Below are 72089 nucleotides of genomic sequence, written 5' to 3'. Positions count from 1 at the left end.
TTTGTTGAAAGGAAGCATTCACGCAAAGTGATACAGAACTGTGACCACATTCAAGATGCAAACGTGACAGAAAGAAAGTGAGAAGTTGTTGCACAATATTGGATGAGATGGATATCTTAGTCAGCTCTGTGGTCAGGGAGGTAATTCCTTCATCAACCCCGTCCTAGCTCCCTTTAACATAATAATGTTGGCCAGTATCACATGCTGCCATTTTAGTCATCATTAGCATGGAATGCTAATGGTTTCCAGAAAGTTATGCTACATTTATATGAATCTATTTATTGCACATTGTGTTGTAACACAATTTTAACACATTTTTTGCTTTTTTCTACCACCTGCTTCTACCACTGGTTTCTTCCCTCATTATTACAACATGCTATGTGACGGTGACTTTAGCAATAAGCAACTTTTAAATACGTTTCAAACACATTCTGACATTATTTTATTAACAATCAGATGTTGTTTTAAGTGTTTAAAAGTGCATGTTTTTATGACCGCCAAACTCTTGGCAGGACAGTGATTAACTAATGAAAGTCACCTTTTCTTTTTTCTTTTTTTTTTTTTTTTAAACAGATAAATAGATATATTACAGGAAATCAGAGGAAGTTTCCTTTGCTGTTATAATCTTTGGCACCTTCCTCTAGTTTACATTACTAACAACTTTAACACTCACCAAATATTTTATCAGCCACATTCCAGAGAAGTCAAACATCTTATAAAAGTAATAAATAGTACAGAAAGCTGACTTTACCATTCTCTGTGCTGACCACAGTGAAGGTGCACTATGTGACATATCACATAGGACTACTGAATGTCCAAACTACAAGTTAATTTCTTCTCCCAATAAATTCCTTAGAGGTCTAAGACACAGCTCTTAGTTGCATTGAGTGTACTTTTGTCTAAGCAGAGAATCCAGTAGATTCCTGGATGTTGACACCTCATCAGACAACAAAGTAGGATATTTTTGTTATCATTTCATCAAAGCAATATTTTTTGTTCCTTAGATCGGTGGAGGGCGCAACTCTCATGAAATGGTGCTTAAAGTGGCGGAGATAGTCATCCGAGAGTCCAGAGCTGCACGTTTGCAGCCTTTCAATGAATACAGGAAGAAGTTTAACCTAAAGCCGTACACGTCTTTTCACGAATTCACCGGTGAGCTGATCACTTCTGATCTTTTCTTAACTTAAGACCGAATTGTTTACTGATTTTTAAATTTGTGGTTACAATAGTGTATTACTGTACTGTTTTCTGTGTGTGTTCTTTTATATTGTTCAGCACTTTGGGAGCAGTGTTACTGCTTGGAAATGTGCTGCATAAATAAAGTTGACCTTGACATTGTCTTTTGAACTTGTATATGGGGATGCAGAGTATTTGGCTGTATGTTTTCTCTTTTAGGATTGCAGCATCAGCGGTATCAGTACTGATCTTCTTTGATTGTACATTTCCATAGCAGCCGCTTAATGCCTTTATGTTTGAGTGTTGTAAAGTCCAGGAAGCAGGTAGACAAAGATAAGCTTGAAGCAGGCCTTGCAGAGTTAAGGGGTGATGACATTTTTTTGAGCCTGTTTTAATGCTGCATCAGTCAAATTAAGAAGCTAACTGTGATCAATAATGTAACGTTCTTATAATAAAAACCTCTAAATTACTTTCCTTATTTTTATCTTTTCTTAACAGATGACAAAGAAATGGCTGAAGGTTTACAGGAACTCTACGGACACATCGATGCTCTGGAGTTTTACCCCGGTGTCATGCTGGAAAAAGCTCGTGCTAGCGGCATATTTGGGGAGAGCATGGTGGAGATGGGTGCTCCATTCTCCCTCAAAGGCCTGTTGGGGAACCCAATTTGCTCCCCTGTGTACTGGAAGCCCAGCACTTTCGGAGGTGACACAGGCTTCAGTATTGTCAAAACAGCTACTTTGAAGAAACTGGTGTGTCTCAACACCAAATGGTGTCCTTACGTGGACTTCCACATCCCACGAAATGAGGAAGAGGCAAAACCGAGGAAACAGTCCAGTGAACTTTGATGAATACTTACCTTGGCCTTTATCAGTCACAGAGGATTTTCTGCTTCAATGGGAGTAAAGGTGATTTTTGTACCTCGTTTATTAATTAAGTTGATGTACCCTGCCTGAAGGTAGTGGCAGACTAAACATTTAATCCAGTCTGCCTCCAGAACATGGCTGATAAATTGTTTCATTCAACTGTTGACTGATGAAGGACGTTCCTCTGAACCATAAAGCTTATTCTTACCATGGCTTCTTCTTACGTTTTAATATTTGCTTTTATAACAGAAAAAAAAAAATCAAATGAACCATTTTATATGGACAAAGCAAAAACATTGTTAAATGTGAAACTACTCATTAAAAGAAGCAAAATGTATGAAATGTTTTTTTCATTTGAAAAACACAATAAATAAATGGATAAAACTCCCACACCACACCACACCATACCACACCACACCACACCACACCACACCACACCACACCACACCATACCACACCACACCACACCACACCACACCACACCACACCACACCATACCACACCACACCATACCACACCAGACCACACCACACCACACCACACCACACCATACCACACCACACCATACCACACCAGACCACACCACACCATACCATACCACACCATACCATACCACACCATACCATACCACACCACACCATACCATACCACACCACACCACACCATACCACACCATACCATACCACACCACACCACACCACACCACACCACACCATACCACACCACACCATACCATACCACACCATACCATACCACACCACACCATACCATACCACACCATACCATACCATACCACACCATACCATACCACACCACACCATACCATACCACACCACACCACACCATACCATACCATACCACACCATACCATACCACACCATACCATACCACACCACACCACACCATACCACACCATACCATACCACACCACACCACACCACACCACACCACACCATACCACACCACACCATACCATACCACACCATACCATACCACACCACACCATACCATACCACACCATACCATACCATACCACACCATACCATACCACACCACACCATACCATACCACACCACACCACACCATACCATACCATACCACACCATACCATACCACACCATACCATACCACACCACACCACACCACACCATACCACACCACACCATACCACACCAGACCACACCACACCATACCATACCACACCATACCATACCACACCATACCATACCACACCACACCATACCATACCACACCACACCACACCATACCACACCATACCATACCACACCACACCACACCACACCACACCATACCACACCACACCATACCATACCACACCATACCATACCACACCACACCATACCATACCACACCATACCATACCATACCACACCATACCATACCACACCACACCATACCATACCACACCACACCACACCATACCATACCATACCACACCATACCATACCACACCATACCATACCACGGTTGACCAAAGTACTGTACAATGAAAAAACTCTTTTCCTTTGAAACATTTTTAAATGTTATTTTACATTTTAAAACAGATTGAACAGATTGTTTTAATCATTTATATATTAGATTCAAATAGCACTTTGCAAAGTACCTTCATAACACTTACCGGGGCAGACTGACAGAAACTTGTCAATGGTTGCTTCGATCACCAGTAAACATTCATACACCAATGCCACTGACACTGGAAGCCAGGTGGGTGAAGTGTGTTGCCACAAAATGACAGAGCTATGGGGCAACTTTCAATCACCAGCTTTCAGGCCACCTCTTTCATTGCAAGGTGTTATCAGTACCGTTGCTGGTGCAGATTGGAGTTCAGAATGCCTTGCTTATGGACCCTCCAGGCTGTAGTAGTGACAATATATCCGTTAGAGCTGGTACCATCACCCAGTATCAGATAACACACCTGCAAGAGTAAAAAGCTATTATTCTGAATCGTTGCTTCATTCAGCCCAGTGCTGGATTTCCACATCTGAGTGATACAAGAGGCTCCTGATCACCACAATAAATCCCCTCAAAGTATAAATGGAAAGGCTGCAACCCTAGTTTGGATCTTAATAACAAAGAAAAAAGCTATGAAATGATTTTCTTTCCAGTTTTCCCAACTCTCATGGTAAACCTTTTAACATATTTGGGCCAAAGCTAGATAGAACACCTCTCTTTGAGGGCAGCTAATGGATTCATATTGCTTTAACCTGCGTTTTGCATATTAAATTCTGTAGTAAGCAGGTTTTCAATCAAGTACAGCTTTTCACATAAACCTCTGTAATATTTAGGATTTTTACAGAACTTTCCAAGTCTAGCAAAGTTTTTAACAAAATTCATATTTTCAACCCACATTCTAATTTGACTAAGCATGTTTTACAGCACCTATTGCACTACAGACTGCAACAGCACTCACCCAAAGAAAGAAGTATGGAAAGAATGGAGTAATGCTGCATTAACTGAATACAATAACAACCACAACAATAAAAAAAAATCATAAGCAGTCAGTGTATGTGAAAAACCCTAATTGATATGATTATTTCATCGACTATGTTGTGCTGTATTCCAAAATAACATTTCACAACTTCCTTTTATAAAAGTTGTTCATACTGGCGGCCTGCGTTCCCACAGGTGCATGTACTTTATTGATTTTAAAGTCTTTGTACTTTGTACTTTCAGTAGAACCATACACCATTACAACAGCAACCCATGTTCCTTCTTTATCAAATTCTTACTCAGGTGGGGTTTTTATAATTTGTCACGTTTTCTGAAAAGACGGCAGCTCCTTTAACATCCCTTAAAGAGTCATATGTCCTGATAACCCAGAACTAACAGACATCTGGAAAGAAGCTGAAGAAATTGAATACATATTTATTCCGTGGTTGTGAATCTTTAATATGTTGAAGTCCATTTGCTATTTAATCCTATTTCGATGTTTCCCAAATATTCAAAACCAGCAGAACAGTGGCCTTTTGAGAACCTGTTACTGTTGTAACATTGCCTGAGCAAGCAGCTGCTTTTTTCACACTAACTTCCTCAGGATAAAGAGGGTGGAGCTTCTTCTTGTGAGAAAATACTTGACACTGCTGTGGTTTTGTCCACTGATGTCAAAAATGCTCCCTGAGTAAATTTAGTGGTTACGTTTTTAGGTGTATCAGTGTGTGCATTCAGAGTCAAAATGCTGTGTCATAGTTCTGACACAGAACCCTGGGGGCGATTACTGATGCTTAACAAATCTAAGCAGTAAAGTCTGAACTTCTCTTTAAACAGAAAAAAAAAACAGTGTTGGTGCAGCTGCAGGTTATCATAAGCTGCTGTTTCCTGTGAATTCATTGAGGCTCAAGCAGAAAGGAACCATAATGCAATACTGAAAACATGCAGATAGTGTAGACACTTACAATCTCAAAGTTTTTCTTTCCAATGATCCGTAACCACCTCTAAGTCCTCAAATATTGTAGTAATGCATTATTACAGGTTATTTGTTGCTGATATATTCTGCTAATAACGCATATGAAGCCACCAACATATGAAACCAAGATGATTGGAGAATATTTATATAACAGCTGATCATGTAATAATGTTAAATATAACATAGAATAATAAATATAAATATATTTTAAAAGATCTCTTGTATTAGTACTGCATACTTCTTTATGGTAAACTGGGTATCCCTTTATAGGGCACTCAATGAAATACCTTGAAATTAGAAATTTTAACCTAAAATTGTCTTTCTGGTATGTACCAAGACTTCCGTTCTGTTGTTACATTCACAAAAAACACAAAATAGTTTAATGCTGAATATGAAAGAAAACAAAATGATCAAAAATAGTCACTTACCCCATAAGGGGTTAAGCTTGCACTTACACAACATTTCTCATTCTGAGCATTTAATCCTTACATTATGTGATGATCCAAGTGTTTAGCTTTAATTTGAAATCATTCATTATGTGACCAAAAACATGCACATTATTTTTGACAGAAGATGTGAGCTCATACTGACCCCTGCAGGTTTTATATTATACTGTGTTGCATACTTGCAAGTGTTGCTGCTGCACTTGTTTACACAGCAGTCATACAGATGTTTGTCACCGTGACGAAGTGAGAAAAAAAAATCTGCAGCAAAAACTAGATTTCTGTCTTGAGTTTAGGTCATATATTTGTATATTTTGCTTAGTTTAAAGGCTGTGTTGCTTGCTCCCTGTTACACTCTGTGTTTTTTTACAGCTGATATGGAGAACTACATCACAGAGACATCCTTTTTCTTTGAAGTTTTCTCTGAAGGGTGACGTAGCAACATTTGTTGTAGTTTCAGTCTGCATGTGTTTTTGTTGACGTTTTTCTTGATTGCTTTTTATTTCCTGTCATAATGTTTCATTTTTAACTGCACCAGCCTCATACCATCCCATCAAACCCTCAGTCTTTCCTTCTTTCTCTTTGTTTCTTTGTTTCATTCTTGATTTCAAGAGCTTTTTCTAACCCTTATGTGAGCCATATAATGCATTTTTCCTTTAAATAATGCACCCTTAAAAGATATTTTAAGAAGATTTCCACAGTATAAAATTAACTGCTAAAATGTAGTTGACACTTAGTTCCATAGGTCTTCTGTGTACCTGGACACCCAAAGCCCTGTTAACAGGATGGCAGAGCATCATTACAGCAAATGTTTTTGACAGAAAACATGGCTTAAGTCAAAGGCATGGGGTGAATTGTCTTAATATTTATTGATATACTAATTGCCTTTCTTTGGTTTTATGAAAAACAAGGAGAAAAGTATAACAGTCGAGTACATTGTTATAGAAGACTAACTGAAGTCAGTGTGTACTGTTAATCAATAAAATGTACAACAATGTATCCTTGGCAGTTTACTAAAGACAGTGTGGTCTTTTTTTCCTCAAAAAAAGCAACTGAAATCTTTTTAATAAAAGAACATGAAGCCTATACTGTAGAAATTAACTATGCAAAAGAGCATTTTCATCTCTGTATTTCAGTAATTAAATATAATAATTTAAACTGACTACTTACAATTAAACTGCAGTTTATCAGTAAAGAAAAAGTTTACAAATGTAACAATTAGAGACAATGTGGAGAGATGCAGATTCTGACACTATGTAAACTCTTAAGTAAACTTATGTATTGACAAAAATAACAATAAGATTAGTATGACTCTTTTGAAAGAGGAGTTAGCTTAGCTTAACTTGGCATAATTTAGCTTAGCTTAGTTTAGCATAACTTAGTTTAGCTTAGCTTTAACTGAAAGCATGGGAAAACATAATCCCGTCTGATCAAAATTCAGATTGTATATTTGTCATTTAAAAGATACAAAGAGAAGAAAAAAGAAAAGATACCAGAAGTTTCACAAAATTTCTCATTCAATAGCTGTAGACAGTAAACAAATATGCACATGACAAGTCATAAATTTTCAGACAGAAAATACATAAAATAGTTCACAAACAAAAACAAATTTATGTTCAGATAAATGTAGAACTGGTAAATGTAATGTTTGATAGTTTTCAGTGAAGTAGTGAGGCATATTTTAACTTTTTCATACAGCTTTTATGCTTTATGCTAAACTAACCCTCCAGGATCAGTTCCTTCTTCATAATAATTTGCTTGGGTCCTGTTCAACTACGCTAAATATATGTAGATATATAAAAAATACTGCTTCCTTAAAGATTCAAAGGGTAAGCTACTTATTAACACATTTAGCTCTCTTTTTACTGCTAGCTTAACATATGACTGTTCTAAAAATAGGTAGTTTTGATTTCAACAACTTATAAATACATTTAAGCTCTCTTTTTTTTTCTTTTTTAATTAAAAAAGTAAGTTTTATTTGAAAACCAATAGTCTATTATAGCACCATATACAAAATTTGACTGAATCCATAAAGATACATCACATCATGCATCCCTTTAGAATAAAGTATACAGTCGGAATTGGAAAATTTGTTTTAAACTGCAAAAGCTTCTTGACTGACATGTCTTTTAAGGGGTTGTTTATTTGTTTGTTTTGTTTTTTATTTAAGCTCCTAATAATCACTTCTATTATTTATTTGTAAGCACTTTAATCGCTTGTGTTTTTTCAGTATAATTTTTTCTTTTCTAAAATAAGAATTACTTAGTTTTATATCCAGATCAATGCCACTCTCAAATTAATTCGACATGGTTTTGTTTACAAATCACAGCTGTTAAAACTGTAACAGCTTTAAATAAATAAAACAACTTCAAACTATTGAAATAAGCTACTATAAAGTAATTTCTACTTGGGTTTTTTTTTTTTATTGAATTTATCAGTGTATTCATCAATTTACATGGATTTTTCACAGCTCGTTTTCTTTCTTTTTTTTTAATTAAAAAAAAAGAGTTAATTTTTATAATTCATTGTCAGTTTTTATCATTTATTTGTTGAAACGGTGTTTGACCACAATAAAGATAAGAATGAATTGTAACATAGTGACATGAACTACTAAAAAAAAACTGACAGACATCTTATGCTGTTGTAATTTTATCTACGTAGTGTTTAAAACAAGCTAAAACTTGTCTATATGCCATATAGTACTTAAAAAACTAGCTCTTACACCCACATGAAGGTGTACAAATGTTGCACCTGGTCATAAAGGAATATTGGTGGTTATGCTGAATTTTTAGTGGGCTGAGTCCATTTACACTAAAACAAAACGTCATAAAACTTGTCACGTTACACATCAGTTTCTCAGCAACAAATGAAATATTTATATTATACATACATATAAAATACCTATTTAGGGGGACCTACTGCAGCTATTTACTGTGATGAATCCTTGCAGTTGATTGGCTATCGCTCTCCTGGCTGTTGACCAATGAGGGACTAAACAGAGGTACAGTCACTGCAGTTGAATTTGAGACCGAGTTGATATGAGTGCTGGTGTCAACCGCAATGGAAGTAGTGGCTGCTGGGAAAAATTGGACATCAACAGCAACTGTTGTGAGGCCCAGCGAGACATGGTGAGAAAGCAGCAGGGGAGGGTTGCCATGGGAGATGCTGAGGCTGTGGTGGATGGGTGCTACATGCGGCTCAGTACTTTGTAAGGTTAAAGAGGAGCGCAGAGCCTCCTCATGCTTGGATGGTGGGGGTGGAGAAGGAGAAGGGGAAGGTAAAGACGATGGTGGAGGCAGAGCATCCTGACATGGGCTCTGGTTGTCTCCAAGGTTACTGGTCCAGTCCTCGACACACTGCAGCTGGATGCTGGGTTGGGAAACACTGCAGCTCTTCTCTTCCTTCAGGTAGGGGTCGATCTGGCACCAGAACACATGATGAAAAAGATTAATTAAATTAAATAAGTCAGCAAAATGAGGATAATATCATGAAGTTTTCTTAAAATCAATCAATTCTTCAGTCATGGCATTAAAATAGTTTAGAATAGGAACAGATGTATGTATCAAAATCCTGGCAATGTACACAGATTATTCATTCATTCATTCATTCATTTTACGAACCGCTTATTCCTATTCAGGGTCGCGGGGAAGCTGGAGCCTATCCCAGCCGGCTTTGGGCGACAGGCAGGGTACACCCTGGACAGCTCGCCAGTCCATCGCAGGGCCACACAGAGAGACGAACAACCACACTCATGCTCACACTCACTCCTAGGGGCAATTTAGAGTGACCAATTAACCTAACATGCATGTCTTTGGATGGTGGGAGGAAGCTGGAGTACCCGGAGAGAACCCACGCATACACGGGGAGAACATGCAAACTCCACACAGAAAGGCCACTGACCAAACCAGCCAAGGATTGAACCAGCGACCTTCTTGCTGTGAGGCCACAGTGCTAACCACTGCGCCACCGTGCAGCCCGTACACAGATTAGCCTCCTGAAAAGCCACAGATCCAGGCATAAGATAATAAACTACTGGCAATATTTATGTTCTTTTTACTGTTTTAGTTCATTTAAAAAATTTACTAGATAAATATATCACTTATATGTCACAGTTTATATAACACAAATATTTTACATTTATTTATTACAGTTTTTCACTGACATTTAATGCAGATACACAGAAAAATAATTAACTTAAAATGGTCTTCATCTGAGGCTTTCTCCTTGTTATTAAAGTCATACAATATTTGTGTGAGTTTGTGTGTGTGTGTGTGTGTGTGTGTGTGTGTGTGTGTGTGTGAGTTGTGGGTAGGGGGGTGGTAAAGACCTTTAAATTCTGAAAATCAGATTTGAACATCTATTTTGTTACTGTCTTTTGTATGGGGGGCAGGGCTTTCACAAATTCTAATAGAAAAATAATAATTAAATGTCTGACTAGCTGTCCACCCATCCATCCATCCATCCATCATCCATGCATCCATCCATTCATCCATCCATCATCCATGCATCCATCCATTCATCCATCCAATTATCCATTCATCCATCCATCCATATTTTGATAATAAATATTCGGGTTTCTATTGTTCATTTCAAATCTAAAATTGTGCATGAACTGGCAAGTGGATGTTTAATAGTTATTCCTCCGTGATACATTATTAAAATTATGAAATAATAAAAATGAGAGATTATTCAAATATCCCTTAAATTAACACAAACTCATGTTTATATAGAGTATATCTTTGTTTTCACACCTTTGTATCAACAACGGGCTCAGGGTAAGTCTCCACAGTGACTGAGTGATTGTCCAACACGACTTCCTGAAGCTCCTCAAAAGTGGGCTCCATCTCCACGGTAACCAGGCAGGGTCCCGGAGGTCGGGCTCGAGTATCAGATGTGTTTGGGCTTTGCTCAATCACTGCTACACAATCATCGTCCTCAAACGCTCTGTGTAACCCACAGAACATTGTGTTTTGAAGAAGAAAAAAAATCAATTGTAAGGCTTTGTCTAAATTTTTTTACATTGCTTTCACCTGTTTGTGTGTCCAGCAGTTCTACGTTCAGCATGTCGAATCGGGACTCCAAGATTTCTCTGAGCTGTCAAGAAGACATGTTTTTGTTTTTTTTTGAGGGAGTGTTAGGTAATTATTGGTTTTGCTACTGAGTTGACAGAGTTTTTCTAAACTAACTTCATATTTAATATGAATTTGATCTCATCTTGGCTAAATTAAAATAAGGGAAACAGATTTTAGCATTTCACTTCAAACATAACATTCATAATCGTTCAAAAGCTCAATAATGATCATGTTACTCCTGGTCTGTTTAAATTAAAACACCATAATTCACCTTTGCAAGCATTTCTCTAAAAAGTATTCCGATTTTAAGACTTTGAGGAAGCTCAGAGCTTTCCTGACCTGCCCGGCTCGTTGGTGCGGGCTCATTCTTCTGAACCACAGAATAGAAGGTAACAGTGATGAAGATGAAGGCCAGAGATACGCCCACTCCTACCACGATGGGGATGTCATGCTTCTCCAACACGGGCAGCCATGACGGGGACTCATGTGTTAGTCTGGATCACACAAGACAAACGAATTAGACTTCTCGCACACACAACACAAAATCTCCATGATCATCAAAGTCCCTATGCTTTTATTTGACCTACTTGGGATCACTGCTTGTCATAGGAGACTGGGACGTATTCCTCTTCAGCCAGTCGGTGAGCTCTGTACTGTTAAACGGTATCCCTGTCTGGGTAACGTTTACATTTACTGGATGGATGACAGTAGGATCCAGTACTGAGGAGCCATGATCAAGGGGAGGGATAGTTGAAGATGAAAACTTTAGAGACGATCCAGCTTTTGACGTCGTTTCTGCTGAAAGGTGACTCCGAACTTGGGATGGTTGAAACTTGCTGACTATAGAAGGAAGGGGCTGTGAGGGCAGGGAAGCTGCTGAAAGCTCAAGATGAAACTTTGGTAAAAAACTCAACGTAAAGAGATGATGAGGAGGAGTTTGAGATGTTTGTGAACGTGATGGTGATGGCTGGAAATCAGTTGTCTTGGTGTGAGAAATCTTCAAGGAAGGTTCCTGGGTAGTAAAAGGTCTTTTTGTTACCATTTCTTGGAAATAACCTTTTGATAGATATGTCTCAGCTGGGAAAGTGACCATGCCTGACTGTCTCATTATTTGAGTGGCAGGACTTTGGGTTGGTGTTGGTGTATATGAATCTAACTGAGGGAATCCAAATGGTTCTCCTACTGGGAGTTTTGACAATGTCTGAAACTTTACCCTCTCTGTGGTTTGACTCTCCTTGGACTCTAAAAACAATTTCCTCCTGACTTGATGCTGAAATTGTTCAGTTAATGATGTGGCTGGTTTGCTTTTAGTGAGTAGATATGGTGGAGTTATACTCACATCCTCTCTGGTGGGTAGTGATGTTGGACTGAATGTGACTGGCGGTTGAGTTTTAGAAATTAAAAGTGACTCTTTTGTCAGGATTTGCTGGGTGTAGAGGTCTACTGACTGGAAATTTGGATGAGGAGGAGGTGGCAGTATGGGTGGCTGCATTTGAGTAACCAACTGGGTTGGATTAGTTGTTTGCTGGTTGAGCTGGTGCTGTAAAACACTGGGAGACCTTGATGGCATCTTTAATGCAGATTTCCTTGGAAATGTTGGAGATGTGGGTGCATTGTGGGAGCTAGAGTCTGCAAATGATGAATGAATAAAATAGTTAAAATCTTATGTTCTTTAAATATTCCAGCATAATTTAGAGCTTTATTTAACAAAGAAAAAAAAACAACAGGAGTTTTTCTAGTTTAACTCAGTTCTGTTGGTAAGCGTTGCTCAAACTAACAAAATACCTTAAAATTTCCTGCAGTCGTGCAAAAAATTATTTCCAAACACTCTATATTGTTTTTGAAACCAATGTTTAAAATATTAATCAAAGGTACAGAACAGTAACAAACCCTGGTGTATAATCCAGGTGCCATGAAGTAAAAGTCTCACCATGTTTTGGGATCATCTGCCTTGTAGTGGAGGTAAGCTAATAAATTCAGCTGGTTTAGTGACTGGTTGGAACAAATGCCAGACAGGACTTTTACTGCAGCTTACCTGCTGGTGTCACTGAGATAATAAAAATAACTTATATTGCATAATTAGTCACATGTACCAGATTTATATGGATGATATTATTTCTCCAATGACTGTCTGTTTCTTTTTTTTTGTTGTTGTATAGGGACAACGCTGCCACCATGAGGTCAAACTGATAATTATAATATCCCTAATTTGAATCCATCATTGAGATATAGATGTTAGCATACTCCACTAGAGTACAGCTGCTTCACAAGAGAAACAGTTTGTAAATAAGTATCAAGTCAAATGTGCTGCCAAATTAGCTTTTACGTGTTTCCTTCCATCCATTTTCCTAAGATCTTAGTCCAATTTAGGGTTACTGGGAAGCTGGAGCCTATCCCAGCAATCAGTGAGCGAGAGGAAGGGTACATCCTGGGCAGGTTGCCAGTCCATTGCAAGTAACCAAATTAACCAAATTAAAAAGCTAATTATTCAAATATATTGCGTTATAATGTAAAATATTGACAACCTGCAAATGCACAAATGCATAAAATAAGATTGCAGTGGCACATCCCAAAAGTGCCACTCCCAGGAAGTAAATATGGTACAAGCTGGAGTTACTGGTCATCCTTTACTAGCTAAGAAAATTTACATGTCTTTGGATGAACAATTAGCCTACTAATCAGGTAACAGCAACTATAGAAACAATTACCATCAGCTCATCAAAACAGAAGCTATGTTAGCGAAATTACTTGATAGCATGAGTGTTTTAATTTACCGCCCAGTACCTGCCTTAAACTGTGTCCATTTAACTACTCTGACATCATCCTGTACTCTGTAAATCTAAATGACTTATACATAGAGCTGAATAAAATGCTCAGGTTTAAATTCACGTTAAATACACACATGTTGCTCCTTTATGCTGTGCCTGCACACGTAGATGATGTGTTGTCTTCAGCTGCTGCTCACCAGCTGAGACCCCCAACAAGGAAAAAGGCTGTGCATTGCTTGCATCAGTGCTCTATGAAATATCAAAACAGAAATAGTTATTTTCTCACCGTACACATTTAACACCAACAACACAAGCCACAAAACAAGAATTAGGTCAGAAACAGGCCACAGCTATCAGTGCACTGATGTTACCCACCAACGTCATCACAATATGAAGTCTTTATAGTACACATTACTAGTACTAATTCACAACTTCTGGACTAAAACATCACATATAAAACTACATAAACAGTTCTTACAATGATTTTAGGAACAAAACATTTTCTTCACACAAGCCATCACAGAGATTTTCACAGCATCATTACTCACAGCAGACAAAACCTCGCTTGTCTGCTCACTGCTATCTGCAGGATGATCCTCAGCTTAGGAAAAGCACAGCATGAAGAAGAATCAGCAAGGAAAAAGAAGCTGATGCCGGTGGGATCAAAAGCCTTTTGTACAACATATAGAATTTTTTAACAATTTCTAGCTCACAATGAACTATTTATTCATCTAAAATACTCCGTAAGATAATACCACATCATTAAAAATACTTACCTGCTATACAGAATTTAGCATAGAACAAATAATAGTTAGTAGGTAGAGTTAGTAGTGTTCGGGATTTTTACAATAGCAGCACTTTTGAAATATATTTTTCCCTCTGCCCTGGCAGAAAAGAGGAGCAGTTATCGACGTACCTGTAACGATAAGGGTTATGCTCCTCTGATGTCGACCAGCTCTGTTCTCTGCAGTGCAGTAATACTCCCCAGCATCAGAGTACTCCACAGTGGAAATGTGCAGGGCTCCATCTTCTACACAAGTCATACAATAAGGCATCATGCAGAGCTGGGAAGTTCACTTCTTTAACACTTTTTTAACTATAATGTTTTTCTTGTGCATTTCTACTTTTTACCATCAATATGTTTGTCTTCAGTGGGACCGATGGGGGTCTGCATCCCTGCACTGGTCCTGCTCCAGCTGTAGGTGATGGGTAGCATCCCCACAGCTCTGCAGGGTAAAACCACTGAAGCTCTGGTCTTGCATCTCATTTGACTTATGTAGGTTATTATTATGGGGCTCACTGGGAAGAGGATTAGCAAAAGTTCTTGTTTGTTTGTTTGTTTGTTTTTTAATAAAAAGGTCATATTACATCACTTTATGTGGTGCAGAGTAAAGAAATCCTCTCATATACTTGAAATATATCTGCCTACTTTAAATATTTTTTTGACTGTTTTGGCTTTTCTTTTGAATGTTTACAACTATTTGATTGGTCTTGTTGCTGTTTTAAACATGCTTCATTGTTGAACTGCTATTGTATTACAGTCATTTTGTATGATGATTATTTTGTTATAAACATTACCAGCAACTCTCAGCAGTGCTGTGCTGTGGTTTTTTCCAAGTGCGTTGGAGGCCTCACACACATACACAGCTTCATCGTAGCTCCTGGCTGACTGGATTTGGAGAGTGGCATTTCTCTGGCTAAATGAGAAGAAGTTCAGTATTCACAGGGCAGTTGCACCATTACATGCAAAGACACAATGCTGTAACACACCCATATGCAACTTTGCCTCCAGTCTGCTTGGAGTGGCCTCTCTTCACCAAGCTGATTGAGGGTAAAGGATGACCAGACACCTCACACTCCAGCACTGCTCGAGCACCAAGAGGCACAGTCAACACCGTGGGCCGCAGTTTCACTGAAGGAGGAGCTGCAAGAAAAGCAAAACTGTAGTAATTTAGGCTCTTTAGTACACAAACGTGAGGAAACAGATTGAGGATCGCATTTACAGTTGTTCAACACATGTTGCAAACTCTGTCTGGCCATTTACAAAAAAAACTGCTGCTCTTGTTTTACTTTACTACTCCTGATAGACAGTAGTCATTGATCGAATGAGCTTGTCCCCCCTGTGTTTGGAGATCAGTGCGGTTTCAAGCAGTCATCTGCAGACTTCATCTGTCAAAGACTGTTAGTGCTAATCTCATACCCAACACAGTTAGTGTTGCTCTTTTAGAAGTGACGAATCTTTGGAGGTGGATGTTTGAAGCCCTGCAGAAGTAGCTGCCGCTGTCATGCTCCTGGATGCTACAGAGAAACAAACAAAAAAGACAATAAGGTGTTGTTGACAAAAGCCTGTAATAAAGCAGCTGTTAACTATTCATCTGTGCTCTTCTCCTTTAATTTCCTTCTGAACTTTTTATCTGAACTTTTTCTTTCTCAAGGTGTAAAGTGATACCTGTGGAAGAAAAGGTCTCCACTGGGTAGCACAGATATGTGAGGCAAGAGAGCAAGAAGCTGATTGTTTTTGAACCAGGACACCTGGGCTTCAGGTCTGCTGTGTGGAGCCCTGCAGGGGACCGAAACATTTTCTCCTCTCTTTGCCGTCAGGTTTGTGGGCTGCTGCACAAAACTCCAATCCATCTCTGAAAGCACAACATTTAGGTACTCAAATAATCCGTATTGTGTGACCGTTCACAGTTTTAACAACCTTGCAACTAAAAGTGTGGATACATTTCCTTTTTGTAAACTGTTGGAGATACTGGCATACATACCAGCTGGAAGTAGGAAGGCTGGCTTTGACTTGACTGTCTCCTTCCTGTTTGATGCTTCACAGTGATACCAGCCTTCATCATCCTTGGATACATTTCTGTTTGAAAGAAAATTGTCCAAAAACAGCATAAAATCAGTTTAAAAGCGTGACAGAAGTAAAATGTGACAATCATTCTCGCATTTAGAGTTTTTCCCTTGATTTCTACATTATATGCTGTATTTATAATCATTCTTTCGCAATGCAATGTAAACTGTGTATACTTTCTTGTATTGTGTAAAACCCCAACTAGGGACGGGCATTGAAAATTAGCCTTGGCTAAAATGCTGCAGTATGTGCTATCATTCATGAAGCATACTTGTCCCTATCAAATAAAAAAAAAAAAATATATATATATATATACATATTATTGTCACACATTAAGTCACAATAGTTTTCTTTACAGGACTGTAACCTGTACATCAGAAGTTGGTTAAAAAAAAAAAACAACACATTGCTTTAGTTCCCCTAAAACAGCAACAGATTTTTTTTTCTCTGTTCAACCACCTGTATGTCCAGCTGTAAGAATTAGTACATATATTAAGAGCTTTAATCCAACGATTTTACACCGTAAATTTTGTGCTAAATTGTAAACTGTTATAATAAACTCTGAGCTGGTTGATTAAACAAAAGAATTTCTGCTTTTTGTTGTGCAGTGTCCCACCTGAATATGAGCAGCTGCCCATTGTTCTGGACAATAAATGAGCCTGAGCAGTTCAGTAGAAGGCACCCGTCTTTGAACCAGTACACCATGGGAACAGGGAAGCCGCAAACAGTGCATTGCATGGAGACCTCTGTTCCCATAGCAACAGTGGTGTTTTCAGGGCCTTGGACTATCTGCAGCTTCCTGGGAACTCCTGCAAGTCAAACCGAAGATATGAATGCCACCTCATAGGAACTTGTGCAGTCATGCTCCACAGAAATAGATTTTACATGGCACTGCATGTGCAAGCTTCATGTTTACACTTTACATATATGAATAATCGCATCTGTTAAAAAGAGAAAACTGTCACCTTGCACAGTTAATTTGGCTGGTTTACTCTTCTTCATGGTTTTCTGGAAAAGGTTGCGTGTGACACAAATGTACAGTCCATCATCCTCTAATGTTACATTGGAAATATGCAGAGTGCCTGATGTTTTCTTTTGTTGACCACCTCCGTACTCCCCCTGAACAAGAGAACATGTTCTGAAGAATGTAATCAAACATCTGAATCTTGGTTTTTCCAAGACAGCTAATTAACCAGTGGTTCATGGAGTGTGTCAAAAAACAGATATTTTAGTGAAAGAAACCTGTGGAGTTTCAGTTTCTTGCTTTGTTTTTATTTATTTATTTATTTAGCTAGTTAGTTAGTTAGTTAGTTAGTTAGTTAGTTAGTTAGTTAGTTAGTTAGTTAGTTAGTTAGTTAGTTAGTTAGTTAGTTAGTTAGTTAGTTAGTTAGTTAGTTAGTTAGTTCCCAGACTCTGATTTAATTTAGTGCTTTTAAAGAGGCACTCTTTGAGGTCTTGTAAAAGAGAGAATTTGTCAAAGCTGCAGAAAAGATGTGAAGTATATAGATGGCGTCTTTAAACTGCTCTTGAAGTAAATACAAAAGAGACAACCAAACAGTGAAGTGTATAGGGGATCATTCAATGACATTATAAAGCCCACATCCTTCTGAAAAGACACAATTTTGGACTGAAATTTGTTTTGCTGACCCAGTGTTAGGCTGGTTTTGTGACTGTATTGAAAATGTCAGATCTGCAGAGATAGAATGAGTGAATAGATGGGGGTAGAGGACACTTTACTTGCTGTATCACTTTTTTTCATGAAAGGAAGAGATTTTTTTTGTTCTTGTTTGTTTTTTGTTTTTGTTCTCTCAGCATGGCTTACCTGAAACTGTCTCCCTCTTGTTACCGCTCGTCCATCTTTGAGCCAGGTGATGCTTGCAGGAGGCGAACTTTCTCCTGAAACACACTGGAAGAAAACTGCCTGCCCTTCTTTGACTGTCTGGTCTTGAGGATTGAAAAACACATCCTCCAAACCTAGAATAATAAATAAATCAATTTCATTATATACTGTATTTTTCAAGTAAATACATACAATATAAAATGTTTAAAAGATTTTCTTCATGTTAAAATAAATCCCATTCTGCCATCACTCCTTAGATCATCTTTATCTTTACTGTCTCTCCATTGCAGGGTGATGTTTAGTCAGCCTTGGAAGTGGTTGGAAGTGGTATTTAGACCTTTCTTTTCTATCCTCTTACTTGTATTATAATAAGATTATGCATTAACTACTTTTCTGATCCTGTCACTGGTGCAGTCAAGAAACAGCAAGTACACTTTTATTTCAAGTTTTCTGATTATGCTCTCCTTGTTTGTATTTGTCATTACTGTGCAAGTTATTATGCTAACAGTCACACAAGCAAAAAAATAATCAACCAACCCCACCATACTCTGTAGTGGTGTGCATGAACTCACCCAGTAAAGATGTGACTGCCTGGCCGGACAGGATGAATAACCAGAGGATGGAAGTCATTAGTGGGAGCAAACAGATGGAGATACACACTTGCATCCTACTGCAGAGCCCCCTGGTAAGAACAACAAAACTGGCATGCAGCTCCATCCATGATGTCTGCCTGGAAAGTGCAAATTATTAAATTTTTTTAGCTAAATCTTTTTTTACTTTCCAGCCAATGCATTTAGTTTGGTCATACTCTCACAAATGACATGTTAAATATTAACATTAAAAACAACAATGGAAAAAAACATGAACGGACATTTCAGAAAACATCAGAACCCAGATCACATTTCAACCTGTCCACTGCACCGATCCATTTTTAATCAGTTTTCAGTAAATATATTCAGCAGATGAATTTAACATCACTCCCTCCCCACCTCTCGTTCCCTATGCGCCCGCCCCTCCCTTTTCCGTTTGCTTCGTTCCTATTTTGGATGTGAGTCCGTGGCACCACAGCGAGCTCATCTTTGTCCTCTTTAGTCCCTTGAATGGGCACAGCCACTTTATAGAGCTCACACGGTGGTCCTCCACTCAATGAAAGTGACATGAAAAGAGGCTGCGGAGCTTTGTACTGTGAAGATCAGTTATTGGTCCCTGCAAGGACAGCTACCCGTCTGATCATATAGGCTTTCATGATCCTCAGTATGGCCATGTAAGGCCTGATCCTTTATCATCTCAATGTCTTGCACAATTTTGCCTTTGCACTGCTGAAATTGCACAACCAAACCTGCACACGAAATGTTGCTTTGTGTGCAAGACACTCATTTATGAATAATAGAGTAACAGTGGTGATGATGGCCAACATTGTGAATGGTGCTCACAAGAAAAATGTTAAAGAAACCGCTGCATATTATGGCTGTGACGATATGCTTTTGTTCCGATTTGATTCCGATATTTTGGGTGCTGATTCGATTTGAATTGCGATGCTCACAATTATTCCATATTGCTAAAATAAATAAAAACAAAATAAATGTATAAAACTTTTTTTTGCTTGTCATTTTTCTTGATTTCAATTAAGAAAAAAACAACACAGTAGCCAGAAAATTCTGCTGCTATAATTCCCAAGAAGACAAGTAAAAAGATCAATAAAAACAATCAAAATGACAAACATTTTAAAGTGGACTTGTTTTATTTATTTGAAAAAAAAAAAAAATCCATTTTTTAACAAAAAACTTATTTTAAAATTGTGGAGCAAAAAAAATCTAGATTTTTTATTTTTCCATTAGATTTTCCCACCCATACTGCATATGTCTAATCATGTTGCTGAAATGTAAATGCAGTGAATGCAACATATAGAACATACATAAATGAAAACCAGGAAGGGAAAAGGTGTTATGTAGGAAATATGTAGGTTTCCATGCAATGTTACATGTTGAGAATAGAACAAAATCTCATTATTTATGCTTGTGACTGCTGATGCCTGCTAGCTTTTACTTGGTTTTGCAAAAATGTTGATCAAAGTGTTAAATTTGGTGTGAATTATAAGAAATGGAGGTGGTAAAAAAAAAAAAAAAAAAAAAAGGTGTATCATAAGTAAAGATTCAGAGTCATTCCCAGGCAATAACAATCAAGTGCGTCTTGATTTATGGTATTGATGCACTACATATTCTAAGATTCCTATGTAACCAGAAATGGCTGAACCTTCATTTATAATTCCACAAAATCTGAATAAACGTTACTTGAAGGGGTCTTTCAAATCCCTGCAGTTCACTTCAAGATAGAAGCTTCTCCTTCTCAATATCTTCTTCTTGGACTCCTCTATAATTTCCTTAAGCTGCTAATACCAGCTCCTCCTCTTTTGTACAATTTTCCAGTCAGAGAGGATTTGGAGCGGGTACGTTCACATTGTGATTTATTTTCTTTTGTTTCCTTCAACCTTTGGAAGGAAATTGAACAAAGGTTTCCTCCAAAGATCATGCTGCGTCGCCACAATTTGTTAACCAGGAGACCGGTTACAACTCCCTATCGCAAACTACACATTTGGACTAAAAGGAAACACTTTCTGTTAGTTTTGATGTTACACACCCCCAAAAGAATCATTAGTTATTTTCAGTAGTGAAAGATCTGAGTTGTGCACTGAAATGAGACCTTTTACAGAATCTAAACCTCTTCTTGACCATTTCTAAAATCATTAATAATAGCACGTTCAGATATTCCACTGTATGCTCCTTTAATTATACCTGAGAATTGGTTTGATTGATTTTTAAATGCTTTAAAATAGCTTAAAGTGAGTCAAGAGTAAAAGCGGTCACATACAAGAAGGCAGGACATGAGACGGATGGGAGAAGTTAAAATGATGAGTCAGAGGTGAGATGAGAGCAAACATAAAATATAGCATAAAATAAAAAGACAAATAAAAACAAAGTCCTTGTCTTTTCTTTTTACAGAATCAAGGCAGCGCGAGCACACCAGCAAAGTGTTCTACATTCTGGGGGCCACAAGTTTTGAAGCCTCGTCCCCTTGAGACTTTACACAAGTCTGTGGAACAACAAGCTGTCTTTAAACAGTTGACCTCAGACTGTGACAAGGGGTGTGGATTCCTAAGATATTAGCAATGGCTTGTTCAGATGGGGCTCTAAATGACAGCCTTAAAATCTAAAATGTGGTCTAAAGGCATTGGTAAACCATGCAAAAAACACCAAGGTAGGAATTATACGACGTCCCTTATGTTAGTTAAAAGCTTAGCAGCAGCATTTTACTCTGCCTGAAGGTGAAAAGGTAAAAATGCTATTACAGCAGTCTAAAAATGATAAAATGAAAGTTTGCTTAATCATCTCCAGATCAGTTTTAGACAGAAGTCCCCATAGCTTGGACATATTTCAGCAGTCTTTGAATAGTGCTGCAAAGAAATAGCTGAGTTAATGATGGCGCAAAGGTTTCTGAGGCTGGACGGATGAATGTAGCACGTAATTCACCAATATGCTTCTGTATGTTCGAGATGCAGTTGTAGGAAGTTTTTTATGTGCATTAAGCTGTTCATAATGGGTACAAAGCCACTGTTTGATCCTTGAGTCTAACAACTAAGATAACATAAAGCTTTACATCATTTGCATGAAGATGATATGAAATGTCAGAACTGTGAATTATGTGACCTTGAGATAAAATGTTTATGAGGAAAATGATAGGTCCTAGAACTGAACCTTGAGGTACTCCACACATGGCGCCAGTAGGTTGTGACATGATTTGATTTGTAAAAACACAGAAACTTCTGTCAGATAGGAATGAATGGAACCATTTTAAAGTTAGCTCAGAAACAAAAATAAAACCTCAATCACAAACCTAATGATCAAAATACTCCAGTCAACAGTGTCAAAGGGAGATATTAGATCTAGAAAAACCAGAACAGGGAAATCCCTGACCTGGGTTGCATCATAATATTATAAACCACTTATTGGACCACACTTATGGGAAGAGCATGCATTTTAGCATACACATAAACAATGCAATGAATTTTTGTTCATATCTAACTAGTTATGTCCATATTGTGGTTTAATAATGGATGAATGAGTCAAGACCCTAAAGCAAACAGTATATTTGGTCATTGTGGAAGCATTAAAGTAATAAAAAAAAACATGGAACAACCAAACAGAGTGGAGAACAGTATCTTAAAGGCATATCCAATCAATCTCCAAGCACCTGAAAGAGCAAATTAACACATACAATAGATAAGCCATGTGGAAAACTGATCAGTGTACTGTTGTTATTAACATTTAATTATTTTATACCATTGTCATTGTCAGTTTTAAACACCTGCAAAGAACAACAGGATCAATCAGTGAAGATTTACCTAAAGCAGTTTTTAAAAAGAAATTAAATAAACAGCTCTTGTTACTGCACTTATCTCCATTAAGCATTAGTGAACTGATCAGTGGGTTCAGCAGTGCTAGTGGTTGCATTTACAAACAAAATTATAAGAACCTGTGGGTGTGTATTTGTCCGACCAACAAGGACTACAAAAGATCATTTACACTATTTAGCATGCCATTAAGATGGTTTTAGCCCACACTCTCACTTAACCATTTTTCTTTAGGTGCTAAATTTAGACAATGAGCAACATTTCATTGAAGGATCAGCTTAATAACTTTTATTTGGGTTGTCATATTTATTGTCATACACATGCTACAAAAGTTAGTGTTGAAATGTTGAAACTGAAACATTAAATACTTTATGCAAATGAGATTGCAATAACCTGAACTACAATCCCAGTTCCTCAGCTGATGCCCCCCCCCCCCCCTCCTCCCACATACCACACCCCTTTTATTCATTTGGTTTATAAGGTGCATTTTAGCTAAAAAAAAAAAAAAAAAAAAAAAATTATATATCCATACCTTACAGATATTTATCTTTTTATTGCAAGTAAAGTATACTATAAAAATTGAATTTATTTCTACATATATGTTTACATTACATTTTACATAGCAGTTAGTGGGACAAAAAAAAGAAGCTGAAAAAATTATGTCTAAAGTCCAATTTCTGCACCCATAAATCTGGTTGTGCGTTCTTTTCTTTTCTTTTTTTTTTTTTTTTTTTTACTTAAACCTCAATACTTTAGCACATTTATCACAAGCATTTGGCAAACAAATTTAGCACCTGAAGTGCAACTACTTTACAGACCATTTGCATGTGCTTGAACACAAGTTGCATGCACTGAAATTCATATAAAATTCATTTAAAGCACATTCAGCACTAATAAATGCACCAGAGAATCATAGTTAATATAACAATATATATTTACTGCATTTTCATCCATGGCTGTGCCACTAAACGAGCAGGAGTAGCATCTGTACTTACTCTATGCATGTTTCTGTGTTGGTTTGCGATGCAGCCCATTTGCTTTCATCAGTGTTTGCCCTCTCTGCTCTCTTCACCTGATGCATCTGCTGAGTTTGCAGCTGCAATGGAACAAAAAGCAGTAGCACACACTGCACACTATGCAGGCCCCTCCTCCACTCACACTACACACTCACACCCCCACCCACGCACACACACACACACACACACACACACACACACCTACACACACCCATGCTCGCACTGTGCTTATTTGTTCAAAGCCAGTAGCAGCAATGACCCATTAGTTAGATCGTAGCAACTGTGAAAAATGCTGCACGGACTGATGGCAGTCTTCTTACAAAACAGTCAATTTACAAAGTGAAATCAAAAGTCCACTGGTTGAATCCAGTGACAACAAACAAAATAAACAGATTTGTTGGAGAAATACTTTGAAAGACTTTACATTTAGTGATGGTGACTTAAAATGTCTTCTTCACAATCGTTTATCTATTTTTTTTAACACTTAGATATATCTATGTGGGGATAAAGGTGCTGCTAAAGCCATCTTTTAATCTGGTTTCAGGTTTTCCACAGGCTTCTAGGAAAACGCCAGCAGGGATTAGCTTCTAATTAGTCGTGTGGAAATGCAGTTGGATGGTGAGGCCCAGTGTTCAATCAAAGTTTCCAGTTTCCCAGTTTTGCAATGTGTCGTCCAGTTCATCAGTTCTACTCTTTCAAGCTAGGAAAAACAATTTTGAAACGTTCACAACAAACATTGAGGTACACTTATGAATGAAATGGAACTAATAGAAGATAAATAAGCAGGTTTAAATAAAAGAAAGATAAATGAAAATTAAAATTCTTCCATAAAAATTTCTTTAATCGTGAAGATGTAAAACTGCAGGAATAACCAATTAAAGTTTGTCTCATCATTAAAGAAGTCATATCTGTTTTTCCTTTTTTTTCTGGATTTTTATTTAAGTGTTTATTTAAATAATTTGTTGGTCAGGGAAGTTTAAATCTATCACAAAATCCTGCACAAACAGTTCAAGTAATATTTTTCCTTTGACTGAATGAAATTATAATGAAATAATGCTTTTTAATTCATTCATTGTCATTAATTCCATACACGTCAGAGTAAACAATAAACATGTTAAAACTCTTTGGTCAACAAGATGGTCATAAACTGCTAATTTAAAGGATGCAAAATGACAGAAACAAACAAAAAGCATTTCAGACAGAAGCTACAGCTGCAGCAAAATAGTGTATCAGACAAATAATGTAGTTTGTCATATTAAAAAAAAACTGACATTTTTTATTTTAATAAATAATTAAATAACCATAATTCACACGACCGTGGCTGCAGCCAATACTACTACGGCCAGATGAAGTCCTTGCAAATGTAAATTGTTGGTTCATTCAGCATAATCAAATGGAAATTAAAGTACAAATGCACCGATTTATAATCTATGCAGAAAGGGTTTTTTTAATTAAACAAAGAAGACATAACAGGCAAATTTAACATGGATTCAGAACATCAAGCACTTAGATTTCCCAGAAGAGGTAAGGAGTTCCAGTTTGTACAAATAATCTGTATGAGAGCACTGTTTAATAAATAAGACTTAATGTTTTAAAGGAAAACTTAAATAATCTGTCTTGGTAAGGTGATGGGCCACCATGCTGCCACCAGAGCAGTTCCAGTCCATTTTGGCAGCGTTTCCAAAGATCTCTGCAGCTCCACTGGAGGGATGGACATAATTTTTCAACATGAATTATTTCTTTTGTGAGCTGAAGAAAGAGAGCACCATCCAGAACAGTCATGCACAGATGTACTATAGCATGAATTCTCTTGGGTTGTGCTGATTATGAAGGTTGCAGTGTATGATACGTGGGATTTTGATTTTATTCTTTTAAAACAATGCTGTTTATTGGAGTGAGAAATTATCACGATCCCAACTGATCTCTAAATCAACTTATTGTGATTCTTCCCTCTAATAGAGGGAATCAAGAAGATCTGAACACAAAATGTTCCCTATAACAGAAACTTGTGGAAAATTGGGTTTTCTATTAAGTTTAAAATGCTTCTATGAGAATTAAAAACAGTGAGTTGCTATGGAATGACCTGCCGATATTCTGAGTTGAATTTATTTTATCCCATGAATTTCCCTTCTTGTATTGTTTTGTTTTGTTTTATCATTTTTGGCTCTATCTCAATACTATCACTCACTGTTTTTCAGTGCATACTAATGGAATTACAACTCTTGCTACTACAACTATTTTGCATTAAATTGATCTAATTATAATTAATTATGTACCATATAAAACTCATTCCACTAGAATGAGGCAGGTTGGGTCATTAAAACTTGACAAGTAGACAGGACTTAACTGAAGAAGCTTCTTAGATTTCAGTAAATTCAGAGGTTATGTGACATAAAAAGAAAAAAAAAGATCATATTGTTCTGTTACACACGTGCTTGGTTATAAAATATGATTCCATTTCCTTGGTTAGCAGAAATATAGATCTATTTAAGATATTCTGACATTATTTAGACTAAAAAAAATTACATCAGAATTCAAATCAAGCTTATGAGATCAACTGAAGGAGTGGCGACAAAACCAACATTTTTGTGAATGCAGTAATTTAAGCAGCTGAAATATGTCAATAAAAATCAAGACAGCATGGCAACAATCATAGAAACAAGAGATGAGAAAATGAGGAAACCAGAAGAAATGCAGCTGGGATGCGCAGCTCCACGGAGCTCAGTTAAACACAAGGCCTGTTCCAACATTTGATGAGTCTCAGCACTAATGCCTGAAAATCACAAGATATGCTGATGTTACAAGGGAAGAACCTTTAAATCAGATCTTTTTCATACAAGTTCATTTTAAGTACTTACCATTTTGGGACCACTCCCTCCAAGCATGCACATATGCAGGATCGTAGTCCCCTTCAGGAGCTGAGTATAGAATAAAAAAGAAATCTGAGCATGGAAATTTAATCATTTTTATTGTCATAACTCTGTTCCTACCTTTGGAGTGCTCTGTCATTAGGTGTTTCAGGTCTTTAAGAGCCCGGGTGAGGTTCTCCAGGCGGTGCTGAAGATGGAAGTTTTCTTCTTTCAGGGTGTGGATGGTGTCCTGCAGCTCATAGGCAGAGCTGTCGTGTGAAAACAAGCAAATCAACCATAGCAGGGTTGTAAATTTCAAAACGGAGAACATTGTTGCAACACCTCAAACTTATCCGTGTTGGTCAAACTGCTGCAGCAGGTTACGGTCCAGCTTAAGTTTCAGTGCTGGTCCACAGTTCTTTAAAGTCAGGTGGAAGTGTTCATGCCATTCAGCAATTGGCCTGTTTCTGTGCTAGAATTGATTTGGTGATGGTAACTAAATGCTCTTGGCCCTCTGGCTCACTCCAAAAAAATCAATTGTTCCTTTTTTGGTTCGCAAAGCCCAAATTACGGAAAAATACACATTGCTCTTAATTTAAATGACTCTTCATTCTGACTCACATGATATGTAAAGCTTGGTAGATCATGTGGTTAATAGATTTAAAAAACTTCAATAGAAAAATCCAGTGGATTGCCACTTTCATACCAGATAAATAGAAAGCCGTGAAATAAATCCAGAAACACATACATTAAGTTAATAGGCAAGGCAAGTTTATCTGTATAGTACCTTTCATGTACAAGACAATTCAAAGTGCTTTACTCAAAACATTAAAAGCATTACAGAAAAAAAGCATAAAAGAAAATACAAATAACAAAATCATAAAAAAAATCATAAATTATATTAAAATAATTAAAAGCAGAATTTAGTAAAAGTTACTGTGCAGATGTCATGCATAGGTGCATGAGAATAGAAATGTTTTTAACCTGGATTTAAAAATGACATTTGGTGAAAGTTTAATCTCCACTGGCAGCTTGTTCCACTTGTTTGCAGCGTAACGGCTAAATGCTGCTTCTCCATGTTTAGTCTGGACTCTGGTCTGGACTCTGATCTGGTCTCTGGTCTGGACTCTAGTCTGGACTCTGGTCTGGACTCTGGTCTGGTCTCTGGTCTGGACTAGTTGACCAGAGTCTTTGGATCGAAAAGCTCTGCTTGGTTTCTATTCTCTGAACATATCCCAGATGTATTCTGGTCCTAAACCATTCTGGGATTTGTAAACAATCAGCTGGGTTTTGAAATCTATCCTGTGACTGACTGGAAACCAGTTTAAAAATGTTAAAACTGGTTTGATGTATTCAGATGTCTTAGTTCTAGTTAAAACTCTAGCAGCAGCATCTGGATGAACTGCAGATGTTTAATGCTCTTTTAAATAATAAATAAACTTAATAGAGAAATGACACTTTTTTTTTTTATATTGTGACCATGATATATATATATATAAAAGAAAGTCCTGAGTTATATATACTGACATCTGACTATAATTTCACTTTTTACTTGAGAAGAAATGTTTTCAACAATAAAGGCAAAATCAGACTAAATAAAACTCTGAAAGGGATCATTTATTCAATGTTCTCTTTAACTTTATTACAGTTTAATCTGATATAGCCTTTTATAACTTCAAGACAGACAGAAAAAGAAAGACTTTCTTTAGACACTGAAAAGAACAAAATGTTCCTGGAGGCGTGTCTGAACCGGAAGTCGTCAAGCCAAACCTTTCATCAGGATCCGGGTTGATTTCCGGTCACAGACCTGCAGGATGGCGACTCACATGTCGAGGTGCAGAACCTGGAGTCGGGTCCAGAGGTAATGCGTCTAAACTTTACGCTTTTACACCGATGCATTCTGGACGTCAACACAGAAGGTCATTCTATCCAGTATTCCCAGCATTTCCAGTGTCACGCGCCCTACTGTCACCTTCAGCCTCATCACCACAGATTAGCACGATGCTAATAGTTAGCCGTCAATCCTGCTTTATACCTCATGATTTAGTTTAATAGATTTATAGATTAAATATTAGATTAAATAGATTATTGAATCTAAAATAGAGCATTTTATTGTGGTTAATGAGATGGGGAGTTGTGCCAGCGCTACTTCTTTTCAGTGATAGTTTTTCTTCCTAAATGTTTGGTAAATTATCTAACAACTATCTTTGTCCAACGTTTACATAATCTCGACTACAAGTGTCTAAAACTTTGTGTTTCTCTAACTTTTGTTAGAAATCTGTTAAATCAGTATTTTTCAACCACTGTGCTGTGAGAGATCATCATGTGCGCCCTGAGAAATTATCTAATTTCACCTCATTTGTCTTATTATGCAGCTCTGTATTCATCCAAACAGGTCCAGAACTGTCTGTGAAAGAGCATGAAGTTATTTAGTTGATTAGATTTTTATTCAAGACACTTTGACAAGATGTTCTTCATATTAGTTGTACTAGCTTTTTTTTTTTTTTTTTTTTTTTTTTTTTAAAACAACAACAAAAAAAACAAACAAACATATCTTTGGTTTGTGGTAGGGGTGGGAAAATCGAATTGAAAAATCGGAAATCTGGATTTTTTTTTTTTTTTTTTTTTTTCCAAAAATATAATTTGTGTAATTTTTATTGTTTTTTATTTATCTTTTTACTTGTCTTCTTGGACATTATAGCAGCAGAATGATGGTCTGGCTACTGCGTTGTTTTTTCCTCACTGAAATGAAGAAAAATGACAAATAAAAAAGTTTGTACGCTTTTTTTTTTTAAATAGTTTTTAGTCTACAAAAATCAGCAGTATCAGAAAATTGTGAGAATCGCAATGTAAATCTAATCGGCACCCAAAAAAATCAGAATTGAATCGAATAGGGACAAAAGCATCTCGTCACACCCCTAGTTTGTGGTGTGCCTGGTGATTTTGTCAGTGAAAAAAGTGTACATTGGCACCACAAATGACTTAAATGTCTGCTTAGTTTGCTTTTATCAGCATGGTATAGTTAAAGTGCTTGAACCACAGTTTTCTTGGTAAGCTGTTCATTTAACTAAAAATATCAGCATTTTAGGTAATCAATAGACAAATCAACACATTAAAACATTCACTTGCAGCGTAATTTATGTGATTATCTGAAAACATATCTTTGTCTTTTGGTGTCAGTATTGTTGCATATTTCCTTTTACACTTAGAAATGCTTTCCTGATGTGTTTATGCTAACAATTAAAACAAATAATGAACTGAGCTACATTCATGTATTACCTGTTTCTGCAGAGGTTTCTGCTGTTCTCCCTGTTATTATGGATCAAATTCAACCTCAGACATGTAGAATAAAGATGATGTATGAAAAATTGACATGTCTAAGCATTAAAAACAAACATTTTATCAAGTTTAAAAGCCTTCGAAAAGTTTGACTTTTACAGCTAAACAGGTTTTCAAGATTAAAAGAGTTAAAATACTTTTGACATCAATAAACTGAGGAATTCTAGAAAAGGCCAATAATTAATTAAGCCATTTACAGATGATTATTTTTTTTTCTCAAAACTCCCAAAATAACAGCTCAGAAATGACAACACAAGTTTCTTTTGAAGAATCTAAAATGTAAGAAGTTGTGTTTTAAAAAGAAACGCTCAGGTTAAAACTTCTATTTTCAGTCAAGAAAACTGATGAGTTGGCTCTGTTCCTGATTCTGTTTGGTTGATCAATAACACTGACTAACTGTATTTACACAGTTTGTCAGGAGGAAAGCTTTGTATGCTCAGTATTTATGTAGGACACCTTCTATGTGCCTATTTTGAGGTTTCTTTGGAGGAAACAGCTGGATTTAAGTGCATGCTGTGTTTTAAAGAAGTTCATTTGTGTCATGTTAGCTACTGTAAAAGCTAATGAATGTCCACGAAAAGTTGTCTGTGGTTCCCAAATACAACAATTGTCATTTGAACGGTAATTTTCAGATTTTTTTTTATTTAAAGCTGTTTCATGTAGAAACACTAGAAAATCAACATAAAACCTTCCAGAGAGTTGTTTAAACCCACTGAATAAAATAAAACAGGGTAGAAAGACATTTTGTTGGTGTAAAATCTCCTTAATGTCTTGTTTTGGTTTTTTTTTCTAAGGTTTGGGATTGCTGCTTATAGAAGATACAGCAGTAGCGGAGGATACCCAAATATTTCCCTGTCCACACCACTGCCTGGAATCCCGAAACCAGTTTTTGCATCTGTGGATGGACAGGAAAAATACGAGACCAGGATTACCACGCTAGAAAACGGACTGAAAGTTGCCTCCCAAAATAAGTTTGGTCAATTCTGCACAGTTGGAAGTAAGATGCAGCTTCACTTAAAATGTTATTACCTTTTTCTCTGAGCTTTTAAACATAAACTTGATAAAAATGTGTTTTTATTTCTTTCTCTATTTTAGTTTTAGTGAATTCTGGATCCAGACATGAAGCGAAGTACCCAAGTGGAATAGCCCACTTCTTAGAGAAGCTTGCCTTTTCTGTATGTTAAAGAAAATAAATACCGCAGAAATAAAATAAATAAATAAAAAAAATTCAAGGGGAATGAAACGTATGAAGTAACTGACCACACAATTTAACTTTTAGTCCACAGCACAGTACGGGAGTAAAGATGAAATCCTGCTCACCCTGGAAAAACACGGGGGTATATGTGACTGCCAAACATCAAGGTATTCAACATGGTTCCTGTCTCAGGATCTGTGTATTACAGCCTCTGTTCAAGTATTGTGTGTGTGATTCATTACTTCCTGTGTTGTGCAGAGACACCACCATGTATGCCGTGTCTGCAGAAGTAAAAGGTCTGGACACCGTGGTTAGTCTTCTATCTGATGCTGTTCTTCAGCCTCGCTTGTTGGGTATGTCCATTTCACTCTGGACTTAGACTCTACTGCCTCTCCGCGGAAAGTTCATTATCCGTTGTTGTTTCATGCAGATGAGGAGATGGAGATGACCAGAATGGCCGTACGCTTTGAGTTAGAGGATCTAAACATGAGGCCGGACCCTGAGCCGCTACTCACTGAGATGATCCACGCTGTAAGTGACGTTTTGTGGCTCTGATGCTCACACTCATCTTTCTTTGTGTTTGTCTGAATTTCTTCATTTCAACAATTCAATTCAGTTTTATTTGTATAGCACCTAGGGATGTGACGACATGCCTTTGTCCCTAATCAATTCAATTCCAATTTTTTTGGGTGCCGATTCTTGATTTTTTTTTTTTTTTTTTTTTAATTTCAATGAGGAAAAAAATAACACAGTAGCCAGACCATCATTCTGCTGCTATAATTCCCAAGAAGATGAGTTAAAAGATCAATAAAAACAATTAAAATGACAAATATTTCATGATGGATTATTTTTATTAATTTAAATTAAAATTGTGAAGCAAAAAAATCCTGATATTCGATTTTTCTATCCGATTTTCCCACCCCTAATAGCACCACTTCACAACAATGTTGTCCCAGGACACTTTACATACACATCATTTCAAGCACATTCTATCCTATAATAGAAACGAACTGATTGCATCGAGTCATGACTTGGATCCAATCCCCCATCCTGAGCTGCAGGCGGCGACAGTGGGAAGGAAAAAACTCCCTTTTAACAGGAAGAAAACCTCCAGCAGAACCCGGCTCAGGGAGGGCAGCCATCTGCCTTGACTGATTGGGGTGGAGAGGACAGGAAAGACAGAACAACATGTACAACTGCACTTATTCAGGAAGACCTGCGGGAAAAATGAGAAATAAGTTAGTATATTGATGTTTACAAATGCTGGAACGGAATTCGTAATCAATCATTTATTTTTCTTATTAGCTTTGAGAATTATGAAGTGGAATAAATATTGACACAACATGAAGCATTATTTCTATATTTTACTTTTTTAGTTTTACTTATTGGACATTTGAGCAGAGCTTCTAAAGCAGGGCTACTCAATTAGACATGGGCCAGATTTTTAAATAAAAAAATTTATCAGAGCCTGTAAATAAAGTAAGGGAAAATAAATCATTACATTTTGAAAAATAAGCAGTTTATTAATTTTATTTTAAATTCAGTCCCACATGACAAATCCAAATGCACAAAATAAAATCATGAAAATTCCAGTCGGAGCCTATTTTTCTCCAAACTTTTAACATAAAAAGGTCATATTAAAGTAAACTTCCTCACATTATAATCTTTATACACCGCCACACACTCATTGCATATTAAACAGATTGTTTTGGCGCTCAAATGTGACGGCAAAATAAACAAATACTTATTCATCCAGGCGGGGTTAAATCTTCGGTTTTTGTTGGCCGCAGGCCGCCATTTGAAGGGACCTGTTCTAAAGTATACAAAAAAACAGAAGCAAAGTCTAGTACAAGTACAGGCGGTCCTCTGGTTACGCGGCTCTCAACTCGTTTTGACTTTACAACGCTCATTAAATAAATGTAAATTTAATTTTTAAAAAAAGAGCAAGTTTCGAAGCTACCACGGTCCATATAAGGTCATACAACGCGTAATATGGAGGCTGAGACGACGCCTCAGTGCGCATTTTTAATTGCCGGTACTGTTTTTTTTTTTTTTTATTAATATAAAGTGTAATATGTGTATTTAAACAATCATTTAGTGATCAAGGGGGCAATATGGGGTATTTACGAATAAAAATCCAACTTGCGTGGAATTTCGTGTTGCGTTGTAGCGGTAGGAACGGAACGGTTCGTAAACAGAGGACTGCCTGCATTACTGCTTTTGTGGTCACTGTTTATTCCAACATCTTTAATTTAGTGATTTTGTTATTAGATAAAGGAATTAAAGTCAAATCGACAGGGATGATAGAAACATGGCAGAAAAAAGGCAGCAGGACACAAAGGAGGGAGCCCATTTATAACATTTATGTAATCCTGGGATCCATATTTACTTGTCTTTGTCTCCAGGCTGCATATCGAGGCAACACGGTTGGACTGCCTCGGTTTTGTCCTGTGGACAACGTGGACAAGATTGACAAAAAGGTGCTTCACAGCTACCTGCGTAACTACTACTGTCCTGAGCGCATGGTGCTGGCGGGAGTGGGCATTGAGCACGAGCAGCTGGTTGAATGTGCCAGGAAGTACCTGCTGGATGTGAAGCCAGTGTGGGGAACAAGTTCAGCCGGTAACGTGGACCAATCAGTAGCTCAGTACACTGGAGGCATAGTCAAGGTGATTACAAGTCTGTTTATTTGGCTTAACTGTTTGTGAAACGGTCGGGTGATACTTCCATGTGGTACATCAGATGGAGAAGGATATGTCAGACGTTAGCCTCGGCCCGACTCCGATCCCAGAGCTCACCCACATCATGATCGGCCTGGAGAGCTGTTCCTTTCTGGTTGGTGTTCACAAAATCATCCAGAGTCTGCAGTCAGCTGCCTGATACAAGCTAAGTTTACATGTTTCCCCTTACAGGAGGATGACTTCATCCCGTTCGCGGTGCTCAACATGATGATGGGTGGAGGCGGTTCCTTCTCTGCAGGAGGACCTGGAAAGGGCATGTTCACCCGCCTGTACTTAAATGTGCTCAACAGGTGAGTTTTATGCAGGCTTAAGCTCCGACAGCACCTCCCTAGCATAGTCTCAGGTTTCAGGTTTCTACTGGTGTGACTATTATGTAATGTATAATTGCTACAGGCATCACTGGATGTACAACGCTACCTCCTACCATCACAGCTATGAAGACAGTGGCTTGCTGTGCATCCATGCCAGCGCAGACCCCCGACAGGTTGGTGTGTTTGGATCAAAACAAATTAAATTAGTAAGAAAAAAGAAAAAAAAAACAATGAGCAACCTGGGTTTTTTAAAGCTTAATTTTAGCCTAAATAAATGAAAAGTCAGGGGAAATTAGAATCAGCTTTATTTGTCACTGAGCCAGCGTCCCGGCAGGACGAAATCATTAATCTAGAAATACTGTTCTTGCCTCAACTTCAGCGGTAAAAATCTGTCTCTTTGATGTGGCGTTATTAATACAAATATGTATCATTATTGAATGTACTGTTTACATTTAGTTAAATAGTTATTGATATTAAAGGTTTCTGACTGCAGACTGTAGGTAAATATTACAAATTATTGCATAATGCATTCAGTACTGTGAGTCTGCTATATGGAAACACTAAGATGGATGCCTTTTTGAAATATTTGTATGTCTGTACTTTTTGTTTTGTGTTAATTTTTTTATGGACCTAGAGTCTAAAAACTAAAAGAATAAAGATAACCCAATCTTAAACTAATACACACTGCAAATATTGCTCTCCAGGTGCGGGAGATGGTGGAAATAATAACAAGAGAGTTCATTCAGATGGCTGGCAGTGCAGGAGAGGTAATGATCAACGCAAATGTGTTTATGTTTATGAGTAGAAAGAAAAGTGTTTACGTTTCCCTCATGTCCTAGATGGAGCTGGAGAGAGCCAAGACTCAGCTCAAGTCCATGCTGATGATGAACCTCGAGTCACGGCCGGTTATTTTTGAGGATGTTGGTCGACAGGTTCTCTCGACGGGAAAGAGAAAGCTGCCACATGAACTGTGTGGTCTAATAAGTGAGTCCTTGAGGAAGCGCGTCCTGATGATTGCTTCGAACTCGAGTGATAATTTGCTTTTAAATCATTTCCAGGTAATGTGACAGCGGGCGACATCAAAAGAGTGACCACCAAGATGCTGCGCAGTAAACCAGCCGTTGCGGCTCTCGGAGACCTGACTGAGCTGCCCTCCTACGAACACATCCAGGCAGCGCTGTCGAGTAAGGACGGTCGTCTGCCGCGCATGTACCGCCTCTTTCGATAGATCGCTGCCACCGATAACGTCACTGTAAATAAACTGGACTTGAAGATATCACTAGCGTTCCCTCTTGACACAGCTCAGTCTGGGAGGGGACTAACATCCGGGCTCTGGGTCAAGCCCCTGACAGAGAGAAAAGAGTGGATTTTAAATGAACATACTGTACGCCACAGTAATATTAGTTTGCATAAAGCTGGAGAATCCATATTTATTGTCCATGGGCAAGAAGCCATATGTTGCCATAAATTTGTTTTTAAAGGGATGGTTTGCCCCCAAAGCCACATTATGTTAATGTTTATTTCCTCTTTAAAACCTTTACGTTTGTGAATGTAGATTGTTACTGTCTTCACAGAAAGCTAGCTAACAAGGAGGAGAAGGGGACGGCAAACTGATGTAAATTAAAAGGAAAAAAAATCTCTTTTTCCAAAGTAAGTGAGATACCACTTCAAAAGGAGTTATTGATACAAGAACACTTTAATGATGATCATCTAAAGGCACAGAAAACGCAAATAAAACTACTGGATTTTCCTTTAAATTAGTGATTGTTTCGCCCTAACCTTTAAAGTTATGGTTTTTAATAATGTTCTGTAAATCTTTAGGCTTGAATCTAAAGAGGAACTTGGTATTTTTTTGTGTTTTATGCTTGTGTGAAGTCCCTTCTAAATGAACCTGAGTTACAGAAAAACCTCCGCAGGGAAAAGATGAGAAGACGATGCAACCTTTGGCCTGTAAACATTTTAGCCCTTTGGCTTAAGATACAAAGATGGGAAACGGGGAAATTTGGTGAAGTTTTGCATGAAACGTAATATTATGTGGCATCAGTCTTCTCATCTAAATACCAGAAAGCAGAAAAGAATCAGATTAGGATGCACATATCCTAACTCTTTGTTTTCTCTTGACATTTTAGTCACATTCTCCTAAATGCACTCGTCTATTTTCTTATTGTTACAGTATGTTCTGACTGCAGAGTGAATAAACGTGAACTTGAACATTTGTCCGCAAACTCCTTAATAAATTTAATTATGTCAATTATTAGATGTATAATCTTGTTTTGCACTGTTTGAGACAAAATATACAAAGAAAGTGTGATCTTCAAACATTTATTACTGGGTGTTACATTTAAGATGACATAAAAAGTCACAGATTAAGACAAGGGGCCTTGGTAATAAGATGACCAGACCCACAGGCACTTTTTTATGAGCAAGAAGCTCCTCATGCTTGGAATGCAAGTTTATAGATGTGCTACATACAGTACATGGCCAGTTCATAGTATAGATGAGTAGTAAGATGAGAGGTAAGGCATTGAGTTAGTGTGTTGCAGAGGCTCACTTAGCCTTATAAGAGAAATGATGGGCATTCCTAAATAAAATTATCCATCTTTTTTTTTAATGGTGTAACAGAAGAATGAATGCATTTAATCTCCCAGATGTACCCTCATACATCTGTGCCATGCTCTTAAAATTTGACCTAATGATAATGTAACAGCTAAATTCAAGTCAGTTGAAACAGCCAAATATTGACAGTATTTTTTGTTTAGTGCAGTATAAATAAGGCATTTCAACATGATTGTTAATAAAACAGTGACATTATGGTTTGTAATGCCTCTGAAATGCTTTCACACGGCGCAAACAGATGCAAATAAAGTCTGTAAGGTTAAGTCAGTCCATGTCGAAGCATGTGACTGAGCAGTAAGCCACCATGGCAACCCCTTCCAACCTGTCCTAGTCATGTTTGAGTAGAGGAGGCTGAATAAATAAAGACCAGACTGCTGTTGCTGTCTACACTCCTCTATCTGTCTGACCTCAGGGTCCTCGTGCTCATGTCCAGCCAGCTTCACCAGCTCCGTCACAGTTTCACAATCGCAGGAGCTCCTCTTGTTAAGACAACTCTGGTTTCCTTTTGGTCCGTTTCCCACCTGTGGCACAGGTTCGGTCCAGTCCATCCTGGTCTGGAGAGTTTATCTGTATGGGTTAGGAGATGGAGCAGATGGTGCTGCTGTTTGGACTCGTCATGGCCCTCTTTCTCAGCTCTCTGGCGGTCATCCTCCTCCTGATGCCCTCCAAGTACAAGCTCCGATCAAACAGCCCTCCACACAGAGGAATGCTAACAAAAAAAACACACATTACACAGTTACAAAAATGAACTGATTATATATGTTGCCTGTAATCGCCTTGGAAGCTGCATGGTGTCGTATGGGCTGTCTACTGTCTTCACTTCCTGTGAAGGTGTGGAAAGTTGCTTCTTTCGGTTGTCAGCCATCTTTTCTCTGATGTTTCCAGGGCTGTGACGACATGCTTTTGTCCCGATTCGATTCTGATTTTTTTTTGGGTGCCGATTCGATTTAAATTGCAATTCTCACAATTCTTCAATATTGCTGATTTTTGTAGATTAAAAACAAAATAAATGTATAAAACTTTTTTTTTTTTTTTTTTGCTCATTGTTTTTCTTGATTTCAATTCAGAAAAAACAACAGTCGCTAAAACATCATTCTGCTGCTATAATGCTCAAATAAGTAAAAAGATCATTAAAAACAATAAAAATGACAAAAATTTTATAAAGGATTATTTGATTTTTTTTTTTTTTTTTTAAATTGTGATGCAAAAAAACCCAGATTTTTTATTTTTCGATTGGATTTTCCCACCCCTAGATGTTTCCATTATTGTGTTTTGGAGTGCAAGTTAAACTCACTTGTCTCTTCCTGGCCTGAGTTTGACCTGAAAGACGGCAATGACCGGTCGGTGGTCTGATGTCTTGATGCTAGAGCAGCTGTTGTACTTGACCACCTTTATGTCATTAGCTTGCCTGCTCTTGAACAGGATCCTGTCCTGTGAACACAAACCGAACTGAGCTGAGGGTGTAAAGAAAGTATAAGGCGAAAAGCAACTTTTAAGCAAAGAAACAGTCATATGTTGGGTTGTGAAAACATGTAATTATCTTTAGTCATGATCATTTCACGGTCCTCTTTCTTCTTACTGTGTATGACGGAGTTCTTTGTTTCGAAGTCGTGTCATAGTTATCGCAACCAATGTCGAATTTATATGTAGGGAAGAAATTTATTGTTGATTCTTGGAAGCCTTTGAATATTGAACCTGCAGGGGGGAAAAAAAATCACAGAGTAACAACAATCAAACAACAAATCTTTCTCTGAATATTGAAGCTTTCTTCATGCGTACCATCTTTCATTTCCTTGGAGAGCTGATCATGCTCCAACAGTTGGCTCATATCGCCCTCTACTGTGCGTTTCATGATGGTCTCCACATCTGCCCGGTCTTTGTTCAGTCGAAAGTTAAAGTCTCCAAACCAGAAGACCTGATCGAATCTCGTGGTGACGTCAGCTAAAAGGAAAGAATGTGCATTACTTTCAGAAAAAGCCATGTTTAAGAACAATATTATTTAGCACAGGGTTCATTTGTATGATGTTGTTAAGCTCTGAAACAATTACAGTTATTCAGATCTAGCATCGGTCAAGTTGTATCAGGGCCTTACAGGGAGTGGAGCGGTAAGGGTTGGTGTCTGGAAGGCCTTTGGGAAGAGCTAAAGCTTCAATGATCTTGTTGTAATCCAGTATTCTCTCATAAACTTTGGCATCTCCGGCTGGAGGAACAACAGCAACACATGAGATTGTTTAGAATTTCATGTTCTTTATGATCATGCTTGCATAAAAACTTTGGGTTTTTTTTCCCTAAACTCCCACTGCTCCACACCAACAGGGAGTCTTACTCACAGGTAAAGTGGGATGTGATGAATAGGAAGGAAGTTCCAAAAAACATGAAGGCAATTCCCACAGCCCCTTTGGTCTTGATCTGAGAGATGATCCTGGTTGTGACTGTGGCGTGCTCCACCTCTGTGTGGGTCAACAAAGCGACACTCCTGTTAAACTCCATCAGCAAAGGCTGACATCCAGCTCAACAGTGTAATGTGCAACCTCAGGCAAACCATTATGTGCAGCAGCAGACTGCACATGCCATGGCGATAATCATACATGACAGACTATTAACTGCATGTATTCTGATTAAATCCCTATTTTTGTTGCTATCACTCTTACCGAAGACAACATTGTTATGAAATTTACTAACTAAGAAAATGTTATTAAAATGCCTGCTGGTGTTCTGAACACTTTAAACAAAAAGTTTATGAGCAGGAAAAATGAGGCAAACAGATCCTGATCTCAGAGGAAGTTTGTTGCAGCTGTATTAAAAGATTAAATGTTGTAAACTGGAACTTTAACAGCAATAGAAATACAGGGTTTTGCAAACAACAAGCCAAACTTGGAAACAGAACAAAATTTTAACAAAATTAAACCATTTTAATCCCACAATAAACAGCTTTGCTTTTAAATCTAGCATTAAACTGCAAACCTGTTATACAGTGTTTTACTTGATTATAAACAGTCAAGATTATCAATGTATCTCTAAAATATCATGTATTTCAATAGCTGACATGAAGCCAAACTGAATATCTTTTATTTTAGACATCTGGCAACCTTGACGTGGGCTCAAAATAAGTATTTTTATAGTTTTAAAATATGTGCCAAACAAATAATATGTAATAAATCTAATCAGTTGCAACCCTCATATTAATTACATATTCTTATATGTATTTTACACACAAAATAATTAAGTTAGAAGGGTATGTCCTGGCATTTAACTAAAAGAAAATAAGACATTATAGCAATTTAAACCACTGAAATATAAGGGTTTTAAGACATGCACGTGCCTTGTATTTAGGCCATTACATCTGGATTGTATGTGAACTCCTCTGGACAAAATAGTTGCAGTTAATGCAGCAACATAAACAAACAGTTCACTCCTCCAAATTGTTTTAAAAAGTGAAACAGGACAGACCTGAGCAGAACCACATGAGGTCTCTTCTGATAAATACAGTAAGATACAAAACACCATGTGATGTTGCATATAGCATGACATAGTGAGGTCCAAGAGTCTCCTGAAGACAGGTCTCCCACTCCCTCCTGCACAGACATACACATGCAGAGTGCTGTGAGTGAATAATAATAGCAAAGCTCTTTTCTTTCAATATAACCTGTCATACCTGTCAGGGCAGCCCTCCTGGACCCCAATAATATAAAAGTCTTGTGCAAATTCAGAGTCTGTTGGAAGGAGGAGATCATTCAAGTTGGCTGGAAGGAACTGTAAATGACAGATAGTTGGTTAACATTCTGTGATGGGCTGAGCCTGGAGTGTGAGATGCTGGACAGTCATGGCTTCCTCTGACCTTTTCCCCCTGCATATTCCATGTGACGATGTAGACGCCCACTCTCCGGTCAGGAAAGTAGCGGTCTAGCTCTTCAGCACCGAGCAAAGCGCCGCTTCCCAGCACACTGCCTTCCAGGAAACTCCTAGAAGGCAAACATTTGAAAAGAAAATGGACATAGGTATAAAAATGTGTCAAATGGTGTTTTTAATGGGTTGTGAAGGTCAAAGAAAAGCTGCTGTAACTCTGCTAGCCTACCACAAATGAGCAGTGTTCAAACAAGACGATGGCCCAATTTTACTCTGCATGCTGTCAAAAAATGTGCTGAACAAGTATCTCCTTTAATCCCATGCTAATCCCCCTTCACACTGCTATGCTCCCCTTTCTCTTTAAGTTATAAGACCATCTACACACTTAAGCTGAGGATATCTGAGGTCCAAGTTTGACAGATAAGTCAGTGCTGCTTAAACACCTCTTGTGACTTAAAGCTAAGTTACAGATGTGTTCTTTAATTCAGCTCTACCCAGACAGTGTCACCAGCTCTAACAAAGGTAAAGGGTAATATAGATCATGCTTATACACTGCAAACACTAATAGTTACATAAGTTTTTACATAATCTTTATGGCTAATTTATCCATTTGCATAACTATATAACCATAATATTGTTTCAAAGGACAAAAATAAGAAGATTCACAATTAAATGTGCTTAGTGTGATGGTTTCACTGAGCTATATCTACCCTCTTAAAACAACCAGCATGTAACATCTGTCCTACACCAGAAGGAACACACTCCATAAAAGAACCAAAACACTGAAATCAGGTCCATCTTCTACATGGTCAGTTAAGTCCACTGTACCTGTTTCTCACATCCTGGGGTCTGATGGGGCTAAGAACACTGTTGATGGACTTCATGGAGTTAACAGAGGCACTATCTGACCCCATGTTCTCCAGAAGCCGGCTGTCACTCAGGTTCCTGTGGATTTTCTCTCCAAACTTCTCTTTGGCCAACACAGCATAATCCAAACAATCCCTGTCAATCCTATTAGCTGCCCTTAAAGTGGCTGATGCAAAGTTCTTGTCCAGCGCAGGTAATGGCCCTGTGGGCTGCACTGGAGATAGACGCAACTTGGTGGACCTCCCTCGGTGGTCTGAACGGTTACTTTGCTGGCTATTAGACCTACTATCACACTCGGACAAACTCCTTTCTCTGTCCTGGAAGACTGGAGAACCTGTCCTGATGGCAGATAGGCGTCTCACATTAGAGTATTGTTCGTTCTTGACACTAGTTGCACTGCCGAGAACAAATGCACTTGGAGCTGTTGGATCTTCTTTTAGCGAGTCTGTGGAGGACCCAGTCTCAGCTTGGTCACTCAGGCTCTCCTGGCTGTTTTTCAGCCTCCTGGTTCTCACCGTCTCGTCCACAGAGCCACTTTTAATTAACTTTGTTAGCCTGGGTAATGAGGGGGGCTGAGGCTGGTATGGTGTCATCTCTTCCCCTGCATTTCTCGAAAGCAGTGCAAGACCAGCATTGTGCTCCTTAGTTGATTTGACATCTTTAAAGGACATTTTTACTTTTCTGCCATCAGTATTAAGTGCGTCCCCATCATCAGGAGCCTTGCAGGTCAGATAGACGGAGCGGTCCTCTCCATTCTCAGACATCTTCTCCTCATGTCTGACAACAGCTCCGGTCGGGTGGATAAAGCTTTCTCATTTCTAAATGTCAAGACTCCTGCAGATAAATGGCAGAATATAATGATTAAATGCAAGTAAAGAGTTTAGACCAGTGTTTTTCAACCTCTGTGCCATGGCACACTTTATTAGACATTATCAGGGTTTTCCCTGAGAAATGACCCAATTTTCACCTCATTGGTCTAAAAAGCAGCTCTGTGTTCATCCAAACAGGCAGAAAGACGATAAAATTTCTTCTTCTTGCGTTTATCTGAGTTCTATTCAAGATGCTTTGACGAAATGGACTTTATCTTAATAACATGGACTTAAAAAAGACCCAAAACATTTTGGTTTGTGGTGTGCCTTGGCTCAAAAAAGGTTGAAAAACACTGGTTTAGACCCAGTGTAAATAAAGTCACGTAACTGGTTGATACTCTTCCTTCATAAAAACTTGAAAAAAGAGCTTTACTGTTGTTGTTGTAGTCGATATTATCTAAGCACGCGACAGCAGGATCAATGCAAGCGATTAAGTGGAAATACCGATGCTAATTACTAGCATAAGCTAGCTAATTTAACATACATTTCATCTGCCTTATTGTGCAATTTAACAAAAAGAGATATTCGTCAGATTTTAACTTATTAAACATCTACATCAAACGTGTTTTCTCTATAATTCAGTTCAACACAAACTCGGTTACAATTTAATATTCATGCTAACTGGGTGCTGTGTTTATTGATGAGCTAAGCTAAATGCTAAAAGCAGCTACACAAGTTAGAACTGACTAATGCATCCGGTTAATGTTTTATATTTACATTTAAAAAAAAAAAACCAGGTTGGCTGACTGTTTTAGTCTTCATAAGCCAATGGTTCTTCCACAGTGAGGCTGATGCAGTTTCATGAACAACTAAAGACGTGAAAAGCAGCTCCGGGACTTCCTTAGCAACGTTTAACAACAAAGATGTAGTTGCCAAGAGGGTCACTCTGTGATTAAAACGCGTCGTAGTGCCCCTACAGGCTGAGCAAGTAAATTACAGCACACAGTCATGATGATAAACTTCTCTCCTTCATCATTTCAAATTCTTTGTCCCTGATTTATTTATTTATTTATTATGTATTTGTATGTATCCTTCTTGTTTAATTTAGCTCACAAATCTTTGTGCTCTGTTTTATGTCCCGCATGCTGTTACCTTCTTTGTTTTTCTACTGTTAAATCAAGGTTTCTATTGTTTTTGTAACCCAATATACAATGTCAATTTTGTACTGTTGCTTCAATGATTCAATAATAATATTAAAAAATAAAAAGTAAATTACAGTCATGCCTCAGTAAAACATATCAGGGCAACTACAAAGACGTCCAGTTTAATCTTTTTGTTTTCCCCTTGTGCACATGAAAAAAGTGTAAGTTCAGTTAAGTTATGTCCTGCTCATGTCATAACTGGTCTTCAAGTACTGAGAGCCACATTTGCTAACTATTTTTAATTAGATCCCTTAATTTAATCATTTGTTGGTTTCTTTGATTTTTGGTCAGGTCCGTGCCCTGTTTCTCTTGTCTTCGTAGCTTTTCTGTTGCATTGGTAGTGTTGTTGGTAGTGTAGTTACTTGAAGTTTGTTTTTGTTGTAATTGTTTAATGTTCTGTTCTGTTCATTATCCTGCTGCTGCAGGTCTTTTATGTTAGTTTAATTGTCATGATTCTTATATCCAGTTGCTTAATTTGAGTCATTCAATTCAATTTGAGTCATTCCTCCTTATTGCTTTAGTATACTGCAAGTAAATGGGAAAGTCTGTTAAATGATCTGTTTTAAAATGATCTAAATAAAAGTATTGGATACACTATCATAAAATTGGTCAATAAGTATTAAAAGTGCCCATGAGGAAAAATGTCATACTGCTAGGCAGTATATAAATAGGTTATTTAATGCAGGCATTGAAATGTAAAAGCAGGAAAATTGCAGTTGTGGGTGGTTGAGCTAAAGTCAACTTTAATCTTTTAAATAGCAATGCGTCTTAGTTTAGATGAGTAGAAAGGGGTGGGAATACCAAACTTCTTCCAACTCCTTTTTTTCGAACTCCTTTTCTTTCCTGAATTCGTTTAATTATTGAATTGATGAAGAATTAGTATTATTGTTATTATTAATAATAATAATATTATTATTTTCTTCCTTAGGATGTATATGTATGTATAAGTGTGTGTATGTACATATGTATGTACAGATATGTACATATATTTGATCTTTTCTTTGTTCGTTCGAAAATAAATATTTAAACTAAAAACTAACTAAACTATTTAACTAGCAATTGAATTTGTTTTGATTAATCTTATCGTCTTTTAATTTGTTTTGTTATTGAAAAATAAAAACTTAATGTATGAGCAAAAAGAATGTTCTTTCCTTTCATACGTCTATCTTTCCTACTAACGTATTTACTGTCTTTGCCCCAGCTTGTCTGTCTTTCCATAGGTCCCCACACTGATGGACTGACTGCTTTGTTTTTCTTTAAGATGCTGCAAATGTTTTCTGTTTCCTTACACATGTAGCAGTATGTTTGTTTTTTCTGTTTTCATTGAACAGCTGATGCTGTTCCTTCCTTTTTGGTGTATCTTTGTGTCCTTTTTATTTTATTTTCTCTTATGTTTACATTCTCCTTTCTTTTGCCCCCACTCATATTTTCTGGTCCAGCATTATTATGTACATTCAGAAGACTCATTAAAAAATAAATAAAAATCACATATTAATAGGAGCAGTTTATGTATAAAGCTCCTCTTGGCTAAACAAATTTGTTCAACACAACGCAGCAGCCAACATTATGCACCTGAGGGTGCATAAGGAATCTGTTTGTCATACTTAAACTAATATTCAATAAATGAACTTTACAATCATGTTTCTTTGTCCATTAAAATCCCCAGTGTTCATTTCAGTTTCTCAACATCTATTCAAAAAAGCTTTTAAAAGAAAATCGTTCTAAAGTTTTTAGAAAATTTCTCGTGCTGCCTTTACATTAAACAACAAAAGCTTTCCGCATGAGTTACAGTATGCCTAAAATCAGTAACATTACAAGCAGTACATAATGTCAGTAACAAAACAAAAAGAGCCTTGTACCCTCTTTGTCACCCCTACATTGTACGAGAAGCGGCCTCTGAAAGGATTTGTGAGCTCCCGGGCCCCTGGAAATGTAGACAATCCCTCCATATTCTATGCATTTCTATGACATTGTCGCTGGCTCAGGGACTTTAGACAAAGGGCCAGTCTGTGGAGGTCAAGTATAAAAGGAAAGGGTTAAACCAGGTAGGGCACAGTTTGGTGCAAGAGCAGGAACGGGAACAGCTCCATCGGCATAAACAACAGGCACAATGACCTCCACTGGAATGAACATGATGAGCAGAGTAAGTCTGCATTTTCATAACACTGATGTGATGTGATGCTTAAACGGACTGAATAAAGTCCATTTGGCCTTAAAAATCTAAATATTTATTATTCATATTTGTATATTGGTGTTTATTGTAAGTTGCTGCTCAATTTTAATAATAAACTTAAAAAAATTATTTTATTCAATTTTATTTTTATTCTATTTTCTAAATATCAATTTTTCTTTAATTTTGTTAATGATTTTGTATGCATTTTTTAAACTGTGCATTTATATGTATGTATATATATATATATGTATATATATATATATAATACTTTGTGCTTTTTATGTAAAAATGTGTTCTACAGTATAAATACATTTAGATTTACCATTTTACAAATTGATTTCTTCATTTTGGTTTATGACCTCATTTAGTTTAATTGTAGCAGACAAAACGCACAAAAATGTGTCAAGATCTGCATCAAACAGCAGACAAATAAAGGTAGAGTCTGAGCATTTCAACACATAAAAAGAGAATCCAGAAGAAGAGTCCAAAGTTCAGCTAAAAAAAAAAAAAAAATTTAACAGACTGAAATTCAGCTTTGTACAGACTCAGCTGTGCTAACCAAAGCCTTTCTCCTTCAGATCGTCTTCTACGAGGACAGGAACTTCCAGGGACGTTCCTATGAGTGCATGAGCGACTGCCCAGACATGTCCTCCTACCTGAGCAGGTGCCACTCCTGCAGGGTGGAGAGAGGTTGCTTCATGGTGTACGACCGCACCAACTACATGGGCAACCAGTACTTCATGAGGAGGGGCGAGTACGCTGACTACATGAGCATGATGGGAATGAGCGACGGCATCAGGTCCTGCCGTATGATCCCCATGGTAAATAATTCTCCTCATACTACATTTACAGTCACTCACAGCTGTGGAGTTTTCAGAGTTTAATCGGCTTGATGCTTGCACCACAGTACAGGGGATCCTACAGAATGAGGATCTATGAAAGGGAGAACTTTGGAGGTCAGATGTACGAGCTGATGGATGACTGCGATAACATCATGGACCATTACCGCATGTCTAACTGCATGTCCTGCAACGTGATGGAGGGTCACTGGCTGATGTATGAGCAGCCCCGCTTCAGAGGCAGGATGATGTACATGAGGCCTGGCGAGTACAGGAGCTTCATGAACATGGGCATGAGCGGAAGGACCTTCATGAGTATGAGGCGCATCACCGATTCCTTCTATTAGACTCTTTGCATTTAATAAAACTGTCATGAACTGAACTGAAGGTGTGTATTCTAAGTTCTTGATTCATAAACCTTTTTCACGTGTGGCAATAACATGATACATTTTCATTTCACATTTTTCCACCACTAACAATAATGTACAATGTCTAACAGGGAATATGGAGTGTGTCAGAAAATGCCAAAGTGTGATGGTTTGTCACAGTTGGGGGTCTAATTCAGTCTTTTCTGACTCAGAGAAATCCAGCACTACCCATAAAAGAAGGGACGTTCGAATGTATGCTAGTATAAATCTGTTTGTGAGATGCACAACATGTTCAGTATACTGCAAATTGTAGGGATTCACACTAGATGGCAGTGTCATGTGGTAGATTTGATGAGTATTGGGTACATGGTTCTACGTGGACTTGTAAGGAACTCACTTCTATAAACATTGCAATAGTTCAGGAGGTGTCCACTTGCATTACAGCTGACAAGATTTAAACCACTGCACATGTTTTAATTTTACTTTTTGCACAATATAAAACAAATAAGCTTTTTTTTAAAAACTACTCAAGTAAAAAAATGTTGTTTTGATAGGTTGAAGGAGCACAAATTTTGTGCAACCACTCATCTCAACCAGAACAGGGACACAAATGGGAAACAGGAAGATAACAAAATGACCTAAAATTCTCCTTTAACTCTTTAATTTTTCGCACTGATAAGACACATACTGCTTTTCATGATGCCATGACATACATCAGAAAATTTTCCAAGCACCAGCATCCATTTGTCTGATTAGGATCCTGTTTAGACTGGCAGTGTTTGTGCTTTGCATTAATTGTTTGCTTATACATTATGAAGAAACACCGTTCAGTCAGGGGAAAGACAGACACGTGAAGATAAATTTAACTAATCGGACTGTTCACCTTGTAAGCAATCTTTTGTTTCCCAGCTGAGCAGCAGAGCAGCTGCCTTCCTGTTAGAACAGCACAGTATTTGCACAGCGTTGGAGGAGGTTTAGTCTAAATCTGAGTGGAAATAAAACTGTTATGTCTATTGTCTTTTTATCATAAACTTGAAGATTGTTCAGTAAATATTGGAATAGCTGAGATTCTCTGGTTACATCAGTACAAACCCTATCTGGCTTCAGAGTTGCTCACTTGTGATGAGATCTAAACATTGCTATTGGACCAGCTGAGTTTGTTTCCATAAGTCCTGTTCCCAGAACAAAGACACATAAAACAGAGCAGGCACATGGAAAGCATGCAAAACTGGCATGTAAAAACACAGACATTATACAATGTGAGATACTTGAAGTTGAAGCATTTGGCAGTTAAAAAATGACAGATTTGATTTATTAAAAGAGTCTTATAATGTTAATGTTATGACCTTACAAAAAGAAAGTTATTCCAAACAAAGATAATTTGAAAGATTCAAGAAAATATATCTATATGAGAGACCACCAGCCCTATTCCTTTATAGCAGGGGTGTCCAGCTTTGGAGCTCGAGGACCACAATCCTGCAGGTTTTTCATGTATCCCTGTTCCAACACACGTGACTCAAATAAATGAGTCACTGTGCAGAACTTCATTGGCTGTTGGAGTCATTTAAGGTGAGCCAGGTGTGTTGGATCACATTGAAAACCTGCAGGACAGCGGCCGTCCAGGGACCCACTTTGGACATCCCTGCTTTAGAGTATTCACTACATTTATTTCATAAGTCTAAATGGAGATGGATATAAACTAGGGACATTTGATATTGACTCTTTATTTCCGATACCAATATTTTCAGAGCGAGTTGTTCCAAACAAAGAAAAATATCTGGAAAACTATACATAACATCTCCTATATTTTGTCATTTTGAGTTGGAGGAGACTTTGCTGAAGAGTTTGATATAAATTATGTGCATATTATGTAAAAGATATGTTAAAAAAAAAAAGTAAACTCAGATCATTTCCTATATGGTATTTCAATGTCAATATTGGTCGATAATATTGGACAAAATAATAATAATAATAATAATAATAATAATAATAATAATAATAATAATAATAATAATAATAATAATAATAAAATACAGAGAATAACAGTTAAAAGCTATACTAAAAAGGAAGGTTTTTAGACTTTTTTTTTAAGAGAGTCCACCGTCAGTGGGGCCCTAAGGTGGTCTGGGAGGTCGTTCCACAGACGAGGAGCAGTGGCTTCCAAGGCCCTGGTGGGACCAGACGGTGCAGTCGGCCTGACTGGGTCCAGGTTGAGATGAGGTGTCAGAAGTTCGGTGAAGTAAGTTGGGGCCACATCGTGCAGACAGTGATGAGTGTGGACATCTCCAATATAAACTTGCTAGACTGGTCGGAGCAGTTGTACAGCTAAACTGTCTGGCTTGCGCAAATACACAAATGATGATCCTTCTGGCAGCGTGAACACATACCATCATTGTGTTTGGGTCCAAACTCAAAGAGTCGTCATGGATGCAGGGTTTTAACGGCAAAAGAAGCATCCTTACCACAGAAATACACACAGCAGCATATCTCACATATTAAGTTTCCACACCTTAGAGGAGCATATAATAAAGCACATCTCTCAGTCGTTCCTTCTAACTCTACTTCTTCTTTTCTCTCTCCTCTCGCTTCAGAGAACAGACAATCCAGCAGGCGAGTGGGGAATCGATGCCTTGATACAAGATTCAGCCTAATGAGGATCAGAAACATCTTAATAAAGACCCATAATCCACCACTTAATCCCTCATTACAGAATCATCTGCATTCTGTGGTCCTGCTCCGTACCGCCGCAGTGATGGCACATTCAGCTCCATTGTTCTGCCTCGTCTCATCTCTCACCCTGGGCTACGTCTCCCTTTGTCTCCCCTCGGTGTCAGTTATATTTGATCTGCTCTCATTAGACTTTCAGACGAGATGAGCAGAAGGGGATGAAAATAGTGCTTTTGTGTGCACTTCTATGCTATCTCTTGTCTGAAATGGAAAATGAGACATATGCTTAATGAGAAGAGGATGGACTGGGACTTGGTCAGACAGCGAGATAGGAAGTGCATTGTTAGGAAGGTGCTGTGACCGATACTGTTAAAGGACACACTTTCTAGGCAACGTCTGTGTCAGTAATTATGACTTCTGACGATGTGAAAATCACTCTGAAGTGGGACAGATGGATTAAAGTTTAATACAGAGTCGCTGAGAGGTTCAGAGTTGGTGTTCAGTTTTGTGCAGCATTTGCACAAAAAGTTTGGGAAGTTTTAGTTAAGTTTGCAAAAGTATGCACTTACTTTTAGGCATTTTTGAATTAAAAGTAGCCTCTGTGTCAGAAATAAGAGACTGTGCGTGTCAAGAAGGTTGTAGGCTGTTAGGAGCTGATAATCAAAGACAACAACTATATCTAAAGGAAGTCAATTACCAAAATCTTTTCCATTAATTCACTTGACTTTAATGATATTTCCAAACTTTGACAGATATTCTCTGTGACACACCCCCTAAAATGTGGCTAATTTAGTATCCATTTTGCATCTTACCCATAGACCGTTTATGAAAGATGGACAGAGCCTTCGGCAGTAAAAAGTGAAGCCTATGTGAAAGTGCATAAAACTGCAGTTCCCCCTTCATCCACTAGGGGCTGGCTCCAAAACAGAGCAAATCCCCATAGAGTCCCATGTTAAAAAGACCAACTTTATAGCAGAAATAAACATGTTTACAGCCTGGTTCAAAAATCCATCCCGGTTTATAGGTCAGTTTTACCTTCATGACAACTGTGGGGGGAGTGAATTTTTTTGTAACGCGCCCGTTTAAAAGTAATTTAATCTCAAAGTTCGGCATATTTAGGGGCATGTCCTTTTGATTGACAGGTACCAATGTCCTGCTTCAAGCAAGAAGAATTAGAACAACCGCAGTTTTTAGCCGGTTAACAACATGACTTAGCTTTAGCCCGCTTACCTCCATTAGCTGGTTAGCTCTTGTTATCTCCTTGTTAGGTTAGCTAGTAGCTACAGAAAGCTCGGAGTTCGCTCGATGTCAATCATCCACCATGACGCCCACAGCCCCCCTCTCAGCTCCACCTCTTTGCCCATTGTAACGAACCGGGCAACTGCTTCATTACACCCATACACTACTCACAAAAAGTTAGAGATATTTGGCTTTCAGGTGAAATTTATGGAAAATGCAATATGTTCATGCTACAGTGATATAATATCATAAAAGTAGGACATTTAAGTAGAAGGATGCACTACTGATTTCCTCATCTAAAAAAATTCATTCAACACAAAAGGTAACAACAATGGTAGTTACACCACAACAAAAAATTAGAACGTCTCAATATCTCGTCATGTGCCCTTGAGCATCAATTACAGCTTGACAACGACATCTCATGTTGTTCACAAGGCAACTTATTGCCTGCTGAGGCATGGCATCCCACTCTTCTTGAAGGGCAGCCCTCAGGTCATTGAGGTTCTGGGGTGCAGGGTCTCGAGCCTCTACACGACGGCTCAGCTGATCCCACAGGTTTTCAACACCCTTTTAAACTGTATTTTAGATATAAAGTCATGGATGGCAGAGAACTTCTTACAGCTCAACCAGGACAAGACTGAAGTTTTAATCATCGGTCCTGAAGACAAGAGAGAGATCATTTCATGCAAACTGCAGAGTTTTAAATCCTCCCAGTGTGTACGAAATCTGGGTGTTATTTTTGACTCTGAGCTGAATTTTATTCAACATATCAGAAATGTTACAAAGACAGGATTTTATCATCTCAAAAACATCGCCAGAGTCCGCCCATTTCTCTCTCTTGCCAGCACGGAGGTACTAATGCATGCTTTTATTTCTAGTAGACTAGACTACTGTAATGCCCTGCTCTCTGGTCTTCCCAAAAAGAGTATTTCTAGTTTACAACTACTGCAGAACTCGGCGGCACGAGTTCTGACAAGGACCAGGGGGCGGGAACACATTACACCAGTTTTAAAGTCGCTGCATTGGCTCCCCGTGCAATTCAGGATTGATTTTAAGGTTCTTTTAGTGGTTTATAAATGTCTTAATGGTCTTGGGCCTTCTTATTTATCTGATCTGTTTTTAAGGTATGAACCCTCGCGGACCCTGAGGTCCTCAGGTACCGGCCTTTTAGTTCTTCCTAAAGTTCGTACCAAAACATATGGCGAGGCCACATTTCAGTATTACGGGCCTCGCCTATGGAACAGCCTGCCTGAGGGCCTCAGGGCTGCAGAGACTGTTGATGTTTTTAAAAAAAAGCTCAAGACCTACCTTTTTAGTTTAGCTTATAACTAAGTTTTAACATTCTTATATTAACCCATATTTATCTTTCTTTTTAGTTAATTTTATTTATTTATTTATATATTTTATATATTGATTTACATAGTATAGATTTTATTATTTTATTTTAATGGATTTTATTTTTGTTTAGTTTTCACTCCAGCTCTCTCCTCATCGGGGTCCTCTTCGCCGAGGGCTGCCCCTGCTCTGACTGCATGGGTGTTGCTGTGGGGGCTGTCCCTGTCTGGTGGGTCGGGATCCAGCGCTGCAGCTTTACGGTTGTGGTGTGGGTCCTGTCTGCCCGGACCCGGGTGGCCCCCATGGTGATGGCCTGGGTGGTCTTGGTTGGGGGTAGCCCTTTGTGTAGAGGCTCCCTGAGAATACCGTTTCCTTATCTGGTGCACATCTGGTGCAAATGCACCTGGCCATTCATTCATCTTCTTTTAACTGTTACAGGGCAAATAGGGCATGGGTGAGGGTGGTTGTGGGTGGGTGAAAGGGGATGTGTATGTGTGTTAGTGTTTTATCTATTTTGATGTAAATTGTTTTATAATGTAAAGCACTTTGTATTGTTTTTAAGCACGAAAAGTGCTATACAAATAAAGTTTGATTTGATTTGATTTGATTTGATTCAATGGGATTCAGGTCTGGAGAGAGAGCAGGCCATTGCATTTGAGGTACACCAGTCTCCAACAGCCGTTCCCTGATGATGCGGCCTCGATGAGCAGGAGCATTGTCGTCCATGAAGATGAAATTAGGCCTGTGCTGTTCATGTAGGGGCTCAATCACTGGATTAATGATGTTATTCAGGTAGTATGGGCTTGTCACTGTACCATTCACAAAGTGTAGGGCAGTTCTGTACCAAGTGGACACCCCTGCCCACACTGTAACACCGCCACCACCAAAAGCTCGCCTGGTGACAACAGTGGCTGATGCATAGCGCTCTCCCTGACGTCTCCAACATCGTTGCCGGCCATCATTTCTGCTCAGTGTGAATCGACTTTCATCAGAGAACAGCACTGAGGCCCACTGGTTCCTCGTCCAGCGTAAATGCTCCCTGGCCCATGCAAGACGATGATGCCTGTGCCTGGTGGTGTGGTCAGGTACCCGTGCAGGTCGTCTAGCACGCAGACCACGCTGATGGAAACGGTTTCGAATGGTCTGACGTGACACTTGGGTGCCTCTCACCTCTCTTAAACGACACACCTGTGTCCTAACACCTGTGTGGTTTCACCTGCATACATTTTGACTTATAAACACCTTCACAGACACTGCGACCTCGTCTCTTCCCACTCACGTCTGTTTCGTAGCATTTTTGATTTTGAGGACTTAGAGTATAACTGGTAAGCAACTGTAGACATTTTTTTCCATGTCTGTCTCTAGGCAGCCATGACTGTCCAATGTACAGACACACAGGGGAGGAGGCTTGGACCTGCGCTGATTCTGCCCGAAAAGACTTTTTTTTTTTTTTTCATTTTCTGTGTTTCATTTTGTTAATTATTCTTACATTGAGTGTTGATGTGTGTGGCCGACATGTGTAGGCTGTTGGAAAGTTATGAAAAAAACGGAACAAAGTGTGTCCCATATTGGATCAATCCAGAACGCAATGTGTGTCTGTCAATTAAAGGACAATTCTGTATTTTACGGGACGGGTGGCAACCTTGATTGACAGGTTGCTGTAAAGTGAAATGTTGCTGTAAAGGGATGTGAAAAATAAGTTGTTAACTGTCTCCTCAGCTTTAGAACGCTGCTGAGAAATGACAGCTCCATGAATGTGTAATTAATCATATTGTAAACAAGTCAGAAAAACTTTTTTAAAGTCAGAAAACTTATACAGTGCTACTTAAAAATATTATTTGTCTGAATGACCTTAATTTCCCAATAAATTTACAAAAAGAAGTAAATTTTTACGTTTTACTTTCTCACAATGGCTATAAAAGAGTGTTGTTTGAGCATTATATATATAAAAAATAAAACATAAAAAAATCCTTACACTAAAGACCCTTAAATCCCTTTTCCATCATCATAATCTGCTGATGCTTCCTGGACGTGGTGCTAAAACACTACCTTCAAACGTTAGTGTGGGATAACTCAAGTGCTTCAGGCTGAATTTTAGAGGCTCTGACAGTTGTGAGGGAAGGTACAGTGTACATTTATTATTTTTTTATAAAAAAATTTGCCTTATTGTATTTATATATGAAGATGCAAAAAACTTTATTACCTCGGTTCAGAGATACCATAACGTTTGATCAGCTGTAACAGATGTTTATGCAGTCTGATCAAACCCCTGCCATTAGCAAACCAACCAGGTGAATCCTGCCAAGTGAAGATTGCGCCATTCTCAATAATCATATGCAAACAGGCAGACATTCCAATTTAGACTAACGAAGGAGGTTAATGTAGAATTATGTGCCAAGAGAGAAGAAGAAATCTCTTTTCCTGTAGGTGAAGCTGTGGAATGATCCTCGAGAGGGTGGGATAATTAGCCCCATGAAGGTATGGAGAGATTGATTCTTATTCTGTATTACCCCTCCTTCATCATTACTTTGTGTGTTAAGGTGTGTAGGAGGTGGAAGGGGATAAAACAAAACAAATAAAACTCATTAAAGGTGCTCGTGTGGCTACAAATCCTCTTCTGCAGCATTCTACAGACATCATTAGCTGTGGTGGAAGGAGTCATCGTTATTCTGCCTGGATATGAACACAGATCAAAGCTTGCTATACTTCATTTTCTTTTAACCTGAGGCAGGATTCTCAAAATCTGAGCCCCTGTTTGGCAGGTTTCCATTTTTTCCTTGCTGACTGTGGCTTATAGAGCCTCCCCCAAAAAAATCAGTTTCTAAAGAAAGAGCAAATCTCAATAAAAAAAAAAAATCTAAATGTTTTCTCCAATATTACCCCCATGGCATTTCATCCTGAAAGGAATTGAGTTCATTTTTGATGATAAAAAAAAACAGCATGTTTGCAAAGAATCTTGCTAAATCTTGCTGCAGTGCAAAGTTGATTTTATATTCAGGGACCAGACGCTCGGTTTTACCATGTTTCTGCTCTGATGTTTAGTTTTTCTCCCTAACCACGTAAGCATTAATGTCAAAATCAACCCTGACAGACCACTTAGAAGAAAAACAGAAAATCTTTGGTCAACATTTCGCCAGATGACGCTCCGACTCAGTTCTTTTGTGTGACAGTTTGTATTGTAACACCACCTTCATTTCAAGCAGCAGAAGTGCTAAACTGTGTCATATTAAATCAAATCAAATCAAACTTTATTTCTATAGCACTTTTCGTGCTTAAAATAACAATACAAAGTGTTTCACATGATAAAACAATTTACATCAAATAGATAAAACACACACACACATACATCCACAGTCCCCTTACACCCACCCACAACCACCCTCTCCCGTGCCCTATTAGTCCCTATAACAGTTAAAAGAAGATGATTGGCCAGGTACATGTGCACCATATAAATAAGCTGGCTAACTATTGGTTTATATTGAACTTAAAAACATTTTGTACATGAATTGGTATTTAGAGTAACTTTAGGCCCAATTTATACCTTCCTAAGGTCCAATAGGCAAATTGTGTGTCCATGTGGTCACAATGCATTTATTTATTTTTTTTCTTTTTCAGAGTTACTGTAATTGGAAGTCATTAAATTGAACTTCATGTCATGGTGTTTTGTTAAAATGTTATAGAGGTTTCTAAGTATTAAAATGGTGCTAATATTGATATGCAGATTGGAGCTAGAGCTTAAAAATTTCATAACTCAGTACTTGTTTTACTTTAATTTTAATTATAAATTATATCAGCAAACACACAGCTCAAAAAAACTTTTCACTCGCTGATCTCAGTTGATTCCAGAAGGGGTCATGACTCAAGAACAAATAGTGCAGATATTCTCACAATCCCTCTAAAACATTTCAGGATTGCATAAAATGTATAAGAACCTAATAAGTAATTACACATAGGCAGTAAAAAAAACAAAAAAAAAACAAAAAACACGTTGTTCTTTTTAGCCTTAAATTAACCGGAAAACAATATCTACCAGATAAGATATCTCTTTCTAGCTCCTTTCTGTCATGCTCTGCCTTCCTGACTCCACCTGCAATTAATCAGCTGGTCCTCCCTCTCCAGCCACACACCTGCCCTCAGTTGTCACCATCTCCATAAAGCCAACTCACCCTCCACTGCATTCACCAGTCTGTTGTTAAAACTCCTCCTCCTAAGATCCCTCATGATCTTTTGTTAATAAAAAAAAAATCATTGGGCTATTCAACCTTCTGCAGCATGAAGCCTTTCTCAAACCCATGACACAGGGTTCAGTCAAACCAGAAAACCTCTTGCTTTGAGACGATAGCCACCACAACACATGTACAGTTTTATCCAGGACATTGCTGCTGTTTGACAAAAGGAAAATAAAAAACCTTAAAATGCTTAAACTTTTTCCCAAATACATTTAATCAATTCTTTGCTTTTATAGTGAGGTGTAAAACATGACTAGCTATTACCAAGCTTATTAGCATGCATACATTAGCAATTAGCCTCATAGAGAAAGCGCAGAAGGTCACTGGAATAGCCTGTTAAACCATCATTTTGATGACAGAGCCGCTGAATTAAAATTAATGCTGTTCCACATCTAAAAAACAAACTGTTTTCATCAGACATCATCACATGACATCAGTTTGGTTTCATGGCCAGATACTTGCAAACTAAAAATCAGCCTTTTGTTCATCGTCTTTACACACAAAACCAAGAACACTGATTGTAATAATTTCTAAACAACATTTAGATACTGCTTCATGTCCTAGTTGCCCCAAACAGTGTTCGTGTTGCTGCTTTTGTTGATCATTTTATATCTCAGACTATCACAAATGAAGCTAATCAACAACATCCACACAAAGAAATGTTGTATAAACATGTTTCCCAACATATTCAGTCCAAGGGTCTAGACAGGGCAAATATTTTTCACTAAACTACCACCATGCTCCATCATATGAGGTATTATCCAAACCTATTGCTTGCATAATTTCACACACATTTATGTCAGTGATCCTCTGGGTCTCATCTCAACAACCCCGCTGATCTGACACGTCTGATAAGCACACTGTCATGTTTCCCCTCAACCCCCCTGGCAACTTGATCTCTTTTGTGAATATAGTTCATTTGGCTCCTGCACAGACAAGCTATTTACATTGGGCAGGTGCAGGTGTTTTCTCCTCGGGGCGCTCACTGCTGTAACTGTTATCAGACAGTGAAACGGAGAGCGAGCATGTGCCAACAAACATTAAGTTAACTAATCACACATGATAGCATCTACAGCTAACAGGCAGCAAACACACATTAGCCTCAGGCTTTCAGGCAACGAACTGAATGAAACATGAAAACAGTTTCAGATTATTATAAAGGAACATGAATGAAAACAGTTTCAGATTATTATAAAGGAACATGAATGAAAACATTTTCAGATTATTATGAAGGAACATGAATGGGAATAAACCCTCAAAGATCTGTCAGTTTGTAATGAAAAATAAATCATAATTTTCTTATGGATTCTCGAACCAAAAAAACATTTGCAGTGGTGCTAAAAAGTACTGTTTTAATCACTATAAATATATTTTAAAAATTGATAATTAGTGCAATAGTAAAACTTTGTGGCAACAGTGGAAGCTTATTTATAGTTACCACATGACAATACCACAAAGCCAGTGTAAAAGTACTTTTCTATCCTGATGCAGATGTAGTTATCACCATGAGTCACTGAAAACTAGCTATTTTTTAATAATTTAAGGGTAGACTGGAATAAACACTGAGATGCTCGCTTTATTTGAAGTTATAACTACAGTATTTCAAATCAATCTCCTGCACTTAGTCCAGAATGCTTCTGCTAGCGTCCTCGCTAAGACCAAGAATATGGATCATATAAGTCCAGACCTGTTTGTCTGTCAAAGAACTGACTTTAAAATCCTGCTGTACGTTAATAAAGCACTGAATGGTTTCAGACTAAAATATGTTCAGTATCTTCTGGTTTGTTATGAACCGACCACAGCTCTTAGGTCATCAGTAAGGTGTACTTTCTGTTCCCAGAGTCAAAAGCAAACATGGAAGCAGCGCTCAGTTTTTATGCTCCTCACATGTGGAACAAACTCCCAGAAAGCTGCAGGTCTGCTGAAACTCTCAACTGTTTTAAATCAGGAATAAAAACTTTATTTGCGGCCTTTTATCAAAGTAACTGATAATTTCTCACACTGTCATTTTTATTCCATCTTTTTATCTCTCTCTTTATTTGATGATTTTGTTTGTTTGTTTGTTTTTAATGCTCTCTGCACGTCGCTGTAATGCTTTAAAGTGGAACTATTATGTGCATTTTGGGCTAATTTAATTTTATTTCTGAGACCAGAAGGGCTGGGATTGATCGAGTTATAGTTACAAATTGCTTTATTTACTTCAGACCGACCCTCTCTGTAGGCTGTCAGATCAGCCTGTGGGCAAAACGAGTGGATTGAGACTCTTCCGCATTAAGCCCCGCCTCCCACCACTGCACTACATCGGGAGCGCGCACCGCACCTGCTTTCGCCGTCATTGTAACATCTCATAAACAGAAGGATTAGGCTAATATGAACTCAATAAAAAACACAAAATACAATGTCAACACATAGCATACAGCCCTACATGTTGGAACCTGAATCAGACCCTGAAAACGAAGTGGAAAACAGCAACCCACAGCAACGAATGCAGCAGGATGTCTCTCTCTTTGGTAAACTCACCAGCCATCGTTGGAAATAACTTTATCCCACGTTTTCCACCCGCCTGGTGTATTTGTACATGCCCTTGTTAACCAGCAGAAGGCAACCAATCACCGAACATTATCCCCCGGGACGTCTCAAGGATTTCCAAGTAGAAAAATCTCTCTAAAACGACGCGTTTTTTGTCGCCATGGAAACCGAACGGTGAGAGTGCTGAAACTTAAATTCAAACATGCGTTTAGGTGATTAAAAAAACAGTGCCGTTCACATGTCTGATGAGGATTCAACACTGTAACACTGTAGAAAGCTCAGAAAACTCGAAATACCATAATAGGACCCCTTTAATGTTTTTATGTAAAGCACTTTGAATTGTCTTGTACAGATTGGGGTTGTAGTGGTGTGGACCTGCATCTGATTAAGTAAGTATAGTAGTTACGTTTCACCACTGTTAATAGCAAATAAATGTTTTCTTTTTTTACTGAAACACCTGTCTGCTAAGTTTAAAAGGATGTTAAATCATCATCATTTCACAATTTTCTCCATAAACTTTGCAGAACAATACTGTTTCATTATAAACCTGCTGTTAAGTTTTGATTTTCTCTTCCTCTTACCTTTTGGATTTGCTCTGCTCAGACTTATCTGAAGTTTTTGTCACAGTCGTACCCAAACAGTAAACCTGCTTCCTGAGCCTCACTGCACCACCTCCTGTGTTCCCAGCCATCACTGATAACACCTCAGCCCTGGAGGAGGAATGCAGGCTCCGGCGCTGAGTGTTTCCCTCTGTGTGTTTGTCCTTCATCCGCATGTTTGTTGCAGTTGGAAACTTTGGAGGAGAAACAAACACTGAAGTCCAAACATGTCGTAACACCAGATGCCCAGGAAGCTGTGAATGGAGAGTGGATGTGGCAGTAATGGGACAGAACTGGGACTATTGTGTCCTATTGTGTACCCCTTCCCCCAATACATGGACAGCATGCACTGGGAGAGATTGTGGGGTCAAATGGTGTACTCTGTTATTACCTTTTAACAGAATTGCAGTTTTGAGCGTCAAAATGCACAAAACTGATGGATAATGTGTAGAACCTTTTAATGTTTGTATTAAGAAATAAAGCAAGAGAAAATGTTTGTTTGCATTTTTTTTGTTTTTTTTCTTACAACAAGGATTCTAAGGATCAGTTTTTTGCTGGGTAATAGTCAAAACCTGAAACACTGAAAGGTTAACAAACACATTAGCTGATGGCGCAACACTGATATAGAATCAATGACCCAATCAAAAGTAATTAATCATTATTAGTTTGGTGTACACCATCTGTGTCAGGAAATATTTGACACTTTTGATGCTGAAATGATCTGTTTTTACTTTCTCTGTATGAAATCAAGATAAGAAGTATGCTGCAAACATTGTTGCTGCAGAAACAGCAACATAAGGTAATGATTCTTCTCCTGCAAAGGCACTTTGTATCTTTATTATCTATATGGCAAAATAATTACACACTACAGAATGATATGGTGTTATATAAATTTGTAAATGTAATTATTTGTATTTATTTGGATCAGGAAGAGCGGGACAATGCAATGATACACATGTTTATCTGACAGGAGCACTGAACTTATCCTTCTTAATCCTTTATACACTTCATTTGATTGTAAATTTTAGTTTGTTTACTTTGTTTGGTACAATTTGATAATGCTAAAAAAATGTTTGCCTTAAAATATACAATCCTGCTGCATCCATCACAGTATCTAAAGAGCAACACAAGAAACCTAAAAATGTAATGTGTTTCTTTATTATTTATTATTATTATTATTATTATTATTATTATGTTTAATGATTGTTTCACTGCACTGAGACCTGGTCTGTTTATCAGAACCATGAACTGAAAAATGGTTTTGTTGAGGTAAAAAATAAATGTTTTGTCATCTGTTGTTACAACGTATGATGGACAAGCACAAAGTAATAAAAAAAAAGTGACAATTTTCACTTTGCTTTGCTCAACTGAGCCAGTGAAGGTCTTGAGGGAATTCATTATGACCTGGGAGTCCCCTCAAGAGGACTGACCTCTGGTCTTGGCCACATTAGCCACTGAGTCAGTTGAGAAACTTAACACTTCAAACACCAATAGCTGCATTTAATTGCTAATAAAGATGGCAGTGCAACCAGAATGTTCTTTTTAGTTCATTAGTACAGCATACTTTTTAGAACAATGAGCTAAATCAAAGGGAAAAGTCTGTTTTTGAATCTTAATCATTTGAGGAGTTTATTCATAGTTTTTTTTATATATATAAAGCTCCACCTTAACAAATAAATCCACAGTTGAGCTCTTTGTTCGACGTGGCTAATTTGACCTCAGGCAGTTGTGGTGTAAAGATGCTTATGTGACCTTAATGACCACAGTGACCTCTGACCTCTGTCCTCAACCCATGCAGACCCTTTAATATAACCAGCAGATCAGTTCCATATGGTGATTTTTAAAGGAGGCCACTTAGACTAATTTAATTACAACTCCACCTTCGTCTATGTGAGTAGAGCATACCAAACCTTATGAGCACCATAATGATCAAAGGAGTTATTAACTTTACTGTCTGTTATGCAGTTTATGAGCACTTAAATGATAAAGCTTCATCTTTCTTTGAAGCTTGTTTAACTACAGTTTTTAGATGCTGCACAAGTTCCAAGCGATACTCTTCAGTTTAGGAGAGTCTGTGGACATTTAAAAGTTGTTATAACACCATATATTGGCCTTCCAGGAATACACTGTCAGATTATCAGCCTCTGGCGTGGGCCATGTTGTTGACACAGCTGCTGTCTGGGTGTAACATGTCCAGAATGCCTCTTACTACTGCCTAGTTCACAAAATACAGCAGTTTGTAGACGGTCTTTCTAGTTCATTTGGATCTGAAAATAAGTGATGCTGACATTTTATGATAAAGATTTGGTTTGAAGTTTAAAATTTTCATAAAATCTGAGAAGCATCTTGTGTTAGTTTTTGCAAAAAATATCGTCCTGCAAATTAGCACCTGGTCTGTCCAATACATGTAATGGCCAGAAGAGGGCAGTATGTCCACTACTCCCTGTTGAACTGGATTCTCCGATTCTACAAAACACCTTCAACAAAATCCCTTACACAAAGCCAAATATCTGAAGAAACCTTGACAAATGAGTCAAACTCCGACCCTATGTCGACATCAGATACAGGACGCTGGCAGGATCTTTCTCTTTGCTTTGGCACTGCATTTTCAGTACAGGAAAGTCCTGCCCCATGGGCAGACTGGCAGAGAGGAAGGCACCATGCTGCAGAAACTACCCATTGTCTAGCCCTTCACCTCCAGCTCAAGCTGTGCTCATAGTCTCGCTCCTGTATGAGTGTGGAGGTTAATATACTCAGAGACAATGGTGTCAGTTGGGCGCTTCACAGGGACAAGCGCTGTACGATCTATATTTACCCATGTATAACCCTGAGGGGTACAGAGCTATCTGTATCAGCATGTGTCCGTCAGGGATGTGGTGACATTGTCTTTGCAATATGTAACAGGTGCTGCAGTCAAGGCGGTCCCTAAGGACCAACAGGGAAGAGCTCCGTGTAGTTCAGTGTAGCCTATTTGGCTGTGAGTGGAGACCATGAGAAAGGATGTTTCAAAACAATATGTGTGGTCCATGATGTTTGACAGCATAAATGGGTCATCTAAAAACATCCACCTGGTGTACCATGCTGTTCAGTATGGAGTTATTGAATACATTTTACTTCATTTCTTTGATAGACTTATCAGTATTGGGTGTTCTAGTTCAGTGGCTCCCAACCTGGGGTCCAGAAGAGCCCAAAGGTCCCAGACCTTTGACCATTCAGAGCTATTTTGAATAATGTCCATACAGAGACAAACTGAAGTGTGTCTTCTAAGGTTTTTTTTTTTTTTTAATCACCTTGATATTTTGTTCACTTGAAACTGGTGTTTTAGAAGCCTGAAAACACAAACCTTTGAAACCAGATCCCTGTGATAAATCTGCTATGCAATATTTCAACACATGTATGTATCCTTAGTCACAAAACGTTGTTTTTTTGTGGTATTCATTCTTTGTGTTTTAACATAGAGAATATTGTGTGGGAAAACAAAGCCTGTAGCCCTACATGTCCAACTGCACTAGCAGCAGCCCACTAGCACCTTCCCATGATGTCCTCTACTGTTTTATTTTTTGCTTGTGTTGTTCTCACTCTCATAGTCACTTTGGATAAAAGCATCGACTAAATGACTGTAGAATAGAATAGAATAGAATAGAACAGAACAAAATGGAATAGAACTGAACAGAATGGAATAGCATAGAATAGGATAGAATTTAATAAAATAGAAACAAAATAAAATTTTTAAAAAAGCCACTTATAATGCTGCACTTGTGCATCCATGCAACAATTTTCATTTAATCAACATTAAACCACAAACATGTAATCAAAAAATGTGTCTGAGAAACTCTACATAATTAAATGTATTTTTAAAGTAAGGCTAATTTAACTTTGACTTTATTATTGGTGGTCAGGACACAGCCAGAATATAGTATTTATGGTGAGAATCTTGCTAATGAAAGCATAAACCCAAGCATGGTTTGGGAGCAAAGTGTGGTCCACAGTTTTTTTTAAACATTCAGTTAGGAACCATTGTTTTAATGCTTGTGTCATGGATGAGCTTCACATCTATGGTACAGAACAATATCTTCAGACTTTAGAGCGACATGTCACGTAAATATCTTTCTCAGGAAAGGATTTGAATATTTCAAGCATATATCAGTCGTTTCCCCTCATCGTTTCTAAGTTTAAAAGATGTTGGGCTTAATATCAACGTGTTCCCTCGTCTGCTATAGTTGACTCAATACAGCCAGTGAGCAGAAAGTGGGATCAGTTGCCATAAAGACAATTAAACTATCTACCATTATTTCCATCAGCTCTTGTATTAATTATTATGAGTTTTACTGTTTATTGTCATCCCTGGATCAGTATAAAAACTCATAACAGCATAGGGAGTGAATGTGGGAGCTACTTGTAAAGAATTAATTTGAAACTAATCCTAATTGCTGAATACTGACTGCAATGAACTGCAAAACACAAACAAATCTTTCTTGGAACAAATCTTTAAAGGATCGTGTTCTGCTTGGAAGAGAAAAGAAACACATCCATGTTCTAGCAGGACTACGTCTCTCAGGACCTGAAAGTATCCGTTTTACAGTAAGTTCGTCACAGAGGATCTGTGGTCATTTCCTGTTTGTTATTCCCAACGCCATCATCCTGAATGGTCTGACAGTTGTTTTCCAACCATTCAGGAAGTCCTTGGTTAATTTGCTATGCTTTCATCACCTCTTCCTCTTCTTTTTTTCCAATTCCCAGTGAAAATCTGGCACAAAGCGGGCTTATCAACCAGGGACTTTAAACATGTTTATTTACAGATCACAAGGCCTCAAAGAAAGCCGCCTGCTGGTCTTCAAACCCGGAAGATCTGGTCCCTCGGCGTGGCGTCAGAGGCCGTGCTCCTGCTGCCACGTTTGATGGGTGTCGACAGCCATTCACAGGGCTTCAAAGAGTAACGTTAAAGATGTGTGACTGCTCACCGAGTCCTAATCCGTTCAGAGGAGAGGAGCATCCATTCCGGATCTTTTTCATGCAGCCGCACAGAGACAGGGCTTTTTTTCCAAGCAGCCTGCTGTAATACAGTGCCTTAGTGAGATAAAGTCCTCCCCTCACAGCTGTCTCATGCTGACAGACTCTTGGAAAAACTGATCCTTTCTTTCTCCACTGCTGTATTTCCTCCTCTACAGGTCTGTCTTTGTGGCCTCATACTTTCCTGAGCTTGGTCTTTTTTTTTTTTTTTTTTGTTAAACCCACAAAATCTTTAATCAGTGGTCTTCTTGTGGTTTTGGCTCATAATGCAGTGCACCTCACTGCAAAGCCTTAGCTTTTTCTCTGGTTTCTCTGATGTAGGAATTACCAAAAATGTTGAAATCTTTTTCTCTTTAACAGGTTCCCTTATTTTAGCAAGAAAGAAAACTGTTATAAATTTCAGTATAGTTTTCAAACTGTAAATTTAACTCAATTTACATAACTCAAGTATGTATTAAAGATATCTGTAGACTGTTTCCGTATATAGATCAGTAGCTTTAATCAGAACACCTCAAAATCCCCTCTCTTTCAGATGATCAATTTATTCTGAACACCATTGGTCTTTTCATATTCACCTCTTTCTGCACACAGCAGGTGAATTTTAAAGAGTCACAAAATCACAGTTATGAGTGAAAACGATGCAATTTAAACCAATTTTAATTAAACTAAGTGTGTGTTTTTTGTTTTTTTTGGAGCATTCAGTCATTCATTTTACTAACAGCTTAATCCAATGAAGGGTCGCGGGAAAGCTCGAGCCTATCACAGGAGTCTTTAGGCAAAAGGCAGAGTACACCCTGGACAGCTTGCCAGGCCATCACAGGGCCACACAACTACCTAGAAACAATTTAGAGCAGGGGTCACCAACTCCAGTCCTTGAGGGCTACCATCCTGCAGGTTTTAGTGTTTCCCTTGTACAACACATTTGATCCAAGTGAAAAGGTTCTCCAAGAACTTGTCATCTTCTGCACCTGCCTGTTAATGAGCTGTTTGGGTCAGGTGTGTTGTACCTGGGAAACAATAAAGCTTGCAGGATGGTTGCCCTTCAGGACCAGAGTTGGTGACCCCTGATTTGGAGTAACCAATTAACCTAACATGCATGTCTTTGGATGGTGGAAGGAAGCAGAGGTACCCGGAGAGAACCCACACATACATGGGGAGAACATGCAAACTCCACACAAAGGCCATTGCCCAAACCTTGCACCAGCTGAGAATCAAACCAGCGACCTTGCTGTGAGGCCACAGTGCTAACTACTATGCCACCATGCAGCCCTTTGATCATCTCATATCCAAATTCTTTTGAATGTTGTGGAAACACTAAAGGAATTTATAAACTGTTGAAAAGTACAATTTATAAAGTAATTTATAAATTGTTAAATTGAGTATAAATTACTTATTTACTTGTATAAATTAAGTAAAATATAAATAATCTATAAAAGAAAAACATGTTCCAGATGAGATACAGAAATCAAGATTGCAATGTTTGTCACTGAATGTTGATTCATTAGAGACATGATGCAAATCAGAAGCCATGTTGTGAGCCATACTTATCATAGTAACAAGTAAAAAAGGCATTGAGAAGTGCATAAATTGTTGTAAGAGAGGGGCTAGTAGGATCCAAAGAGCAGACACTGTCAGAGTACAGAGAGAGGTTTATCGGGTCTCCACTGATCCCTGTGAATTCTCCAGCAGGACTTCAGAGACTGGCAGACTGGTGAGCAGCAGGAGGTAGGCAGGCAAGCAGGGGAGCAAGTGAACGAGCGGGCAGGCAGGCAGGCAGGCAAAACTGGCAGGTAGCATCTACGAACTGGCAGGAGGAAGATAGGACAGGTTACAAATCGAAGGTATGCACAAAGCAACGTAAGCAGAGGCCGAGAGCTGTTTACCGCAGGGCAATCAACAATCTGGCACTGGATAGCAGGCAGAGCTGGTCTTAAATAGGGTGTTGTTGATTGCTGGAATGTGGATCAGGTGTGCTTCCAGTTCTCAGCTGACCACGCCCACCAGGGAACAGGAATCACCACATAAATTGTCTCTTTTTATTTGGAACGTCAGGTTCAGGTGTTCTCAATACATAATGATAAAACAAAAACAAAGAGCTGACCCAGGAAACAGAGAGAGAAACACAGGAAAACAGTCTATTTGTGAATATTTAGGAGTTACAAACATGTGGTTTAGAAAAAGAAGAAAAAAACGTGCGTTTAGTTTGAGTTCTTCTACATTCATGCATTGTTGGGTCATGTCACACGTACACAGCTCTGCATAAAACAACAGTTTACAACCACCTGACAAATTTCCGTGCTAATTTATGGCACTTTTGGATATGTAGACAAACTCTCTACTCAACTCAAATTTATTTATACAGCACATTTAAAACAACCCTTGCTGACCAAAGTGCTTCACAAAACAGAAAATACAGGTAAAATTGTTAACAGGTATGATAAAATTAGACGAGTTGGCCAATAAGACTAGGAGGACATATTCAGATCTTTTGTCCCGTCACTCCTGACCAAATGAGAGCCATCATATTTAGTCATCCTCAAATGTATTCATACCTTTTAAAGAAAAGTCTGAATTTACGACAATCACTCAAATAGCTAGAGACTGAAAAAAAGGAACAATAACTAAAATTTTGCTTAATTAGAATTTGAGTGATAAGGTTTTTTTCCATTTAATTGAGCTGTGCAAGAAAAAAAAAATCGGTCAGACAAATTAGAGCACTTTTCTGATAAACAGCGGGACAAAACACTTGTCAACAGGTGCAGGAGTCTGACTGAGAGGTACAGAAAATACCTGGATTTAGTTGAAACATGTTCAACAAAATATTAGTTTTTAAGTGATGTAACATATATTATGTATCATATTTGTTTGCTTTTTAAAAGAAATATTTCTGTTGGACAAGAATTAGAATTTAGAGGATTTAATGATTTTCATGAAATTTTTCATGATTATTTTTTGTCAATTTCAGATTAATTTACAGGCAACTGTCTTTTTTTTCTTATTTGATGGAAAGGTATGAATAAATTTGAGGATGACTGTATATGATGAAGAAGACATTGTGATTGATTACGGTATATCCCATCCTCAAAACGGGTGGCAGACAAACCAGGATACAGAGCAGCGACATCCAGACTAGGGAGGAAGAGAGTCAGAGATGAACAGAGGGAGGCTGGGCCGCAGACATCACATCTGCCACCGCTACTCCCTTGGGGCCTCTAGGGCATGGGAACTTCACTCACCTCCCCCCATTCTCTGACTAGTCCCTCCACTAGCCTGGGACCTACTCTTCCTGACTGGGACTCCTGTGCTCCCAGCCATTTCATTCTGATACACTTCTTGTCAAGGAGAGGTAGTGTTAATAGATGCAGGTTACAGGAGGCAGAGGAAATGCTAGAATTGGAGATGGTACTATTACGTTGGTATGTCGTTCATATTTTTAAAGATTATTTTTTCATCAAAACTGATTCTTTTCTTTTGTTTTGAATTTTACTTTTCAAAAAAGGGCCAAGCAGATCCAAGTGGAGTGGCTGCAAAATATGCACCCAAGGTCGCCTTAATGCACGGGTTTACCTGGGCTGAAGCCCAGGGGCCCACTGTGTTTAGGGGCATACCATTTTCCATGCTTGGTGTGCAGGGAAGCAACAGCGTAACTCCATTCAGTGTTTAAATAATGCAAATACTTCTACTAATTCTTCCAATACCCAGTTTGAAGGGAAGAGTTAAAAACGGATATAGAGGAGGCCTGTCTAATATAAAGGCAGCTCATTCCATAGTTTAGGTGCTGCCACCACAAAGGTCTCTGAGCTTCCATTAAGTCCTTGGTACTGACAGGAGAAGTTGGTCAGCCGACATGAGAGACCGAGAGGGTGCGTAGGGGTGAAGAAACTCAGAGAGGTACAGCGGCGCAGCACCATTCAGACATGTAAAAACAAATAAAAGCAACTTAAAATGGATCCTAAAGTGCACGGGCAGCCAGTGAAGAGATGATAAAACTGAGGAGATGTGCTCATATTTATGTGTGCCAGTTAAAAGACATGCAGCTGCATTTTGAACAAGCTGCAGGCGAGATAAAGATGACTGAATCACCCCTCAAAAAAGTGTATAGCAGAAATCCAACCAGGTGGTTACAAAGACATGAAATACTGCTTCAAAGTGCGGATGTTCTGGAGAATGCTTACTTTTAGTCAGTCGCCTCAGCTGAAAAAAACTTGAATGGATTTTAGCCAGATATGTACCTTTTGCAGTACTTTGCTTCAAAGTTTTGACAGTCAAGGTTACCATGTCACATTATCTCCTCTCTCGTGTTTGTAATCAGTCAGTAATCAGTTTCTCCAGTCATTTCTAAGCAAATGATTAGGTCCTGTGTAGGGATACACTGAGGTCTTGGTTCGCTTATAAGGCTTGAATGGATTGGGTGGGCATGGATTTAAATCTGAACTGGGAATTGGAGTCATTTGTGGGAGGACAGCATTTACGTTGTTTAAACTCTGATAGGAAATATGCTGTTGCTGTAATTTTATAAAACGAGTTTGATCATTACCAAGTCTTGGTAAGCGGTCATTAGTTTTGGTCGATCTGTATTCATTGTCCATGAAGTTACCTCCTGAATGTTTGGCTGGAACTGGTTGTAATCTGTCGTCTAGGTCCCTCCGATGTTTAGTAAATTAGTTTTGTTTGGTAGAAACTTCTGGTAAGCGTCCATCGTTGGAAAAACATCTGGAAAAAAAAAAAAAAAAAAAAAACATCTGGAATTTGTTTTTCCAACTTTCTGGAATTAATCCTGGGTGCTTTGGCAAGCTGTTTTGCCTGCCTGTGAGTCAGTTGGTGTGCCATGATGTCTCAGTTTTAAGTAAAGTGCTTCAGAAAGGTAAGTGTTTATGTTGTTTCAAAAACTGCTTCTGATCTGACCAAAGTTTCAGATTCCTTTTAAATGATGAAATGATGTCACAAAGTGTGATATGTCACGAAGGCCTCGATATCATACAATCGCTAGGCAACTTAAAAATATTTGACCCCGCCCACAGTTCTTTCCAAGTTATTTAGCAACAGTATTCCTTCAGTATTCAAAAAGTCCTTCATGAATGAATGAACTAATTAAAAATACTTTATTATTCCCTAAAGGGAAATTCAATATTGTGGTATATAAGTAACGTGAGGGATGTGTGGTCTGGAATGAATATATATATATATATATATATATATATATATATATATATATATATAAATATACATACATATACATACATGTATATGTATCATATATATGATACATATAACTGATCATGTGCTTGGAGTAACTCTGGAGCCGCTGGAGCTGATTGTCCAAAGAAGAATGCTGGACAAGCTGATGAAGATGATGGAGGATTCTTCACACCCTCTCACAACACAGTGATGAAACAACAAAGTGTGTTCAGTGAGAGGCTTCTTCAGGTCCGATGCAAGACTGAAACATTCCTGCCAGCAGCCATCAGCCTCCAGAACAATACCTCCTCAAATTAATTATTATATACTACAATATTGAATTTCCCTTTGGGGATTAATAAAGTATTTTTCATTTCATTCATTTCATTTGTACTTTTAAATAATCAAAGATGAGCATTTCATGTCATATTTGCAATAAAGTCTAAATGGCCTCTTTCCAAAGAAGCCAAAGTGAATAAATGTTAAGGACTTTTAAACACTGCTACATTCATGCCCAGTGAGTGTATTTTTATTCCGCTTCACTGGGATTACACTGTTGCAAAAGATTTATATATTAGTGGCAAACTAAAAGGACAGTTGTGCTGCTTTGTTTCATTTGCTTCACAGTTTTGACAGTTAAGGTTACCATGCCACATTATCTCCTCTCTCTTTGCGTGCCTGAAGCAATGCAGCACTTAAACCCCTGATAGCTGTTAACAATGGCACGCTGTGTGAGTAAAGAACTCTGACGAAGGGTGTGTGCATGTGCACACATGCATGCGCAACAGCTGTCGGCAGCATGTACGTCTTCTAACCAGTGCCCAGAACACAGCAGCCGGCTGCTCCCGAAGCTCACAGCAGCACGACCGTCTCACGTTTACAGCTGCCGTTCTCTCAGATCGTGTTGATTTTAATACAGTACATGTTCCAGGCTTCACACTTTAGCCAAAAAGATCTTGAAGCATAACGTGGGGTGGATTTGCTTATGTATTGACATAAAAAATAACGAAAAATGGTGTCAATGTCCAAATATACATTAACCTATTATTAATCACTTTGTAACAAATAGGGATTTTTTAAAAATTATTTTAGATCATTTGGGTGAGTTTTTTATGAGCATTTGTATCTATTTTGCACTGAGGTTGGATTCTGGACCCTCAGAACTGTGTCTTATAAGACTGTGTTTTATATAATGATCTTTTAGGAAGTAACCACAGGAAAACCTTTAAACCTGCTTATCTTACTGAAAACATCACATATATAGGACTGACTCACAACACACAGCCAAAGACGGTCCGTTTGTCAAAGGACAAATGGTGTCTGGTCTCTTTTATGTCTGTCATGGCAACTATTCACGACATTCAGCTCTAAACAGACAGAAAACATGTTGACAGATATTAAGCCACGTCTGAGCCCTCCAGACCTGACATCAGTTATGGAGGTTTAAAAGAATAGCACCCCAATGCCATGCATACCGTACATTACTGTACATCAAAGACCAGCCACTGAATAGAATCATGTCATATCATCTCATGTTCTTTTCTAAAGATTAACGATTTTATAAAACATGAATATTATGTTTTGGGATCTCCTTTGTGACATTCCTGACAAAAAAAAAAAAAAAAAAGAAAAAGGAAAATCAAGCTGACACCTTTGTCTTGAGTAATAGGCTCTTTAATCAAGTTGTCAGCTTTCATTTGTTGCCAATGTTGATGATGATGATGATAATAACAGCAATTCTGCATACTAACCAGTTCTTCTGCTGCTTTTACCATCATGCACTCCTTCCCAGCTTTTAAAGTTTTGTAGATCCGTAAAGAAAATGTTTCTAACTTGAGAATTTTATCTATCCTCCAAAAAATGATTCTGGTATTATACGTTTTTAGATATAGCTGATGTCCAACAAAACCTGCCAAATTTTTTAAAACATATGGTGTAGTTTTTCTGTTCTGGTTTCCTTTTTTGTTGAGTAGATTTTCTAATTCAGCCTTCTCTCTGTTCATTAGTTTACCTGGGTTCATTTAGTTTATCCATTTCACTTGTGTCTTTTTGTGTTCTTGTGTGTTTTTAAACCCCTCTGTTGCAGTGTTGAAGTTACTGGTTCATTGTGTAGGTTAGCATTTTTTGTGTTCAGTTCCAGTTGTTGAAAACTATTCTCAGAACCACCTCTGTTTCCCTGCCTTCCATGTCCACACTGGATCCACAAATCCACGGTTCCACGGTCCCCATGGCAAAAAGATCCACCATGGTTCTTGCTGCAACCTGATGCTGAACTGAACTCAACAAA

General features: G+C 38.1%; 4 protein-coding genes across 4 annotated transcripts in view; 3 read left to right on the top strand and 1 right to left on the bottom strand.

Moving 5' to 3' along the window:
* The window catches only part of ptgs1 (prostaglandin-endoperoxide synthase 1), a gene marked incomplete at its 3' end in the record, with an annotated part of 8028 nt that extends 6004 nt beyond the window's left edge, over nucleotides 1-2024 (top strand). The window contains exons 7-8 of the mRNA XM_079251829.1: nucleotides 1005-1152; nucleotides 1675-2024. Of these exons, the coding sequence (XP_079107955.1) occupies nucleotides 1005-1152; nucleotides 1675-2024 (498 nt within the window). The remainder of the gene's footprint in view (nucleotides 1-1004; nucleotides 1153-1674) is intronic.
* A 26476-nt stretch (nucleotides 2025-28500) lies between these two features.
* On the top strand, nucleotides 28501-36520 carry pmpca (peptidase, mitochondrial processing subunit alpha). The gene is made up of 13 exons (XM_079251991.1): nucleotides 28501-28571; nucleotides 30844-31046; nucleotides 31145-31224; nucleotides 31329-31411; nucleotides 31503-31597; nucleotides 31675-31775; nucleotides 33650-33913; nucleotides 33987-34079; nucleotides 34157-34275; nucleotides 34379-34469; nucleotides 35001-35063; nucleotides 35136-35280; nucleotides 35355-36520. The coding sequence occupies exons 1-13, from the start codon at nucleotides 28525-28527 to the stop codon at nucleotides 35522-35524; spliced, it is 1554 nt and encodes a 517-aa protein (XP_079108117.1). The 5' UTR covers nucleotides 28501-28524; the 3' UTR covers nucleotides 35525-36520.
* A 175-nt stretch (nucleotides 36521-36695) lies between these two features.
* Nucleotides 36696-42390, bottom strand: inpp5e (inositol polyphosphate-5-phosphatase E). The gene is made up of 10 exons (XM_079251989.1): nucleotides 41587-42390; nucleotides 40751-40874; nucleotides 40568-40665; nucleotides 40363-40487; nucleotides 39243-39362; nucleotides 39005-39112; nucleotides 38692-38853; nucleotides 38492-38607; nucleotides 38207-38343; nucleotides 36696-37621 (listed from the first exon to the last, which is right to left on the bottom strand). The coding sequence occupies exons 1-10, from the start codon at nucleotides 42387-42389 to the stop codon at nucleotides 37489-37491; spliced, it is 1926 nt and encodes a 641-aa protein (XP_079108115.1). The 5' UTR covers nucleotide 42390; the 3' UTR covers nucleotides 36696-37488.
* Nucleotides 42391-45746: 3356 nt separating this feature from the next.
* Nucleotides 45747-46995, top strand: LOC306764024 (gamma-crystallin M3-like; the record flags this gene model as incomplete). Its single annotated transcript, XM_079251024.1, has 3 exons — nucleotides 45747-45779; nucleotides 46388-46630; nucleotides 46717-46995. The coding sequence occupies 3 exons, from the start codon at nucleotides 45747-45749 to the stop codon at nucleotides 46993-46995; spliced, it is 555 nt and encodes a 184-aa protein (XP_079107150.1).
* Between the last annotated feature and the right edge of the window lie 25094 nt (nucleotides 46996-72089).

The sequence above is a fragment of the Telmatherina bonti genome (genome assembly GCF_933228915.1).
Source record: "Telmatherina bonti genome assembly, chromosome: 13".
In the NCBI taxonomy this organism is placed as follows: domain Eukaryota; kingdom Metazoa; phylum Chordata; class Actinopteri; order Atheriniformes; family Telmatherinidae; genus Telmatherina; species Telmatherina bonti.
Note: the sequence above shows the minus strand (reverse complement) of the source record. Positions and strands in the feature narration are given on the sequence as shown.

Coding starts and splice junctions, on each gene's coding strand:
- pmpca (XM_079251991.1), top strand. CDS start 28,525: ATGGCGACTCACATGTCGAGGTGCAGAACCTGGAGTCGGGTCCAGAG. Junction 34,080..34,156: donor TGGAGAGCTGTTCCTTTCTG/GTTGGTGTTCAC, acceptor TTCCCCTTACAG/GAGGATGACTTCATCCCGTT. Junction 35,281..35,354: donor TGAACTGTGTGGTCTAATAA/GTGAGTCCTTGA, acceptor AATCATTTCCAG/GTAATGTGACAGCGGGCGAC.
- inpp5e (XM_079251989.1), bottom strand. CDS start 42,389: ATGTCTGAGAATGGAGAGGACCGCTCCGTCTATCTGACCTGCAAGGCT. Junction 40,666..40,750: donor GGAATATGCAGGGGGAAAAG/GTCAGAGGAAGC, acceptor TGTCATTTACAG/TTCCTTCCAGCCAACTTGAA. Junction 38,608..38,691: donor CTCCAAGGAAATGAAAGATG/GTACGCATGAAG, acceptor TCCCCCCTGCAG/GTTCAATATTCAAAGGCTTC.